Source organism: Paroedura picta, chromosome 2, assembly GCF_049243985.1.
Source record: "Paroedura picta isolate Pp20150507F chromosome 2, Ppicta_v3.0, whole genome shotgun sequence".
NCBI lineage: Eukaryota > Metazoa > Chordata > Lepidosauria > Squamata > Gekkonidae > Paroedura > Paroedura picta.
In genome coordinates, this window is record NC_135370.1 from 142,710,782 (window position 1) to 142,782,870 (window position 72,089).

Consider the following 72,089-nt stretch of genomic DNA (forward strand, 5'->3'; position numbering starts at 1 on the left):
CCATGGTGGGCATGTACACAGCTATGCTTCCCAACCATATTCTGCACAATAGGGCCTGAAGAATGTCAGGGGTTTCTCAGTGGCTAATAAGTGGAGAAGGGCTGTTGTAAACATTTGTTTAACATGTGATTTCCAGAGGCGTGGCAGAGTGGCATGGCCACTTCTGGAGTTACTAGAAGCTTGAAGACTATTTCAGGGGAATACTCCATGGTCAAAAAGTTGAAAAAGGCTGCTAAGCTGTATTTTTTTCAGTGAAGTAGGTGACCTCTCATATGGAGCTCTTTATATCCCCCTCTTGCTCCGACTTCTGGGGTAGCTGCGCTCTCCAATTGTGAACGGTGTAGAGACTGAACTCTTCACCCCCTCCTGTATTTTGAAGACCATGCTGACTCCTCCAGGTGTCCATGGAGCACAATTCCCATGAGACCCTGCCAGCGTTTGTAGTCCATGAACATCTGGAGGACCATAGGTTGACTACCCCTGCATTAAGTTGCTACTTTTTACACTCACCACAAACAGCGGGCGCGAGGTCTACAAAGCCAGACCGGTTTAAAACTGCATCCCATTAAAAGCCCACCTTCACCAGCGGCTAAATGGACTGGGGGGGGGGGATTCCCCCAAACAGTCCAGAACGAGGCGATGGTTGCTGCGCCCCCAGGCCTGTGGCTCCTGCCGCCCCCCACCAGGGTCACGGAGCGGGCCAGCTTTGGATACAGTCGTCGCAGCAGGAGCAGAGAGAACGGGAACAACCAGGACAGAGCCAAACTTCCGGCTCCTGGAGGCTCAGCCTAGCCGAAGGGCTTCTCCTTCTCCACGCAGCGGCCAGCCACGCCGCGCCTTGGCTGAGGCTGGAGCCGGCCCGGGCCGCCACGTCAGCCGGCGACTGCGAGCGCAGAGGTGAAGGGGGCGGAGTTGGGGAGAACCGAGGGAAAGATGGCGGCCAGCATCCGGGAGAAACAGACGGGTGAGTGAGCGGCTGGCTCCCTCGCTCGCCCACGGACTCGCGCGGGTGTCGTCGACTGCGGCCCTCAGAACAAGCGGGCCGGGGCGCTGTCGGCTGGAGGCTTTGACGGGGGGGGGGCGAGGGGGGTTAAACTTATGATTGTTGTTCTCCCCTGCGGAGCACGGAGGGTATCCGTCCGCCCCTCCCCTATCCTCCCCTCCCTCGGGGGGGGGGGGGGGTTCAGAACCTTCCCCTGTGTGGTCACCCCTGAGCCTCGGGGCTTCGTGCACCACCGGGAGGGCGTTCTGAACTTTCTCGTTGGCCTCTTGAGTAGGGAGCTTTCAGTCCTCTTGACCCGGGCGCTGTAATTGCTGCGGGGCCTTCTGCATTGACGCCCTCCCCAACCCACCCACCCACCCACCCCGGTTTGCACATCTGTATCCCGCTGACTTGGGGGTCCTTTTGCAGTCCTCGAGTAGAATGGATACAGAAGTCGGTACTGAAACAAAAAGAGTGGGAAGGTATGACTGCCATAAGAACACAAGTGACTGTCATGGAGGGTTTCGGAACTCTTCCTCAAATTCAGAGTGGTTAATTGTTAAAACTGGAAGGCTTTCTTGCCTTAAGAAACTATTTATGTGTTATTTGAAGATCTGGGAAGAAGTGGTTGGCAAGGTATAACAATAACAAGATATCCATAAATGGGAATTGTGTCACCTATGCAAAGCAGCAGTCAGGGGTTTTGTGGTTTAATAGTCTGGACTTCTAATACTTTTCATCAACCTTGGACATTTTGATATCTTTTGGAGTGAGTTCTGTTGTCTCTGAGTGCCTCAGCCAGGTAAAGCACCGAGAGTGCTGCCAACAGATAGGCCCATACTGTAGTCCAGCATACAGCCACAAAAGGACTAAAAGGTTCTGTCCTGAAGGTGTCTGTGCAGAAAGGAATAATTCAGCAACACAAGTGCAGAAAGGAAGAGTTTATTTCCTGTGTACTGTCATCATGTCAAAGATGCTGGCAGTTACAACATGGACATCCTAATTTAGAGAATTTAGAGAAAAAGAGAAAAGATTTCTCATTCTTCCATCATTATGAAATGATATCCCTGATCCAATTTCAGTTATAAAGCTAATACAGATCTTTAATAATGTTCTGTAGTGGTGGGATTTTACTTTCCTAGATTTCTTCTTCTAGATTTCTTCTTCTGTTTCCATCCTAAATAGGTACATTTCTCCATTTGTCCATCTACCACTTTAAAATATACATTTATCTCTACTTGTTTTAGTGGGTTAATCAGTCTTTCTTTGTCCCATAGTCTTCTGTATGCTGCTTCTAAGCTGGGTTAATTCTTATTGAACATAAGAAACAAAACTGCAAATACTGTTCCATGTCTTTCATCTCCCCTTTCTGTAGAGATATGTTTTAACTAACATAGAAATTTAGTCATCCTTGTTTTGTGATCAAATATAGTGGCTGCTTAAAGCTGTCATAATCAAGACCCTCATTCCCTTTTCATTAATTTCAGACTGGTTAGCTCCCATCAGATAGCAAAAGTGTTTTTAAATATAACCTAATATTGCAGTTTATCTCACATTACATACAGTCTGCGGGATCAGACTGTACCCCTAATTCAGTAGTCTGTTTTTATTCATTGCCAGAAAGATATGGGGGGGGGCACTAACATGGTATGAAAATATCACCCCTGCCTGTCTTAGTTGTCCTAATGTGTGGTACTCAAAGGCTTTTCTGAACAGTTGCCATAGTAATTAATCAGTATTGATAGATTTACAGCGCCATTCTATTAAAGTTAATTAGTCAAATTTAGTCAGAAGGGCTGACTCCCAGAAAAGTGTTCTAAGGATTTTACTGTTCATTTTCATGCATTTTTTCTAATCCATCTAAGATATTAATATAATCTAAGGTAGTGGCCATGTTCTACTTGACAGGGCATTCTGTAGAATGAAGTAATTTCAGTTTGTGACACTGATTTTTTTGTTCCCTGTGCACAAATTTCCCCCTCATGCTATTTCTGAAGGAAAAGAATCCCCAGGTACTGCATGAGGATGGAATAAGCATCCCTTCTCTCACAACATTAGAATGTAATTGCCTGTCTCTTAGAGTGGCCTCTTAGATCTGCTTGGGCTGACTGGAATATATTGGTAGAGGCCAGCTTTAACTCCCTGGCTACTGCTGAAAGGTACTGGAAGGAGGGAAAGGAGCTGGCCTGGGTAGCAAAGCAGAAAGAGAAGTAAGATCTCCATAGCTAAATCATAAAGGACAAATGAAGAAGGACACTCACCATGGGGAAGGCATACAGGTTGTGAGCAGCATGCTCACAGAAGAGTTAGCAGGTACCTGAAGGATAGGAATGGGCAAGTGGGTAACCTGTACTGGCATACTTAGATTAGTTGCTCAACATCTTGATTGCTACAAGGGGGATAAGGAGAAATTTTAATAACAGAAATCTGTTCATTCTTTTTCAGTGGCTCTGAAGCGTATGTTGAATTTTAATGTACCTCCTGTTAAAAATAGCACAGGTGAACCTGTATGGAAAGTAAGTAAAATGCTATATCACTTTGGGTAATTCGATCATTCCTTGGTAATTTGTAGTTTCAGATTAACTTGCTTGTTGTGATTTTTCAAAGCAATGTTTCTGTAGAGCTAGTTTAATAGATTTATGTACTGGAGCAGTTGCTGCTGATGAAAGCTTATATAACTGTTTAAACTCTGGTACAAACCATAGCAATCCGAGAATATAACCACACCTAAGTAACTAGAAGAAACTGTGTATTTAGATGGTTGATTAATGAAGTATTATCAGCTACATGACACTGGAGTGGAAGATTGATAAATAAAACTGTCTTGTATCAAAGCAGTGATGGGATCATCCCAGCATTTTGTAAAGCTGAACTGCAGTTGCATGCAACTGTTGTTCATATCAAAGCCATACCATACCGAAACTCCCCTTCTAACAATGTTGCTAGCCCTGGAAGAAAGATTCCAGTAACAGTACAAGGAGGCTAGTTTTGATTGGCAAAGCTAGGTGTGGGAGAGAGAATAGAAGCACTTTAGCTTTTAAAATTATGGGAAGAGGCAGTGGTGGATCTTTGTCTTCTTGAATTAATCCTGGGACCCACCCCTCCCAGTTCATTATTTTTGCTTAGTTTTTTAGAACAACTTTTCGTCTCCACAATACTTTTTTCTTTCTTTACCATTGCTCCCTCCTCATTTTGTATTATAGACTGGCCTTTTTTGCTTGTCTGCATTTGTGAAATATTCATCTGCCATTTTCATTCTTAAAAAAAATTAAAACATGAGGATTTGCTCATGTTTCTTTTACATCTTAAATGTTGATAAAGACTTTTTGTTGGCTGAATAACAGAGTCCAAGAGCACAATGTTGGTGTACAGCTTCTGTTAAAGTCCAGTGATATGAATTATGATAGCAGAGCAGTAGTACTTGGGAAAAGAACTTTGCTACCCAGCATTGCAGGTGACTGAGTTAAGAAATTCAGTGGTGGCCCTGGCTGTATATGTGTTTCTCTCCATGAGTGTAGGAAAGTGTTGGAAGCAAGTATACATTTATTATAAATGTTTATGTTGCAGGTTCTCATTTATGACAGATTTGGCCAAGATATAATATCTCCATTGCTTTCTGTGAAAGAACTAAGAGACATGGGCATTACTTTGCATCTGTGAGTATTTTGTGGTTAGGTTTGGTTACAAGTTTGGTTTGGTTACATTTATTTTTTATTTTTTTATTTATTGTATTTATATACTGCCCTCCCCGAAGGCTCAGGACGGTTTACATGAAACAACAAAATGGTACAGGTAACATCATTCTGGTAATAGAAAGGTGGTAACAACAATAACATTAACACAATAACAATAACAGCAATAAAGGAAGATGAAACTGCAAAGAGCCTTAGCTCTACTCGTACTGAGACCCAGGGGATGGGTGGATTTGTTAACAGTCATGGTAAGAGGGGAGGTCTTGGGGGCCAATTTGAAGTGATGGATAGGTTGACCTCAACTAAATGCCTTTTGCAGGCCTTGTGGAACTGTTTAGGTTCCGTCAGGGCCTTGATCTCCTCTGGGAGCTCGTTCCACCAGGTGGGGACCAGAATGGAAAAGGCTCTGGCCCTGGTTGAGGTCAAGCAGGCTTCCTTGGGGCCAGGGACCACCAGGTGGTTGGAAGTGGTAGATCGCAAGGCTCTTTGAGGGGTGTAGGTGGAGAGGCAATCCCTCAGGTATACTGGGCCAGCATGGTGTAGTGATTATAAGCAGTGGACTCTAATCTGGAGAACTGGGTTTGATTTCCATCTCCTGCACATGAAGCCTGCTGGGTGACAGTCACCGTTTCTTTAGAGCTCTCTCAACCCCATCTACCTCACAAGGTGCCTTTAATGGGAAGAGGAAGGAAAGGTGATTGCAAGCTGTTTTGAGACTGTTTAGGGTAGCCAAATGTGGAGTATAAAAGCCAACTTCTTCTGGTAGGATTTTGTTTTTTCTTTTGCTAAAAGCATGTTTATAAATTGTGTCCTTTTATTTCCCCAGTCTTCTGCATTCTGATCGAGATCCTATTCCAGATGTCCCAGCAATATATTTTGTCATGCCAACAGAGGAGAATGTTGACAGGCTGTGCCAGGTAATATAAATCTGGAGTAAGAACTAAGAGTTTGTGTGTATTGCAACACAGAGTCCATGGATGGAATTGTTCAGTTTATGCCAGGCAGAGAGAATGCTTGGGCTAGATGGCAGCTGCAAGTGTCTTAGGACTGCTGCTTTCCTGGTGGCAATGAATAGTCAGTGGCAGTAATAAATCTGCTTTCCAGTGTAGTGCTACTTTAGCAATATGTCTTCCTACTGCTTGGAAAGCACATTCTAGGCATGATAGTTTTGGGGTGGGGGTAAGACAAAACTACTTGTCGCTGCTAACAGTGCAAACATGTGGCTTATTGTGATTATTTATATCTGTACCTGCAGTTTCCCAGTCTGCTTTCTGGCAGACATATTGCCTGTATCTGACAGGTCAGGTAACAAGTGCTCGTTGAAAAGTTGCAGATTGAAAGCTGGGTTGTCAGGCATACCTGAAGGCTGTTAACCAAAAGGATCTCTGTCGATCCTGCTGCTCAAACTCCTTACACCATATATTAGGGCACCGCAATCTTCATATTTCACAATTCTCAAAGAGCATTATTGTACCTAATTTGTGTGTTTGTGTGCACGGGCTTATGGTCATCTGTGCAAGCCAAGCTACATCCATTCAAGAATACATTGCAAAATCTTTTGATAGTATGTCATACATTAAATAAGTATTAAACTTTAAATACCTTTCTATGTAATAAGTTAATATTGTTGAATATTCTTGTTAACTAAAAACAATAGTGTAATGTTCGCTTTTTCTTGTAGGATCTTAGGAATCAACTTTATGAGTCTTATTATTTAAATTTTATTTCTGCAATTTCAAGAAGTAAACTGGAAGATATTGCAAATGCTGCTCTTGGGGCCAGTGCAGTAACACAAGTGGCTAAGGTACAGTGTTAATGATATATTAATATAGGAATCTCCATTATTTATATACAAATCTATTATACAGCATAATAAACATTCTTCATAAGCTATGACACCATGGATATTGACGTTTTGTATTCAGTTGCCTCCATCATTTATTATAAATATCTGTATCAGGCTTTCTCAACTTTTTTACTGTTGATAATCCCCTGAAACATTTTTCAGGCTTTGAGAAACCTAAGAAGTGACCTGGTCATGCAGAATATAGTTGGGAAGCATAGCTGTGTACATGCCCACCCAGGGCCCCTCTCCTTCCCACCCCCTCCAGGCCCATCAGTGGCCATTGGTGTGTGTGTGACATAAACTATAAATCTTTAGCAAATTAAAAAATATATATAAAATTTACCAACTCCCAGCCATTTGGGAAATGTTACTAGAGCCATCAAGAAACCCCAGGGTTTCGCAAAACACTGGATGAGAAACCCTGTTCTATACCCATGTCTCCAACAAAAATGTGACAATTCTTAATTAATTTAACTCTTCTCAGAATACATTTAGCCTTTTAAAATGAGTTCCATTTTTAGGTACACATGTCTTTTGCTCAAAATATTTTTGGTGGTTATATAACTAGTAAAATAGACAGGACACCTTCTACATTTATATTCAGAATTTTATTTTATTTCTCAATTATTTCATAAATATCAGACTTAAGGTCTTGGTAATCACCATTAAGGCCATATGTGGTCTGGACCCAGTGTACCTGAGGGATCCCCTCACCCCCCCCAAAGAGCTTTATGCTCTGCCACTTCCAACTAGCTGGTGATCCCTGTTCCCAAAGAAGCACACCTGACCTCAACCAGGGCTGAAGCTTCTCTGTCCTGACCTCCACCTGGTGGAATGGGCTCCCAGAAGAAATCAAAGCCCTGCCAGAGTTAACTCAGTTCTGCAGGGCCTGCAAAATGGAGCATTTCCACCAGGTATTTGTTAGAGGTCAACTGAATCAACAACATCTCCTGGGCCCACAGAACCTCCCCTCTTCTGAACTGAATCCTGAACTGACCAACCTTTGGGGTCATAGTTAATATGTTAACGTTGCTGCATTAGTTATGTTATGTCAGTTATGAATTATTATGCAACCACTGTTGCTACTGTTCATTTGATGTTCTGAATTATAATGAACATGTTCTCCTATGTTCTTTAAGTCAACCTCCCTGAGCTGCAAGAGAAGGGCAGTGTATAAATATAAGAAATCAAATAAATAAATGGTACATGGCCAAAGAATGTGTTAGTTGAGATGATTATAATTTCACAATTATTCTACTGTAATATTAAACTACACAAATAAATGCTGTGTCTCAACAAGGCATAATTACATTTCTGTCAATGATCAATTTGTTTGCATTTATAGGTTTTTGACCAATATCTTAATTTCATTACTTTGGAAGATGATATGTTTGTACTCTGCAATCAAAATAAGGAGCTTGTTTCATATCGTGGTAAATGGATAATTTTTTTTAACATTAAATATCTGGCATTGAAATCGGCATAATAGTGATACATTCTTTGTGCATGCACAAATTTTTAATGTAGCTGTTGAATTTTACTACATTACTCATTGTTAGTTCACCTTTATTCAAAAGTTACAACAAACCATAAAATCTCAACAACCCAACAAAAGGTTTCCACATAATGACCAGATAAAATCAAATTTAAAATAAGAGAATTAACGCAAGATAAAGTTTAAAATTTGCTTTAACTGACCCAGCTTTCACCAAATACTGTGCAACCTCAATAATAATTTCTGGGTTGTAGTTGTTCAGTAAATGTTGGCATACCTTCTCTTTGTCCTACATAACTCTTAAGGAATGTGTTTATAATTTCAACTGCATATTCTTGATTTTATTTATTTAATTCATATTTATATACCACCCTTCCCGAAGGCTCAGGGCGGTTTACATAGAACTGAAAAAATTATACAGGAAACATTACATATAACATATAACTAACTATAACATTAATATTATTAACTAATAGTATCAGCATAACCGTATAACACTAACAATAATAATACAAACAGGTCCAGGAATCTTGGTGGGTATCTGGTGGGGAGAGGGAGAGGTGGGGTCAGGTGCCCTGTTGATGCTGTTGACTGATTGTGCCTGGCTTCAGTCAAATGCCTGGTGGAGGAGCTCCCTTTTGCAGGCCCTATGCTCATAATCAACATGCTGATAGGCTGTTGATTGAATTATAAAAGTAAATATGCACAGAGCTTACTTTTTCTCCAGTTAAAATATCTCATTGTTTCATAAAATCCTGGATGGAGCTTTTCAACTCATTGTTTTTGTCTTTTATTGTAGGAGCTATTCATTTAGAATGGATCTTTTAGTTTAGAACACATGCTATGTAGAGTATGATTAGGGAAACTGCAAAAGATTGTGGGGAGTATTTAATTGTCCCTTCATTCACTTTATCTTCTTTCACTTCCCTGAATGCCCCTGTAACCTCTACCCATCCCTTACAGTGTTCTTTCCTTCTCACCCAGCAGAGTGAGGATTCAACCCATGATCCCCCAGATATAGACTTAAGCTCTAACTGTTGCACCGCACTGACTTGAACGAGGCTTCTGCTGAGCAATAGCTAGGAGCCAGTCCTGAGTGAGTCATACAAGTTGCAGGGTAACAAGTCACTTGGTGGTTGCTCCTGGCCCTGACGAGTCCTCCTTCAAAGCCCAAAACAGCCCTCAAAAGGACCCTGCCCCCTCCCCCTGCCTTCTACTGACAGAAACCAAGGCTGGAACCTCCTGGCAATATTGTACGTTTGACTAGCAATGACCATTGAAGGCATTCATTTATTAAAGCTATAAATGCAGCTTTTATTTTGTGGCGGCGTTAAGCTCCCCACTACATTTTTTTGTGTTTTGTTTCTGATTTTCATGAAAACCTGGGACACTTTAGAGATTTATAGAGATCTCTCTCTTGTCTTTTTATGGCTCTAATCTTTAGATTTACATATTCAAAGATTTGACCATGTGGAGAATCAGATATTGATGGAACAAATTATTCTTTCTCTTTTTTGAAAAAAAAAAAAACATTCTAGCCATTAACAGACCAGACATAACAGACACTGAAGTGGAGACTATTATGGATACAATTGTTGACAGCCTTTTCTGCTTTTTTGTTACGCTTGGTAAGTGTAAGTTTATTGTTATTACAGCTGAGCAGGTAGCTGTTGGGTACATAGGGAAGAAATAGGGCTCTGCAGAACTCTTCATCACTTCAAAGGCCGATTGCAGGCATGGCTTTGATTCCATGAAACATGAAACATTTGTATGTATGTCCCCTGCAACTCGCAAAAGCTAATGTGGGAGTTGTAGGATCTATGTGGATAACAGGCTTCACAATGTGGGGACTGCAGTGAGGATGGGGAATGGGACAGGCACCACTGTTACATCAGATGAATTTCTTTTGCCAGTAAAAGCACCACTGGCAGAAGAAACAGGGTAATTTCACATAGTACCCCCTCTCTGTGCAAGCCCTAATGCCCACATAGTTCCCGCAATCTTCAGCATGAGTGTTAATAGGGCAGGAAATAAGCATGTCATGAATAGTTGAGAAAGTGCTTCCTCCTGTTCTGCATGACATCAGCTGATTGTTCCTTCCCACTGCTATCCCTGCTTCTATACCCATATATTGCACCCCACAACATTCCCAAATTTTTGAGATACCCAGGAAAACAGCATTAGTAAGGAGGGTTGGCCAAGATTCTTTCCACAAACCTTCAGTTCTCATTTGTGTGGATCCAAGCCATTAATCTGCACTTCCTTCATCAAACCAGTAGTAAAAATAACCATGTATCAGATCAGGGAATGGTTCTATTGAGAAATAAAAGGTACATAGGCTAGTTCAGGAGACAGGTTACTAATGTCAGGGAATTTCTGAGCAATTTGAGCTTTAGAAAAATGTTTTAACTGTTTATGAGATATTCTTTAGTGGTCAATATAAAACTTGTGTGTCTTAGATATATGCTACATGTTGTAACAAAAGATTTAACCAGTTTCCATTTTTTTATTTTTAATAGGAGCAATTCCAATAATCAGATGTTCAAGAGGAACAGCAGCAGAAATGGTGGCAGTGGTGAGTTGTGAAGAACAAATAAAACTTTCACATCAAAGAAAACACTGAAAGCATCCAGCAGTTTGTTTGTTTTAACTAAGTCAAATTGCAGAAAAGACAGGACTAGTTGTGTCACCCTATAAAGCTGTAATAATTCTGCATTAGTAACACAAACTTAGAAGACATATTCCGGAACATTTTCAGTGCATATTATGTTCACACATATTAGATGTGTGGTGTATTTTAAATAGCTGCAGCAGGAACAGCTGAATAAAGATCACCTGCTTAGTTATGACAGAAGGGATGAGAACCATAGGAGTGGCCAGGATCCCTTCCCATTCTAACCAACATGAGAAGAAGGAACAGATACTTCCCAGGCTGAGAGGGAGATGTCCTGGAATAAGATGGGTTACAATTAGGGATGGGCATGAAGCAAAAATTGTCATGAATTTTGTCCTGTTTGTGGTTCATGAACAGAAGTTTGTGGTGGGTTTACTATCATGAACTTCCACAAACATTTAAAGCAGCTCATGGATAGAGCAGAAAGCAGATACTTAAAGGGACTATATGTCCCTTTAAACCCCTGCTTTTTGTTCCCTGTGAAAGTTGCAAAAACAGTGGTGTGGCAGGAAGGCCCCTGGGGACTTTAAAAACTAAAGGGACAGCACAAGATCTTGAAATACCTGCACATTAGGGATTCAAAATGAGCTTTCTAGCAGGAGCAGTCTCCAGGGACAGCTTACCTGGCATTGAGGAGAGATGGTGATGCCTCACATACCTGATGTTTGATTTCCAGAATTTCTTTCAGGATGATGAAAGTTCTTAAAGTGTATAGACCTGAGTAAGAAATGAGATTGATATATTATAAATTATTAAATTTAGGGAGGAAAAATGCAATGGAGAAAGGGGTCTGAAACAGTGGGGCTTTGTTGTAGGATAAGTCTTACTTTGGGAGGGGGCATATATGTGTCTGTCAGTAGCACAGACATTATATGCTTTGTGTTCATAATATAGCTATCTCAGGAATAATGAAAGTTAGTGTAGCTGGCCTCACACCAGATTGTGCTTGGACCACTGGGTAAATTAGATTTTCTAGTAAAGAAAATGCAGTTGATGGGGGGGGGGGGGGGGGCGTTTCCAACTCCTTGCTATTCTTTCCTGTTTTGTGATTCTTTATACCATTTCTTTTTATAGGAGTTCTGGGTCTAACTTGTCATTTGAGCAAGCTTTTAGAAAAAGTACTTATTTTTTCCCCCTAGAAACTAGATAAGAAACTCCGAGAAAACCTCAGAGACGCCAGGAACAGTCTTTTCACAGGTGACACGCTTGGGTCTGGACAGTTTAGGTAACATTTACTTATATATTTCAGGAACATTTTTGAAGCCCTGTACATATAGACTTTTAAGCCTGAAGCAACTTATTGTACTTCTTTAACAGATTAAGTTAAAGATTTAGAAATATTTTAAACTTGCTTGAATTATTTATGTAAGGATTATAAGCATTAACAGTATTTGAATAAAGGGGAATCTTGTCGCCTTTGTTCTCCATTCATTCAACATGAAGTACGTAGGCTTCAGATTCATTCAATATGAAGAGCATAGACTTAGATCCTGTGCAGCATGCATAAGGATGTCATTCTTTCCTGTCTTCTCCTCCAATACCACCAAATGCTACAGCTGAAGGCTGCAGAGTTCTCACAAACAAAAAGCTACATGGCTCAGTAGGCTGCAGTAAAGAGGGAGAACCTGAACCAAATCACCCTCCTATCAGTTGAAATTCCATTGGTGCAGGAGCAGTACCAACCAGTTTCTTGTTAAAACAATTCCTGCAATCCTCAGTGTTTTGGAGATCTTTGTAGAAGTCTACAGGGCAGGGAATGGAAAGAAATCATGTTCTGAGCATGCCTTACATGTGAACTCTGTGGGCTTCAAGCTATGCATTTCACATTTTTTTAACATTTATTTATTTAATTTATTTATTACATTTTTATACCACCCTCCTTTGTGCCAGCTCACAGCATAGATCATATTCCAGTATAATATGAGATACAATACACTGTAAAAATTAAACTCAGTAAATTGTATCAACATTATTGAACATTTAAACCAATAACCATTTAACTAATTAACATATAACCATGACTTAATAGATTGGCTGGACTGGAGATTGCCCTGTGATGTATCCAGTGGGCATATCTGATTGGAGTGGGTTCTAGGGGACCCGGTAGATATTATCAGCTCACAGGCCCCAACCAAAAGCTTGGCAGAAGAGTTCTGTTTTGCATCTGTGGAACTGTGCTAGCCCCAGCAGGTCCCAGATCTCTTCTGGCAGCTCATTCCACCAAGTGGGGGCCAAGACAGAGAACGTCCTGGCCCTGGTTGAGGCCAAACATGCTTCCTTGGAGCCCAGGATCACCAGCGAGTTGGAATCTGGCATTAAATAGAAATATGTTTTATATTTATGTTTGTATTATTAATTTCTATCCTACCCCTCAGTGTCTCGAGGCATCTAACAACAACAGAATTTACAATAAAAATACTCATTACAATTAAATAACATCTGCAGCTCTTCCATAAATAGGCTAACAACATCCCACCTTATTGGTCCCAGTGTAAGTATGGTTGGGCGACCCAAGCAGAAATGGTTAAAAAAAACTTACCACAGAGGTAGAGAGAAGTGAATATATATACATCCATGTATAGTATGTTATATTAAACATTCTACAGATTTCTGCTATTAGATATGCAGAAACACATGCTAGTACCAACCAGATATTTTTACTTGCAGTTTCCAAAGACCTCTATTAGTACTTGTTGACCGAAATATCGATTTGGCAACTCCCCTGCACCATACTTGGACCTACCAAGCCTTAGTGCATGATGTACTGGTAAGATTTTCTTTTGTGACTACAGTTTATTTTTTTGCATTTTACAGCAGGCTTCGTAATACAAAATTATAGTACACTGTACTCCTTAAGCAAGCAATGACACAAAGTAGCTAAAAAACCCTCTATCTTCCCAGAGAGAGGAGATTAATGAATACACTCTTGACCCTGGAAACGGTAGAAAGTATTAGAAAGGATAGTCTCCTGCTTACATTTTGCGAGGATGCAATTAGTGCAAATAATGGCTTGGAACCGCTGGAGTTTTTCAAGGCACAAAGATTTCTGCCTGCAGAATATGACTTTCTCATCTCCCCCCCAAAATGTTCCTGCCTGCACAAATGCTGCTCATAGGGGACTCCACCCTTCTCCACTCCAGAACCGGATTTCTGGGTGCAATTTGCGCTGCTATGAGAAGGAAGATGCAAAAGAGTCATGCTACAAAGGCAGAAATCCTCCTGCCTGCAGAAAAATTCCAGTGAATCCAAGCCATTGAAGAGATCAAGATGAATGTTGATGATGATGGCATGTAGGGTCTCATCTGGATTAAAATTAAGAGAATTGAGGAGAAAGGCCCGAGGGTTCCTAATCTAAAGTTGAGCCCCTTACTGCCAGGCAAAGGGGGGCAGTACTCAGGATACACTTTGAACTTTCCTATGGACAATGCAAGCTATAAATATATATAAATAAATGCTCTGATTCAGATGTATGAGGATTGAGTTTGCCTGCCGTCCAGATCAAAGACGAACAAACCCTCAGCACTGTGACTATCACCTATTTGTTTCAGTTTGCTTTTTGAGTTGGGTGTCTGGTAAAGCCCATACAGTTTATTAGTTCATTACTGTATTGTCTGATACAGTCTATTTCTAACTCTTCATATTATGGATATCTTCAGCAAACCTATTTAGGAACACTTTTGCTTTATTGTATTCCTGTATCCCTCTTGATTATAAAATGCTTCTTGCAGCTCCTTGGATTTTCTTTGGTGCCAGTTGGGTAACTCTTCTGCTGGCTGTTTGCCTTCAAATAAACTATAACTATGATGGGATAAATCCAGTATAGACTAGCCATTTTTATGTGAAACTGCATTCCCGCATCCTTACATCGCATCTCCTTATATCTATTCAGTTATTCAGCTCTCTTGTTGTGAAATCAACAAGAAAATCTCTTGTTGTGAAATCACATCAAAATCACAAGATGTCATAGTCCCATTGTATACGGCACTGGTCAGACCACACCTGGAGTACTGTATGCAGTTCTGGAGGCCTCACTTCAAGAAGGACATCGATAAAATTTAAAGGGTACAGAGGAGAGCGACGAAGATGATCTGGGGCCAAGGGACCAAGCCCTATGAAGATAGGTTGAGGGACTTGGGAATGTTCAGCCTGGAAAAAAGGAGGTTGAGAGGGGACATGATAGCCCTCTTTAAGTATTTGAAAGGTTGTCACTTGGAGGAGGGCAGGATGCTGTTTCTGCTGGCTGCAGAGGAGAGGACACGCAGTAATGGGTTTAAACTTCAAGTACAACGATATAGGCTAGATATCAGGAAAAAGTTTTTCACAGTCAGAGTAGTTCAGCAGTGGAATAGGCTGCCTAAGGAGGTGGTGAGCGCCCCCTCACTGGAAGTCTTCAAGCAAAGGTTGGATACACACTTTTCTTGGATGCTTTAGGATGCTTAGGGCTAATCCTGCGTTGAGCAGGGGATTGGACTAGATGGCCTGTATGGCCCCTTCCAACTCTATGATTCTATGGTTCTATGAGATTTTGTTAGTTCTTCAGATCTGCAAAACCAAAAAGGGAAACGAAACCCAAACTGAACAGAAGTCAGGAACCCAAAAGTTGAGCTGCAGAACAGTATTAAAAAATCATTACAAATATTTATTAAACAAAGCCAGTTTGGTGTAGTGGTTAGGAGTGCGACTTCTAATGTGGCATGCCGGGTTCGATTCTGCACTCCGCCACATGCAGCCAGCTGGGTGACCTTGGGCTCGCCACGGCACTGCTAAAACTGTTCTGACCGGGCATTGATATCAGGGCTCTCAGCCCTCCCCCCCCCCCCACCTCACAGGGTGTCTGTTGTGGGGAGAGGAAAGGGAAGGCGACTTCAAGTAAAGAAAAGCGGCATATAAGAACCAACTCTTCTTTTTCTTCTTCTTCAAAATGCACTAATAATATATTAAAAACAAAGTAAAAACAACACATATCTAACTGCACATGACAGAACAGACCAAACGCGTTTTGACCCACAGGGGTCTTCCTCAGTGGTCAATATATTGTGTGAAATGCTCTCTTGTATTCTCTTGTATAAGAACAAAATCTAAAGGCTTGCTGGGTGGCAAAGAAAAATTAATTCGGTGTAGCTCCAACCAGTGTTTCTAAAGTATCTGGTTTGGAGGCCACCACTCTCAGCTTTTGCCTAACTACATCAAGAGTGCATTTTCTGACACACATGGTCTTGCAGATCTGGTGGCCTCAGATAATACATATTTTAGAAGGTGGGCTCCAAACAAGATTTCACATGTTTGGTCTGTTCTGTCATGTGCAGCTAGATATGTGTTGTTTTTACTTTGTTTTTAATAATTTAAAATATCATCCATCACCACAAGGTGGTGTAAATGTTAAAATATTATTTGAAGTTTCTTAAAAAAATAGTCCTGAAGTTATGGAGACTGGTTTTATCTAGCAGAAATGTACAGCTATTTTAGACAACAGTAACCAAAAATAGCCTTTATAACTTCAGAATATCCGACTATTATTTGATTTTTCTCTCCTGACTAAAAGAATGTTCTGTATCAAAGTGTTAAACACATCACTGAAACAAAATTTTATTGTCCCGTTGGCAAAATGGCAGTGGCTTCTGAATGGCTTGCAGGAATGTAATCACAAATAACTAGTATTTAGAGGCAGCAATTGCCAACATGTCCAGGGGAAGAAGCTTGTGATTATCTGTTCTTAAACTGTTATAGAAAAAATGGAGTGTACAGACATTTTAAAATGCTTAAAATAACATTTAATTGGAAGTTCAAAATCATTCTCAATGTCAACTTAAGGGTTTTTTTAAAATCTGTTTTATTAGGAACGCGTTTGTTTCTTATGTTGGACAGCAGACAAGTTTATAACCAATTCTTTTACAGGATTTTCATTTAAACAGAGTTATTCTGGAAGAGTCTTCAGGACTGGAAAGTTCCCCAGCGGGTGCGAGACCAAAGAAGAAAAATAAAAAATCATATGATTTAACTGCAGCTGATAAATTTTGGCAGAAACACAAAGGCAGGTAAGCTGTATAATGTAAACTGTCTTTTGCTTCAGTTCATTTCTAGAACAAATCATATGAGATAATATGCAATTCAGTATTACATGACAAAATAAATATGCAAATAGGTGACTACAAAAGTCATTTTCAGATGTTTTAATAATGTAAACTCTACCTATAAACTGTAATATCTCTTTAGCCCTTTCCCAGAAGTGGCCGAGTCTGTTCAGCAAGAGCTAGAATCCTACAGAGCTCAAGAAGATGAAGTCAAGAGGCTCAAAAGTATAATGGTAAGGCTTGCTTTGGCCTAATCTAAAAATGTTCATGGATTTGTTATGTTTTGAAAATATTTATTAGATGTAAAATCATGGTAATGCCAGATTAAACTGGATAACACTTAGCTTTTTTCATCTGTGAGACAGATTTCGAGCTAGATGAATTGTACTTTTAAGTTAATGAGGTGTGAAAATACGTTTCAGCCCTCTGCTAAATTAGTGTCTGCATGAGATATTGCCAACATACTGCAAATTTAACACTTGGTAATGTTTAAATGAGTTCAGCAACTATGATAGCGTCTTCATTACTAATTAATATGTTGCACTTGTGGTAAAAATGCCTGTGACACTGATAGGCTGAGATAACCTAATATTGCATGTAATGTTCATGAGCGTTCCAGCTTTCAGTGAACAAAGGAGAGAGAGTATCTAACCTCCACCAGCTCACATGTGGAGTCCCACAGGGAGCGGTCCTCTCTCAATCCTATTTAACATCTTCATGCGCCTTCTTGCAGAGCTAAAATCACCACTCAGACATGAGGTTCAATAAGTGACTTTGGCCTGGGAAGATTCTCTGGGAAGCCTATTTCAGGTGGTTTTTGTGAAGATAACATATATGTTTCCATGAGCTCCTTGAAAGGACAGCAGGATAAAAAAGTACCAGATAGCATTTTTAGCTTTTTCTGCTGCATTAGGAATTTTATTATTATTTTAAAGGGAATACATTGTTGTAGCAGTTAAGAGTGGCTGGGTTGGATTCCACATTCCTCCACGTGTAGCCAGCTGGATGAGCTTGGCCCAGTCCAAATCCTGTTGGAGCTGTTCTCACAGAGCAGTTTCTCTCAGAGCTCTCTCAGCCCCACCTCTTTTACATGATTGTTGTGGGGAGAGGATGGGAAGGCAATTGTAAGCCACTTTGGGTGGTGAAAAGTGGGGTATAAAAAACAATTCTTATTTTTCTAAATAAAGACAGGAAATGGACAGGCAGAGGGATGAGGTAGTAAGGGGGTTCCCAGTTGACTTTGTAATGTGTTTGCAATTCTTTTGAGACTTGTGAAGGAGTCATTTCTCCAGTTCTTCATGCAGTATGCATTGATTGAAGGAGGACGGGGGGGAGGGGTAAGGCTTGTACAACTCTTATCATTGAGATAGTATTTTCAGAGGTTACAGAAGGCGATAATGGGTGTTAATTTTTTCTGTTAAATTTCAACATGATTTCTCAAGAGTATTAGAAAGCTTCCTTATGCATCCATTAGCTGCTCTGGCAAGCAACAAATCTGTTGCAATGAACTTCTAACGAGACAATCCATGTCAGTATACCCGGAAGTCCTCCAACGAAACAATATTTTTCTAGTATGATCTTTCACAACTTGGAGCTAATTTCTTCCGATAAAAAGGAAATCTGTAACTGACTCACAAAAGCTCAAGTTGGAGTAGACTTTGTTAGTCATTTAAAGTGCCTCTGAATGTGTTTTATTTTGCCTCCATACATTGACATGACTTCCCCTCTGGTTTTATAATTGTCAATGGTTTGCCCCCATTTTATTTATTTAGTTATTTACTTATTTATTAGATTTCTATGATTTTTATTTTTGTACACCATCTCAAAAGCCTTATAACTTTGAGGAGGTATAGAAATAAATAAATATTTCTTCATGGTTGATCTGGAGTTCTTCTGGAGTTGATCTGGATTCTTCTGGTTAACTGAATTCTCTGGTCAGGCTGTAACCATTATTTCTTCCTGTCATGTAAGGAGTTCCTAGTCTGACAAAGAGTGCTTGCACTCGAAAGCTCACGTTCTGAATAAATCTTTTTTGGTGTTAAAGGTGCTACTGGACTCTGATTTATTGCATTATTTCTTACCTCAGTATATATGATTATTTCTGATTTTAAAATGTTTTTCCCTCAGGGATTAGAAGGAGAAGATGAAGGAGCGATAAGCATGCTTTCTGATAACACAGCTAAACTAACATCAGCTGTTAGGTAAGCATGTTAATTTGTAAAGTGTGGGTGGAAAATCATCATAGATCATAGAATCATAGAATAACAGAGTTGGAAGGGACCTCATGGGTCATCTAGTCCAACCCCCTGCACTATGCAGGACATTCACAACCCTATCACTCATCCACTGTAACCTGCCACCTCCTTAAACCTTCACAGAATCAGCCTCTCTGTGAGATCCTTCACAGAATCAGCCTCTCCGTCATATACATTTAGTTTTCTTCATTATGCTCTTACAAGGACAGTTCCTGCGTCCCGAAAATATGTTCCATATTAGAAATGTATCACTCATATTTAAATTCCACATGGCATTATTTAACTGCTGTATAGCCATAAACAAATTCTGACATGAATTGATTATAATTTACTTTCAGTTTGTAAAATGTGGTGAGGTGACAGAGAAATTCAGTCTATGATATCTAGTGGTGTGACCCTTTACTACAACTGGAGAGTTATAACACAGGCTCAAAGAATCAAGAACTAACTTCTGGGATCAAATGGCAAAATAGCAGACTCAGGGAATGCTTAGCTAGGTTACAAGGAAGGTAGTTCGGTGTAAATTACTCCAGAAGCAAGTTTCTGCTGTAAACTGACTTTTTTAATACATTAAAGTAGAGATGGATATGCTAGCTACATCTTTAATGGGATGTCTGCTAGAGTCTGAGTATTCTTTAATAGAATAGCACCTCTGCACAATCTCTATATGCCCTTGATAATAATAATAATGACTCCCATTAGATTTCCTGCTAGTGGGTTGTAGGAACCATTTAACTACAGTCTTGGCCCATCTATACTGACTTCCAGTTTGGTTTTTAGCACAATTCATGGTGCTGCTTTTGACCTTTAAAGTCCCTTATGACTTGGGGCCAGCCTGGTTTCTTATAAACCTACTCAATTACTATGCTTATCTTCTGAGATTGTCTGTGGTACCCCTTCCTTTTGAAATTAGGTGGGTGGCAACCCAGGAAAGGGCCTTCTTTGTCATGGCACCAAAATCCTGGAAATCTGTTCCCAAAGATATTCATCCGTGCCATTCTGTGGCTGTCTTCTGTCACTGGGTAAACACTTTTGTTTCATCTGGTATCCTCTCAATGATCTATCCTCCTTTCCATATAATTATCATTTATTTTATGGTTTTGTGCGTTTATTTTAGCTTTCATTTCCGGAGGAGCTGCAGGCCCTACAGGAGCTTTCAGCATTCCGCAGGGCCTGTAAAACGGAGCTCTTCCACCAGGTCGGCCATTGAGGCTGGGCCGCAAGGTCAATCTGCCCCCCCCCCATAATAATATCTATACTAGCTATAGCAGCAGTAGCTAAGACCAACTTGCACCCTCATTCTCCCTCCCCCTCGGTTAGGTATTGGGGATGGGTTAGTCTAGGTTCATATGTTTTGCCTCATCTTGGTTTACTGTGTTTACTATGTTTTTCTGTTGTGATTTTAATGTTGGGGGGTTTTATTGGGGTTTTTATTGCTGCAACTCGCCTCGAGCCTCTGGGGAGAGGCGAGTAACAAATTTATTATTATTATTATTATTATTATTATTATTATTATTATTATTATGTTTTGGTTAGGTTTTAATGGTTTTTAAGATGTGTTTTTATTATGCAGGTGTTTAATTGGTTAACTGCTTTGGTTAACCCTGAAGAGAGCTAGAAAGGCGAGCTATAAATGTTCTATGTAAATAAATCCTCTCAAACTGCCAAAGGTTTCCAGTCTTTTTCCAAGGTAGAGTCTGTCCCATATTTAAGTACTCTTACGTCTGAGTCAGTGAGCAAGGACAGGGCTTAGGTTTTCCTTTGGTGCAAAGATCCCAGTTGTTTAGTAAGATACAATTCCCAGATACTGCTGTTTTGAAGACGCTTCTGTCTGTTGAAGTGAGTATCTTGCTTCCTGTACTTGCAAATATTTCTATAGCATTATTGATTTCTTTTTACTGGTTACTTTCAGGGTTTGAATGTGGCCAGTTAGCTTGTATGTAATGTTTTTCAGCTCTCTTCCAGAGCTTCTGGAAAAGAAGAGGCTCATAGATCTTCATACAAACGTGGCAACTGCTGTATTAGAGCATATAAAGGTATGGAAATGCTTCTTTTAAAGCTTATTAATCTTTATTAATATATTGCTTTTAAGCGCATTGAGAATGAACATAGATTCAAGCAGTGTTGATCTGGAGCAGCAGAACAAACTTTGAGTCCAGTGGCACCTGTACGACAAATGAAATTGTATTCAAGTCTAAGATTTCATGCGCAAGCACGCTTCCTCAGATATCTGAGAAAGTGTGATTGTACACACTTAAAGGTGGCACTGAACTCAAACTTTGTTCTGATAATGAACAGTGAGGTTCAACATTGAAGATACCATATGCTTGAAGTTGAGATTTAAATGTCGGGGGTGGAGGGGAATCAACATTTGGAAATGAAAGAATTGCACAGTAGAACATCAGCAGTGGGTGAGGATTGCTGTCCTTGGAGAGAAGAACAAAATTCAAATCCAGTAGCACTAAAGACCAAAAGGAGAAAGAGAGGCTTATGTACTGAATTACTTGATTTATTAGATGATTTATAAACCGCCCTGACAAAGTGGCTCAAGGCAGTGTACATCAATAATAACAATTAAATTAATAATAATAATAAAATTAATAATAACAATTATGTATTGTTCTCTGTTATGATGTAAACCGCCCTGAGCCTCCGGGGAGGGCAGTATATAAGTATGATAAATAAATAAATAAACAAACATTAAAACATTAATAAACATTTATTTATTATTTTAACATCTGCAACAATGAGAACTTGTGTCAAGTATTGCAGTTAATAATTTTAATGTTCAGCATTCAGCATTGAACAACTCAGTTTTTTCTGCACTATGATTTCATTTTTTTCCCTTCCTGTGGTTGCAGTTGATGGTGGGGAGGTCCTCTGGGCTCTGGTTGATGGCTTTTTCACTTGTCTTGGCCAAAAGCCTGGTGGAAAACTTTTAAAACATCTCAGTACAGAAACATTAAAACTTTCAGTATATCTCAGTGCAATCTCCTTGTGTCGTCTATTCGTGGTGTTCTCTGTGGGAAGTAGTCCTACCCCTCACCCCTCAAACTTTACCCAGTTCATTATAGAATTATGAAAAGCTAGCAGATGCTGACCATATCTAGAAGATTTTTGAGAACTGGAGAAGCTAGGTGGCTTAACAGCACAATCCTGTGTAGCATTACTGCAGTGGAATAATTATGCAAAGGATTGTATGACAAGGTTGTAAGTTAAAAGATCTGCAGTTCAGCTCTCTATTATAATTTGATATCCTTAAGCATCTTTAGTCCTCTGTCTGCAATATTTGAAGAATGATTATAAAAAGTTTATTGGGATAATTTTTGAAATGCTTGGCATGCACTAGATATATGCTGTTGTGTTAGTATTATTATTGTTATTGTTAGGTCCCATGCAACAGCAATGGTGTGCCTCAGGATCTAAATTGGCTGAAGCACTTTCCCTTGCCTCAACTGAATGGGGGCTGACTACCACCCTATTCCACCTCTGCTCCCCTGACTCTGCTCCTTACTCAGCTGGGAGCCAGGACAAACTTCTTCTGACTACCCATGACTACCCAATGGCCTTCCTCAGTCTTGGGGGGCGGGGAGGTTAAAACCCATGAGGGTCCAGTAGTGGCCTCAGACCAATCTCTCCTCTTTCCTCCCTACCATGGTGGAGTTGTTAACCAGCTAGCTTTTTAAAGGCTCATCTTTCATTGACTAGCTGACTGGCATGTGGCGGGCTGTAGTGTATCTGTACAGCCTCTGTTGTTGTTAATTTAGGTCTTGAACACCACAAGTAAAAAATTAATATTTAAAAAAAAGAAAATGATATTCTCAGGACTCTGATGTAGGAGTTCCATGTTAGAATTCAGATTCCATAATTCAAAGCACAATTAACCAACAGCAGCTACCTTGCTTATCAGTTACTATAGTAGTCTATAAAGTATGATGTATACTTCTGGGGTGTACAGTATAGCATAAACAGCAGGTATAATTTGCATTTTCCACAAGTGTAGAACTGTTTTATTGTGCTTTTTATCTAACCCATACACTTTGCTGGTCTTCAGCTGATGTTCTGTCAAATAGTTTGTTCTTTTGGAAAACTATGAACAAACAAAAAACGTAGATAAAAGGCCAGGTCAATATCACATTGTGTAATGCAGAAGTTACTAATCCAGTATTTTTTCCCTACTTCTTTTACTGAACAGAATAACTTAACTGAAAATAATTGTTTATCTATTAATAGGTGTAATATATTGAATGATTTCTTTGGTCCCCAATAGCCAAGCCTATGCTAACAAAAAGAACGCTGCCTTCCTTAAATCTACTAAAGTCATTGCTTGCATGGCATTTCTTAATTTTAATTGAATACATTTGTAGTAATTGACAAACTATTGACACTTAATTTTTCTATGCACTTCACAACCCGTATTCTTCCTGCAGTGTTTGGATGTGGAACATTTTGTGACAACTTTCTTAGATAACTGAGTAATTGTGCGGTATTTCCATATAAGCTGATGCCAGTTGGTAATGTTGAGTCATTACCTGATGTCTTGACATCTCCCTTCTCCGGGAAAGTGGGGGCAGGCCAAAGTTGGACACCAGTTAAAATTCCAAGGCATGATGTGGTTGGCTAATACTTATATAGTTAACTGTCTTTGCCTTCCAAGATACTAAAGCCAGATGTCACTGCTGAATTAGATGGTTTTGCCAATGTGGAGGTAAAATAAATGGTTCAAGTCATCTTCTTTTGTTTATTCTGAAAGTGTTTAAACATTTGTATCCTGGATACTTAGTGGAAGCCAGCAGTGACCCCAAGAGGTCTCTAAAATGATACATCCATTTGAAATCACAATAATTGAAACCATTATTTGCTGACAAGAAAAGAAACTGAAGATAGCCATGAGTCCCACCAAAATAACTCTCTCAACAAGTCCTACCAGATATATAGGATGAAAAGAGATTTTAACCAGGAGCCTGAAGCTAATAAGGTGGGGGACCACTGAAAGGCAGTCCTTTCTTTAATCACCATCACCATCATTTCTTTGGGTTGGGACACCTTTAAGGGCATCCTTAGATTATTTTAATTGATGAGGAGTCATGTTTGGAGTAAGCCAATGTGGAGTTTTTACATTTCTCTTATTCTTTTGTAACTGGAGCTGGAAAAGGCAAATCAGAGTAGTGTTCATCTTTAAGTAGTAATCTTTTACGTAAATCAGACCAATGGTAAATATAACAAGGATTTTGGCTGTTGATAATTCATTGTTCGGGGCATATAGAGCAATTTAGAATGCATTCATCATCACTTTCAAGTCCAACTTCTGGTTCTTTGGTATCTATGTTAATAGATGTAAAATTTGTGTTATCTCCCACCTTCTTTTTTGTTAGAACGTGCGGTACCTTAAATCCAAACTAAGGATGTGATCCTACTTCAGTTATACTGATGTGCCCGTCAGTAGGCAGGAATAATTTTGTACAGAATTGCATCCTTAAGAATAACTAATAAATGTATATACCATTAAAGGATTTATTATTGTTATTGTTATTATAATGTAAGAAATGTTTCCAGTTTCTATTTCCATGTTCGGTGATATTACCTGATAAGATGATGTCTACTATATGTTTAACAGTGTTTAAGTCATTCCATTATACTATATTTTTAGCAGTTTACAGCTGCTTTCCACATTGTCTTGGATTGTTTTAGAAGCCACAGCAAGAGGAAATGTGAGATTATATCACCAACTCATGAGTCCTGGCAGTTTTTTGGCATGTTTGAATGTTGAGCTAAATGCTGGAAAGAACATTCATTTCCCAAGATATAATACTATTTTTATTGGTAAAGTTTAAAATAAATGAAATGTTGTATTAAGTTAATTATTTAAGCTGTTAAGACTTTGTCCAGTTAAAAAAAACCATAGAATTAAATAGATTCAAGGCTAACGCTGTGGCAGTGCCTTTGTTGGAAGCAATCTTATACTGTTTTGAATATTTCTGTATATTTTATTCTTCCAGTGGTATCCATATGACTTAAATGCATGTAGTGGCACAAGACTGCAACTTTAGAACGTAGCATTTCCTTATTTTAATCCTTCTTATATTGAATTTTATCATTTTGGCAATCATTTTGTCATCATGATTCTCAGAAGTGCTAACGACTATTTATATCCATATTATAATACATTTATTTCAGAAATTAGTTTGACCCGAAGGCAGAGTTTACCTTGATGTTACTTGTTTATTCTATGTCTTTGTTAATTCTAATCTTAGGAATTCTATAATGTTGCTTTAATACCAGTAAGGATGTACGTATTAAGCAAAGAGCCAGTTTGGTGTGAGAGCCAGTTTGGTGTAGTGGTTAGGAGTGCAGACTTCTAATCTGGCATGCCGGGTTCGATTCTGCGCTCCCCCACATGCAACCAGCTGGGTGACCTTAGGCTCGCCACAGCACTGAAAAAAGTGTTCTGACCGAGCAGTGATATCAGGGCTCTCTCAGCCTCACCCACCCCACAGGGTGTCTGTTGTGGGGAGAGGAATGGGAAGGCTACTGTAAGCCGCTTTGAGCCTCCTTCGGGTAGGGAAAAGCAGCATATAAGAACCAACTCTTCTTCAAAAAAAAACAAAACAGGAATCCGCCAAAGGCATCTTACGAAGTAAAAATAACAAAGTTAAAATAATAAAAAGAAAACATAAGATGGTAAAAAAAAATCCAGAATTGGAAAAAACATAAAAACATAAAAACATAAAATAGCTCAATAGTGCTAAATAGTGCTAAATAGGCTAAAATAGTGCATAAAAGCAACCCCTTAATTAAAGACTGGAGGAACAGGAATGTTTATGCCTGGCACTTAAGGAAAGAAATGTAGGTGCCATGCAAGTTTCAAGGGGAAAGAAATTCCCTAAGTAAAGTGCCACTACTAAAAAAGCCCTGTCCCTGGTTGCCTCCCACTTCACCTCTGAAGGCAGGGTTTGTGATTCAGATGTTAACTAGTGAAGCTTAACCACAAAATATTTTTGCACCAACTACAGAGTGATATATCAGCATTTTTTTTCATGATTTCATTAACAGGCACGAAAACTGGATGTGTATTTTGAATGTGAAGAAAAAATCATGAGCAAGTCCACACTAGATAAGTCACTTTTGGACATGATTTCTGACCCTGATGGTAAGTATAGAAAATGGAATTTACTATGAATCTAACATTCTGAAGATGGCCTCTCCCAAGCAAGCTCGGTTATTCAGACTTCTGCTGGAGTTGTTGTTATATTTAAATTTATTGCCTGCCTCTCCCCAAGAGCTCGAGGCAAGTTACAATGTTAGATTAAAATCCCCATAAACCCCTTAAAAATCCCTTAAATACAATATAAAAGCCTGCAAAAGAAAAACCAGAAAAGATGCTGTGGCAGAAAATACGGGCCCAACCTAACAATCCCCTAAAACACACACTAATAGGGAGAGGGTGAACCGAGGGCACAGATGTACCTCGCTACCACCACTCAACTGTCGACCTGGCAGAAGATCTCCATTTTGCAGGCCCTGCGGAATGCTGAAAGATCCTGCAGGGCCTGCAGCTGCTCCAGGAGCTCATTCTATCAGGTTGGGGCCAGGACAAAAAAGTTCTTGCCAAAGCCACTGCCACTTAAGATAGCTGAGCCAGTAAAAGATATTTCATATGTTTTTTACTTTTTAATTTCACTGGAATAGAATAGTGTGAATGTTCTTTTCTCATAAACAATGGGTTAGATCAGCAGTCCCCAACCTTTTCTAGGTTGAGGACTGCTTCCACTCAAAGAGCCTTACACTCCACCATTTCCAACTTCCTGGTGATCCCTGGCCCAAGGAAGCCACTTGCCCTCAACCAGGGCCAGAGCTTTCTCCATCCTGGCCCCCACCTGGTGGAATGAGCTCCCAGAGGAGATCAGGGCCCTGACAGAACTTGAACAGTTCCACAGGGCCTGCAAAAGGGAGCTCCTCCACCAGGCATTTGGTTGAGGTCAATCAGTACCACCACTTCCAGTCGGTCCCCCGGAGCCTTCCTCCTACAACCATCACTGCAGACTCGCCCACCTCCTGGGCCATCAGTAAGCGTTGATTTATTGTACTACCCAGTGTTCTATTGTTCATAATGTTGTTATTGTTATTGTATTATTATAAACTGAGTTATTATTTGCTTTGTTCTTTGATGTAAACTACTCTGAGCTTTCGGGGAGTGCGGCATATAAATATAATAAATAAATAAATAAAATTTAATTAATTAATTAGTTAAATGACTTGAGTAATAATTAATATCTTCATAATTTTGGGTAAAACAGTAGTATTTTACTTAGGATTTCTACACACTGTATTTGTAGATAAGGGAACCTCTTGTGCTTGATAGTCCTTCCAGATCTTCTGCCTTGTGTTTTTCCCATGACAGCTGAACTTGTGCCACTTAAATGTCTGCTTTTCTGAGCTCCTTGCAATTTTTAAAAATATATTCAACCATCTGATGTGCACCATGCATACCTAACTTTCTATATGCCATGGATCCCCAATGGGGTGTCCATGGGTGGCATAGCACCTGCTGGGACATTTCTTCCTTCCCACCAATTCTTCTTAAAAAGTGAATGTGGCTGAATGGAGATTGTGCCTGGTAGGGCTTCTCATTGGCCATTGAAGTTTCGAACACCCTTGCAGATTAAAATGTTGTTTTGACAGCAGCTGCCACCTCATAGATGGATCTCCTCTCTTTCACTCCTTTTCCCCAGTTTTTTTAAGTGACTCCTCTTGTCCCTTGCACTTCAGTGCCCTCTGTGTTTGTGGCTGTACCTCCCATGGTGGCCATCTTGTGGTTGCAGCCACTACCATATTTCAGAATTCCAAAGATACCTGAAGTCTCAGAAAGATTGGGGTTTCTTGCTGTATATATTCTATATAAATTTCTTAAGACTGTTGGGTAGTTAAATTTCTTTTTTAAATGTGACAATTGTTAAGGCCCAGTAGACTCTGAAATCGTAATTTGTAAATGGAAGCACATAATGTAATGGGGCACTGCAGTGTTGTACTTCCACTTAAAATCTCAAGAATATACCTAGAATAGCAGAATACCGTCAGATGCTATTGCACAAAAAAGTCCTTCCTTCCCATTAAAGAGTAGTTTCCATTTCTTTATAAAAAAAAATTCAATTGAATGCTTCTATTGAATAGTGGAGCCTGTACCTCTCATTTATTTTTAAGAAAGTGAATAGGCTTTTCCCATCCTATAAAAATGTTGCATCAGTTCTCCCTCCTCATTGTTATGCTATTTCGGTGCTATTGCAGGAGCAGAGGGGAAGGTGTTTCTGTGCCTCTGAAAAAGTAATCATCTGAAGTAGCTTCTTAGTGGAGACAGTATCTTTCTTTGCTTTCAAGCTATGGAGCAGCATGCAGATATAATTCTAGTTATGTTTGTTTTTACTATGAATACATTTCTGTTTTCCTTGAATTTTATGGAAGATAATTCTTTTTTAAAACCCACTTTTTAAAAACTGAAAATAGATACTAAATGTCAGAATTCTCATGCAGCTATTTAAGTTACTGGTTTAATAAGAAAGGAAATAAATTCAACTCCCCTATCCTAAGGACTTCAAAAGAAATAGAGGCATTCAGCTGGCTCGGTTGCTGCACATCCTAACTGTGCCAGTTCCCTTTTTATTTGAGCTCAGAGTTAATCCATTTTGCTTCTGGCACTGAAAATTGCTTTTTGCTTGCCAAGGTAGAAATGAAGATTTCTGCTATTTCTTGTAAAGATTAAAAGTTATAAGGGCATCTTTCATTGAGACAGTTTGGTAGATGAAGTGAAAAGGAAAAGGATTGGGTTGTGCCACCAATGGCTACACAACCACCATTGAGCTATCCAAGAACATAGTGTAGACACCGTTTACAGTGTTTGCTGAGACAAGTACTGTTGGAAGGAACTAGCAAAAACAATGTTTATCAAAAGTTATCTGAAGATTTTTTTGTTAAATGGTTTGTTTTTCAAAACTTGTTTTGTGATGTGGCTGTCATGTTTAACTATTTCTCTAAGATCATATAATTGCTTTATTTGGAAGGAAGTTACTGTAAAATGTGGCTTACCATGGTTTATTGTGTTAACATTTTCCAATCTTCATCTGCAATATCAAAGACTCGTTTATCCAAAACTGCTTTCAGAATCAGTTAGGGGGTGCTGATGTAATTATTATTAATCTTCCATTTTCTTTGCAGTTCCAAACATGAGCATGATGGTCACACACAGAAGTTTCTAGCTTCTAAAGAACTTATACTTATTAAGGATGCTTTATGCTGGTGAGCAGGGGGTTGCACTAGATGGCCTGTATGGCCCCTTCCAGAGCTAAATATGAAAAATTGCAGAGCAAGTACAACTGTTTTCCTGCCTAAACTGTCACCCCTTCTCTCAGTTCCTTTCTTACCACTGTCAAGATAGGAGTTTTTAGGCTTACTGTGCAAATTTTTCCCCTCTGTTGATTTTTCGTCATGGAGCAGAAGCATGTTTATCCTTGTCTTTCTTTCTCTGTTCTTCAGTCATCACAGTTTAGCATCTTGCAAAAAGAAAAAGTGATACTGTGGTCTGAGGAACGCTGGCTTTTCTAACCCAGTCTTTGCAGCAGCCTTGACCAGAGCCTTTCTTCCTGTTTGGAATTTTGTCTCTATTCCCTGCTGGGTCACTACCCGGATGGGGATCATTGATGTTAGTAAAGGTCTTGTTTTAAAAGTGTGTGCAATGTGGTAACAAGAAGAGTCACACTGATAAAGATAACTTGTGCCTGGGAGATTGGGGAGGATCATAATTTCTCTGTTTGCATAATGTGTATAGCAGTTCACAAGGCACAGAGTGATAGGGCCTCAAGTTTAAAATTCATGTTGTGGGAACTTGCCTTTATCTTGACTAAACATCTCTAAACCTGCTCTGGGTTCTGAGCAGATCCAGTGTCGGAGCCTAGGGCACAGTGTTCTCTATCATCTCAGGCTGCGATCCAATATAGCTCATTTGAACTGCCTACAAAGAAGGCCAAACAAAAGACAAAGTATAAAGAGATGTTGAAGTCAGTTTCAAAAGAGCATAGATGCCCTCCACTGCCTGCCTTGGTTCCATGTCAGGAACAGCCCAAGGTGAGCCTGGTGCCTCCTTCCCTCCACTCTGACTCACCCAAGAGTTCTGTTTCTGAAATTGAGATGGAACCAGCCCCATTACCATCTAAGGAATCAAATGGGTAGCCATGTTGGTCTGAAGTAGCACAATAGAATCAGAGTCCAGTAGCACCTTTAAGACCAACAAAGATTTGTTCAGGGCGTGAGCTTTTGAGTGCAAGCACTCTTCGTCAGACTATGAACTTCTTACATGACCGTGGGAATATATAGCAAAAATTAATTCTGTTACATTAATAAACTGTGTCACACATCCAAATACAGCCAATGATAATTCTTTGCCAGAACAGCCAATCAATTCCCTTGAAATTCAGTTGTTATTCACACAAACATGGGAGAAATAAAACTGTCTGTGAAAGTGATCAAAGGCTATCACATCACCATATGTTGCTTGCCCCATCTGCTCCCATACCAGTGTGAAACATTCTTACAAGGTAATTTCTGGTAAGTATCTTATCCCAAGGCCAGGGATAAGATAGTTACCAGCATACCATAACATTACCATTACTTTACAGTCACATTATCACAGTATCACAAATAAAATAAGTTGTGAGGAATATGGCTACACAAGTTGAAGGTTAGCATGAATAGTGAGATAAAAAAGCTTTGTCCCTATTGAGTCCTGGGTATGTTGTAGTATTGAGTGTTGTAATAACTTGCATTTCTGCAATCTCCCTTTCTAGCCTGTTCTTGAAGTTCCTGTGCAATATAACAGCTACTTTCAGGTCCGTTATTGAATGCTCTGGAAGGTTGAAGTGCTCCCCTACAGGTTTTTCAATTTTGTGGTTTTTGATGTCAGACTTGTGTCCATTAAATCTTTGGCGTCTGGACTCTGATTCTATCATCTAGGGAATGTTGGACTATTCCATAGCCAGAACTAATAGTTCCAAAACCTTGGCCACCAGTCATTGTTCCAGTTAACAGCATCATCTCACCTTCTTTGGTGTGTAGCTCACTAAAATATCAATATGAGATTGTGCAGAAGATGAAAACAGGGTTGCACTTAAAATTAAGATAATTCATTATTGCCGTTTATTTCCTGGGTGTTCGAAGAGTATTTACAGCTGATAAGCAGGAACTGAGGGAAGTGGCACCACTCGTCCAGAACACATGATGATTTAGGCAGGAAAATTGTTTCACTTGCTCTGGAGTAAAATATTGACCCCCGATTCCTTAGAAGCTAGAATCTTCTATCCACAGCCGGCCTGTGCATATGTATTCGCATATGTATGAAGAACGGTTATAAGTGTAACTTTGTCTTGCCCCCCAAAATTTGTTAGGCTCATAGAACTAGTTACACAGTTCTTTTGTTCCTGGCCTATATTTTAGTGACAGGCAAACTGTATGTAGAACAACAGTGTATGTTCCTGCTGCTAATTGATATCTTCTAGCATAGAAGTACTCTTGACTGATCAAGTACCTCAAATTGTCGCTTCTATACTTCAAGTTTGATCAAGTACTACATATGTACTTTGAGTGTGGCTCTTCCACTGCTGCTCATATAGAAATAACAAAATTTCCATTCTTTTAATATTTGGCATTATTAGTATTAGTATTATAGTATTTAATACTGTCATTCGAAAAATATATAGCTCATCTCTATTTGTTTTTTTTCACTAAACTGTATTTTTCATAACAACATTAAAAATGCTTGCATAAACAGTTTGTTTTTAGAAAATAAACCGCAAACCTTTTCTCCTTACAGCGGGAACACCAGAAGATAAGATGCGACTGTTTCTGATCTATTACATAAGTTCTGTACAGTTGCCTTCTGAGGTATAGCTTCTTTCCTCCCTTCTTTTTAATGAAACAAGTATTTGCTCCATTTTATAAAATTTTGCATTTTTCCAAAATAAGTAAATGTCTATAATATTTATTAAACTGAATATTCTGTTTCTGGTAATGTATTAGACATCGTTCTAATTTTTTCTGTAGCTCCTTCCATGACATTTTATGATGGAGAAACTGTAAAAAAAAACATATCAGAGTTAAGAATAGGATGAACATATTTTCCATTCAAAAAACATACATTTTATTTAAATCTTTATGCCATTTTTTTTAACAAGTAGGTTCCAAAGCAGTTTATAACAGTGTAACAACACAATTTAAACAAACAACAGAAGAAGCAAAATCTCGGTTTTCATTGAGCCGCATCATCCAAGACTATGGGCAGTAAGCCACAAGTCAAAGAGTTCTTTGGCTGTTGCCCTTCAGCTTGTGCTCAAGACTTGCATCTCTGGCCAAGCCCAAGCTTTATACCTGTAACAGGAAAGGAAAGTGAAAGCTTATCTTAAATGTTATGCAGCTGTCGAAACTTTCCCATTTTGCATTGGCAAGTATCCTGCTTAGAATTCTGCAGTTAGCATTGTAAGGTCTGAAGCAACTCTCCTAATTGTGTATCAGAAACCTGCTACAGTCTCATGCTGGGGACTCCCTCTTTCACTACATAAATCTCCCTCCCTCTTAGCAGTTAACCATTTTAATAAACACATTCAGCTTACTGCGGTTCATGTTAAAATTGATGAATATTTTGTACTAATCAAAGTTAGCTATAAAATGGGTCAGAATGTCTGCTGTGAAAGGTTGTGAAGGGAGAAAAAGCATACAGGGTCCGGGCAAGCCTAATGCATCTTTCTGGAGGTTGGCCTATGTGTGTAATTTCAGTAGAGTTACCATGTTCATCTGCTGGAGCCAGCCTATCAGAGTTCCTTGAGGCTTATCTACATAAAGAGAAAAACTGTGTAGTACTGCCTTCCTGGAAATGTCCCATGTTCCTCAAGCAGTCTCACTTACAAGTGGTAAATTCCATATCAGAAATCTCCCAAATGTAGGGAAACAAACAGAAGAGAAGTACACCAGAGAGAAGTCCAACCTAACTTTTTTCCAGACATGCATTTTACATGTAAACTGGGTTTGTATTTGTATGTGGATGTTTAAGATACTGTGCCAGATCATATATCTGCATCTGTAAATACTTTATTCTTTTAACTTCCATGGAATTATCTTGTACTAAGTTGATTGCATTGAATTCATATAGTACAAAGTAGTATTGCCTTTGCACATAATAAACCGTTTAAGGGTTTTTTTAAAGTACTTTCAAAGCAATATCTGTGTTTGAGGATTACATATTGGTTTTTGGTTTCATGTTGTGATTATCTTTCAGGCATTTATGTGCTAAGGGTTAGTTCAAATTCAGCCATTATAAGGCTCCATAAAAGTTAATGTCTTTTTTCTTATTTCAACACTTTTTCTTGATTTGCCATTTCATAACAATGGTGTATTTTATTTATGTTAACAATCATCTTTTCATGCTCATGCTTGCTTAAATGATAATGAGCATTTGTTTTGTTTTTGTACCTGGGGGTCAAAATATTGGATTTATTTTACTATTTAATTTAGAAGACGTAACACATTTCAAGTCTCCTATTTGATTTTAGGCAGATTTGGAACAGTACAAAAAAGCACTGACTGATGCAGGATGTAATCTTAATCCCTTAAACTACATTAAGCAATGGAAGTAAGTTGATTTTCTTGTTATAAAACTTTGAAAGAGTAGATTGTAAAAACTTAAAAGATTAAAATTTTTCTTGTCCTTGCCCACACAGCTGATATTCAGTGGGAAGAAGTGGGTATATGCTAGGCTTTCCTTCATAAATAAATGTTCTAGAATGGAGCACTGTACTAATGCCAGCTGTTGTGGTGCCTCAAAGAGCCAAACTAAATATGACAATGGCCATCAGTCCATCCAGTTGTCACCTATGCCATTTTAGGAGCAGTCGCAGTTCTTTAAACATTTCCATGAAGCTCTGATCTTGGTCAGGCCCACAGAGCAGCAACCCCAGGAGCACTCCCCCCCCCCACACACACATGCCTTTTTAGATGTCAAAACAGCCTCCATAGCTACTACAACTTTTTAAAAAATGGCACAGCAGCCACAGGATGGATCCGTAGCCAGTGTTACATCTAGAGTTGTAAGAGAATATGACATTAAATATTTAAATGTGTCCTATGTTTATTTTTATGGTTTTCTATGGCTGGACCATTTAAACTGGGACATTTTAGAATTTGTTGCCACTCCCAACCTCCATTCAGGCAACAGAAGAAAGAGACAGCAGAACTTATACTTAAATACCTTCCACTAGATGTTTTCTCAGTGTGCAACAGACAGTGCCCTTGGGACTACCATGAAAACCAGATACACTCAGGATTGTGGAGCAGTAACCATATTCATTGTTTTTGAGAGTGTACTCTGTTTTCCATGGGATGAACATACCTTTGTAAACATCCACATTTTGGGTCTTTCCATATTAAACTATGGGAGTTTGTGAGCCAGATTGTTGATGTACTGTGGCTTTTAAAAATCCAAAATAGAAATAAGTGGGAATTCATTAACTGTTTATCGTATGGTAACCAGAGTGACACAGGATCACAGATCAGATGAGCTCAGTTACTTTACTCTGTGGAAAATATCAAGTTTTCTTCTTCTTGTTTGTTTTGGATACTGTGTTGAAATGGATCATTCTATTTCAAATGCAGTATTCTGGAACTGAACTACATTTTTTTCTGAATCGTGCGTTTTAGAAGAGTGAAATGTGGAAGCATTACTTTGTCAGTGAAGGAAGAGACAGATGTTGTTTGGACTGTGTCTGTCTATATTTGCAGCACCAGCCTTTTGATGTGAACTAAGAACCCTTGGATTGCTACACAGGATGAATTTTGAACTGAATGTTTCATTCATAGAAAGAGATAATATGCTAGTATACTGATGAAAACAAATTAAGCACTTAGATATTAATTTACTTTTTTTTCACAGAGCATTTGCCAAAATGGCTTCAGCTCCAGCTTCCTATGGAAACAGTGCAGCCAAGTCACTGGGGTGAGTTACAAACTGCTTCAAAGTCTGAAGTAAATTTTTTATTGTTGACTGCTTAAGTGCTGACTGCTTTAACGTTATTGTTAATTTAAACAAAACATTGTTAAAAAGTGTCCCACCATATTCTGCTGTTCAAGCTGAGGCATCTACACGATAACAGAAATTGGATTATTATTTTCATATAAATTAGGCCAATAACTCTTTTACACAGGCTATAATTGTTTTAAATCATAATATGGAGCTGAGTAAACTGGAATCCATCAGAGGAGAAACATTCAGCTCTGCTCACCAGTAGCCCTCACTCTTTCATTACATGGTTCATTTTAACACAGGGCCTTTGAAGCATTTCATTGATCCAAATGGAATCTTGTAGTCACTTCTATGCAATAATGCTAAGTGCAGGTCTGAGTAGAAAATTCTGTCCAGCTTTCACATGTATTAATAATTAATACATCTAGAATAGAAAACTAATATTGCTGGTAATTCATATTTTGTCATGTTCAGTTTTAGGAGTTTATCAAATAAATAAATAAATAACATTCTTCTTAGATACATAAAAGCAAACAAAGTCATGCAGAATGTGTTCTTTATGTTGCAGCCTTTTTTCACGTGTCATGAATACAGGATCACAATTTGTGATGGAAGGAGTCAAGAATCTAGTACTAAAACAACAGGTGTGTTTGATGATTGAACATTAATCTGAATGGGATTTCATTCCCTCCTAAAGGAGCAGGTTCATAGCTTGGGGGTGCTGGTGGACATGGGCAGAAGTGGCCAAGGGTGCCTTTCAGTAGCTCCACGTGGTGAGCCAATTGTAGCCTTTCCTGAATAGGAAAGGTCTTGCCACTGGCAATATACAGATTATATTATTGCCATGTGCTCTACATCGAGCTGCCCTTGAAGTCTGTCCATAAGCTACAGATGGCACAGAGTGTTGACCAGAGTGTTGACTGGAGTGGCCATAGGGATTACATCACTCAAGTCTTTTTCCATCACAACTTAAGACTGCCTTCTCCCATATGAGCCTACCTGCTTACTCAGGTCATCTTCAGATGCTTATGTAATTTTAAACTATTTGCCCTTCTCTTGGAGGCCAACCAGCGGTCAATGAAAGTGGATCCTCCAAGTCTTTATAAATGCCTACCTCTGGTAAATCAGTAGATTGAGGACCTTAGAACTCCATCAGTATTGGAACACATGGCTTATAGACAACAATTGCATATGGACTTGTTTTTAAATACTTGGAAACTTTTTCTAGAAACATATATATCTGCCACGCTTTTGTTGCATTTTTGTTTCTTTTTAAAAAATTGTATTTAGTTGTTGGATTTTGAGTTTTTCCCCTTGTTCTGTTTTGTGTGTTTTTTTCTTTTAATGCAGGAAATATTTTTTTCAGAAAAATCTTTAGAGCCCCTGTCATCTGAGGCAATTTGAGAAAGGAAGGGCTTTTTCAATTGTGGCACAAAATCTTTGAAACTACCTTCTCAGGGAGATATGTATCTCCTTCTTGTGTTGTCTTCTACCAGCGGGTGAAGACTTGTTTCATTTAGCATGCTCTCAATAATTGTTAGTGGCCCTCCTCCCTGGTTTTAGTGTTGTATGTTTATATGATTTTATTTAATTTATGTACTTTAATATTCCTAAGTTTTAATGTTTTCATGTTTGCTGCCCTGGGTGGACCCCATTTGGATAGACAGGCAGCATAAAAATATTTAAAATAAATTAATTAATTAAGCATGTTTATAGATTTTATTGTAAACTAGATATTAAGGCCGCTGTGGGCAAAATACAGCGGGCCCTAGCATGATGGATGGGTGGAGGGATGGGGTGAAGGAAGGAGGAAAAGGAGAAAGAGAGACAGAAAGAAAGGGAGGAAGATAGAGACAGAAGAAGAGGGAGAGAAACAGGTAGCCAGAAAGAGGCAGATGGAAGAGAGGGAAGAAGGGAGAAAGGGAAAAACAAAAGGAATGCTGGGAGGAAGGGAAGGAGAAAGGGAATGCTGGGAGGAAGAAAGGGAATGCTGGGAGGAAGGGAAGGAGAAAGGGAATGCTGGGAGGAAGGGAGGAACAGAGTAAGGTAGGTGGCCTTGGGACCTTCTGCTGGGCCCAGGGGCAGGCTTGGCTGCCCCAGGGCCCGGCAGAAGGCTCGGGACGGGGGCGGCGGGCTTTGCGGCCTACTGCCGGGCCCAGGGGCAGGCTCGGCTGCCCCAGGGCCCGGCAGAAGGCTCGGGACGGGGGCGGCGGGCTTTGCGGCCTACTGCCGGGCCCAGGGGCAGGCTCGGCTGCCCCAGGGCCCGGCAGAAGGCTCGGGACGGGGGCGGCGGGCTTTGCGGCCTACTGCCGGGCCCAGGGGCAGGCTCGGCTGCCCCAGGGCCCGGCAGAAGGCTCGGGACGGGGGCGGCGGGCTTTGCGGCCTACTGCCGGGCCCAGGGGCAGGCTAGGCTGCCCCAGGGCCCGGCAGAAGGCTCGGGACGGGGGCGGCGGGCTTTGCGGCCTACTGCCCGGCCCAGGGGCAGGCTCGGCTGCCCCAGGGCCCGGCAGAAGGCTCGGGACGGGGGCGGCGGGCTTTGCGGCCTACTGCCGGGCCCAGGGGCAGGCTCGGCTGCCCCAGGGCCCGGCAGAAGGCTCGGGACGGGGGCGGCGGGCTTTGCGGCCTACTGCCGGGCCCAGGGGCAGGCTAGGCTGCCCCAGGGCCCGGCAGAAGGCTCGGGACTTTGGGAGTGGGCTTTGTGGCCTTCTGGCGGGCCCAAGGGCAGGTGAGCCTGCCCCAGGGCCCGGCAGAAGGCTCCCTGGGCGAGGGGAAGCCGGCTGGAGGACTTACCGCTGGGGAAGGCTTCTTCCTCTGAGCGGCAACTCCCCGGCCGGCCCAGGCGAGGCTGGGCCAACCAGCCAATGGGGAGCCGCGGCTCCCCATTGGCTGCTTGGCCCTCGAGTGACACTCGGAGGGCCCAATCAGGAGCCGCTTCGCGGCTCCTGATTGGGCCCTCCGAGTTTTTATCCCGGACAGGGCCCGCCCTAACTCCTCCCCACTTGCCCTTACTCCTTTATTCCTCCCGCTCCTCCGGAGCGGGGGGAGGGTTAAAGATATGAAGTAAAACACAAAGAGATGTATTTTGAATCAAATATAATTTCATAGTACAATCAGATAAGCAATTATTATTAAAATCACAGGCTTCAGTTGTTAAACACATTATTTATATGCAAAGGACTGTAAGTTTCATGTGGCTCCTGAGCAATTTGTGATGCTCCCAGCATGTCTAAAAAAATGAAGTATAATTAAAAGACGATATCCATGCATCAATAGCTCAATGAAGGTTACCACATTTCCCATCTATCACAACTTTCCTATTATATTGAGAATGATTTCTCTGCGTGTAAAAAATATTGTTAAACCAGGGAGAAGATTAATTGTCCTACTTCATCCTTCTATCCTTTTGAATATTGTTTACCTAAGATGTCATAAAAACAAGGAGCAGGCAGTGTTGTATCCACTGGCATAATCTTCTCTCCAAGCAGGAAATTTGAACCTAGATTACCCTAATGACACAGAGCTGGTGTGACTATCTGGACATTAATTCTAGACTAACATCTGCTTTATTTATTACTATCTGGCCATTATTCCTAGACTAGCACCTTATTTATTTATTATGTACTAATAAGAATAATAAGATATAAATCTTATTAGAAAATAAAATGTCTGCCTCATTCAGGGCAGATGCAGATATACCACAAAAGTGCAACCAAGTGTCATCATCTTTCTTCTATGAGACATGTTATAGAATGGACAGGCTTCTGTACTATTTGTACAGAAGCCTGTACTAATTGTACTATCTCTTTCATAGAATCTACCAGTCACCCGTATTTTAGACAACCTTATGGAGATGAAGTCAAATCCTGTAAGTAATATTAAGGTCTGAAATGTTTATCAGATTCTAATATGCAAACTTTTTCTTCCACTCATGAGTATTATCCATGTAATACAGTGGGATTGAAATGTGGGCATGTTGTGTCTTAGGTATAATAAGCAAGGGGATCCATTAAAACTCACAGGGAAAAGGAAAGCCTATCCTCCCAATCCCCCTGGTGTGCTGCTATTGGGCAGCTAATAAATGGGCTAGGAGCAAAATGCTTTCTGCTGTGAGCCCACTCATCAGCTATCCTGCAGTGGCAGTGGGTGGCAAATAATGCTAGATAAGTAGTAGGTTTTCAATAAATGTACAGGACATTGTATAAGTTTCAGTAGCCCATTTCCACTCCTGTAAAATTTAATTCATCTGTGTGCATGTGTGTGCGTGCGCACGCAAGTGTGTGCAGATTATATGGGAAAGAACCACATGGTATGTCCTGCTGATATGATTGCAGCAGTTACACTTGACCATATAGTACCAATTCATGTAAAAGCAGCTCCCAAGTAACTCAGTATTCCATCTGAGGGCCCTTGTTTTGGGGTAATCAAATATACAAGCAAAAGAAATCAGTTAACTCCGAGGTCTTCTCAAGGTACAATAATAAATTTTTGCGTCCTTCAGATGAATTAAACATTTTTTTTTACTTTAGGATTTAAACATCATTTAATATTAGAAACAAATGCCTATTCATATTTTATCTAAGATATAACAAGGAAGAAGATATGTTCAGATTTATAAGGATTCCCTGTTCATATCATTTTATAAAAATATTATTTGTATGTTGCACTGTAGTTCTATCAAAGATTGCAGCCATAATTCTCCAGAATATTTAAACAAGCAAAGCATTTTTAGTAGACCATATTAAAACTGCAGGGCTTTTTAAGGCATTCAGAGGTCTTTGAGGTTTCATTTTGTATGAGAGACCTAATGTACTAAACAAAAAGTAATTGCAATTCTTAGACTGCAGATGGCATTTCTAATGTTTTCAAGAGATTTGCCCGTGGTTTGTTGAAAAGTGGTCTTATGTGACTTCCCTATATTTCGTTATCACAAAAAAAGTTTGAGGAATTGTATCCAAAAGGTAAATGATTGAAATCTGAAGTGTGGGATATATTGGGGGTGGGGATGAATTTGCTAATATACGGCTGACTGAAAAGAATATTCATGGAAACTGCTAAGGTTTCTTCTCTGTACATTTTGGCCTGGGTACCATTTGGGTGGTTTACATGTAGTTGCTACTGGCCCCTGGTATATATCCCCATCAAAAATAGCTTATTCAGTGTGGACTGAAGTTATTAATGCAGATATTAATCAAGATCTGTGCCCATAGTGGCTGTGTGTATATAAAGAATTCTAAACACATATCTCTCACTGAATCCCATATTTTTATAATGTAGACTAGCCAGTATTACAATGTTGAAAACGGTGAAAAACATAACTGAAGTTCCCTTTTTTTTCCTTATGTGATTAAAATAACTGTGAAAGTAGACAGAAAAAATGATGACACTTGCCAGTGAAAATATTGAACATGTCTTTGAGGGAGGAAAAAAATCTCTCATATCATCATAATGTCAACAGTGAAAAAATGGAGCTGTACTTCCACACATTTTGTAAACATGCTTAATTTTGCTTTAATGGAGATCATAAATCATGCAGTTGAATAACAGGAGTGTGCTTCATGATGAATAGTGATTTTGACTGATGTATCTTCTTACCATTTGTTGCCATTACATGTTTGAAGCAAAAATAGGTGGTTGGCGACTCCTAGGAAGAATGTACCTTTTTGAGGAGGTGGGGAATAAAAGATGGTATGAACTTCAAAAACTCGTCACATCTTGGGATTTTTCCATATTGCCTCATAGCTAGAACGTTCTGTGCAACTAGCATATTTTGGAAGGCTTGGTAGCAGTTGATTTCAAATGAGCCACTTAATCCCCATTGGCACCTGTCATAGCCATTTCAGTACTGTATGAGAATGCGTACTTGTAAAGAGCTATTTCAGTGAAATGTAATCTTTATGGAAATACTGTGATGTGATAAAAGTTAATGGCCTAGTACCAGGTAACCTAAAAATGTAATCTGGAAGAAAGACTGGTCAAACTGATTGGATTTAAAAATGTTACAAACATTTATCTTTTTAAATAGGAAACAGATGAATACAGATATTTTGACCCTAAGATGCTGCGAGGCAATGACAGGTGAGTTTACTGTAATTTTTTTTAAGCATATAGTTTGAAATCTTATTAACCTCTGCTCCCTCACTGGATTTGCCTGGCACTTCAGATGTTGTATCCCCGATATCCTAACTTTTCACTATATCGCATATATAATTTGCACTCTTCATCTCTACCAGAAGAATATTAATATTTATGAAAGAACAGTTCCCCACAGGCGCCTCTGTACTGCCACATGGGCTATGAAACTTACTGAACTGATACAGTCCCCAAGTCACTTAATTTCTATGAGGTATTCATTTTTCCAGTCTTGATTCATCACCTCTCACCCTACATCAAGCAAGGTGAGGATCACCTCACGCAGGATGGCTCCCATAGAGGGTGGCAGGAGCCACTGCAGTGAACTTGTTGCCTCCACCTTATTTGAGGTAGATGTGAGCTACCAGCACCTCAACAAGGAAGGCTGCACCACAAGCCAGTGTCTTCTGGCTATGCAGGGGACCTACTTTTACTCACTCTCCTCAGTTGTGGCATAGGGCCATTTTCCAGGGCCATTTTTTACTTTCCCATCTGCTTCTAAGCCTGGGCCAAATTAAAAGGTTTTTATGTATGCACAAAATGACTGCTAAGAGCCAGCTTGGTGTAGTGGTTAAAAGTGGTGGTTTCTAATCTGGCAAGCTGGGCTTGATTCCCTGCTCCTCCACATGGGTGACATTGGGCTCATCACAGCCCTTATAGTTCTATTCTGACCAAGCTCTGTCAGCTCCACCTATCTCACAGGGTGTCTGCTGTGAGGAGAGGAAGGCAAGGCAATGGTTTGAGATTCCTTCGAGCAGTGAAAAGCAGGGCATAAAAAACAATTTTTCTTCTTAGCCATTCTGATCCCTAAAACTGATCAGAAACCTGACACACTAGTTGTTCCTTTCTGTGCCATACTAAATAGCATTATTAAATCTTCCGTGTCTTCGACACTATAATAAATTTTGTTAGGGCAAATGAATAATTCAGTGTAGGTTTCCCAGTCTTCATACTTATTCAGATTTCTTTCCATGTTATAATTGATGTACACTCTTATTCTATGTTTACAAAATACTGAAAGCAGTGAGCTGAGGGTTTTGCTTTTTTAAATTACAGCTCAATTCCAAGGAATAAAAATCCATTTCAGGAGGTAAGATAATGAACATACTATTATTTTTTAAGCTATTGCCTTCACTGTTTGTATTCACTGTAATATATGCTTGGAGATACTTGGTTTCCTAAGTGAGAATCATATCCTGTTTTCTGAAATCATTTGTCTGATTACAGCTTTGTTAAATAGCTGACAAAATGAAAGCTCCTTTCATCGTCAGAGGGCTGAATAAGCATAACATCTAACGCCCTTCAGTACCTTGTCAATACCCTTGATAATAAGTAAGGGGTTTTATAACAAAGTCATGATGTAAATATTGACTTTTTAAACTTTAACATCTTGAACAGCCTAACTTCTCTGTCCCAGAGTGTTAATAAAACTTGCTTGTTCCCCCTATTTCCTTCATGTCTCATGTGCTGGCCCAGGGAGGGTAAGGCATTTCTAGAGCATAACCTAGAGAGAAGTTACCAGAGTGAAGAACTCGAAGTGTAGCAGGCAGTGACACTAATTAGCTGTGGTACATTCCCTCAGATGTACTTAAATAACTGCCTTTAAAAGCCAAGGGTTCTGTCTCTCAGGTGACGGATAGGACAGAGACTCTGCTGGTCAAACCTCTAATTAAAAGTCCTGTCCTTTGCAGCCCCTAAACTAACTGATAGTTAACCATACTTTAACGGTTCACCAAATGTATGGCTGTCTCTTAGTGTAATAAAAATCAATATTTAAGTTTTTTGACATTTCTTAGAATTAGAAAAATAAAATACAGAAAATGGAAGTTAAAACGTCCTGATGTTAGAAATGTGCCAAAATAAATTTCCCATTACCTATCATTTACATTAATGAAGAGGTATTTTGTCCACTCAATGGCACTACATCAATAAGATTCTCTGTGAGACAGAAGCCCTTTATAGACATGCAAACGGTACATACAATAAATACACCCAGGAGAGAGAGAGAACTGAGAGTACATCACACCTTTAAAGAACATAGAAGGTATGCATGCATGCTTGGTATGTAGAGATGAACATACATACAATTTTCTTTGCACTTCTATGAAACTTTGTTCTTTCAGAATTCCGTCATGCAGGAAGTCATGCATGCACTCATACACGATTCCTTCTCTACGTTAATTACTCACGCTTGGAATTTCTGAAAGGACTGTCATTACTCATAGATTGTTTCTTTTTGGCCTTGAATGCTTTGGAGTTCATCAGCATAGCAAAACTTTTTCCAGTTTGAATTCTGCTTCTATATTAAAGTCGGCTTGCAGTAATTGCTACAGCATATTGATTTTTAAAAATTCTGTTATAGGCAATTGTATTTGTAGTTGGAGGAGGCAATTACATTGAATATCAAAACCTTACTGATTACACAAAGGTATGCTTTGCACTTTGTTCTTTTATTATGTGTACTGACAAATCTTTTCCTCCCATTCTCTGTGACGTTGCCCCTCATCCAAAAACTTCAGTGGATTTTCTTGAGTATGCAAGTGTGCTTTCTGATTCGTTTCACCAAGGGATGCCTCAAACCAATATAGAGAATGAGAAATGTGTGCCTGTTTGTGGTCAGTGGGAACATTTGTGAATTTGAATACATGCAGAACTGATTTATTTGTTTTGTACAGTTGTAATTTATGTAATGCAGTGGCTTCCAAACCTTTTAAAATCTGCCCCCTTGGCTAGCCATCTTGGAACATTTCTCACTAGGAAAATGCAGCCACAATAGGAAGAGTCAGACTGCTGCCCCACTCCTCACCCCCCCCCAAAAAATCCTTCCACCACCCTCAAGGGGGGCGTACTGCCCACTTTGGGAATCCCTAATGTAATGGTGTTAAAATGGATTATGATTTTCAAAATTTAAAAACATATAACAAAGATATGTTTAATGACATCTATCTTAATCACTTTCCTATGCAAAGATATTCCATTATTCCATTATGCTTCCATAGGGTATGGCCAGTATGCCACCTTTATTATAGGAGATAAATATATAAAATTATAATTATATGCAGGTATCATACTTTTGTTGATCTAACTTCATTTATCCTTACCAATCAGGTAGTGCAAACTAATAACATTATTTTCTTTCTATATTAAATTTATATATGATAAATTTATAATCTACAGGATGGCTCCCATAGACTATTCAGGGTTTTGCCCAGCAGCCCTGTGATCCCTTAAAACTGCCATCAGAGGACCTTCATGAACAAAATCCCATGGGGGTAGTGCTGCAGTAAAAAGAAGAATGTAGACAAAATCCACCTAACTTTTCTCTGGTGAAGAATTTTCAACACCCATTCCTCTGCCATTAGAATGAAGGAGGAAATTCTGTTTGATTCCCCCTTCTTCTTGCAGCACCTGATGCCATGGGACATTTTTTCCACAAGGGTCTCCCAACCCCCAGCATCACTGTTTTAGGGAGTCACCAAAGACTGCTTGGGAAAAGAGGTGAGGAAAATCCACATGAGCACAAGAAATCCAGCCCACTGATTCTTGTTTCCCCAGTCCCCTTCACCCTTAATCTTTCCTTTATATACATATCTGGCTCTGCTCAAAGCTTTTTTTTCTAAAGCAAACCAAGTGATTTTAATTTGTTTGATTTCCCTAGTGAAGTCCTGCACTTACCCAGTGCCTCAGTGCTCTGTATTTGAGCATTTACTGCAATTTCATATTGAAATAAAATGTAGAAACTTGTGTTTATTTTGCGGTGATTTTAAAATTAGCATTGTTTAGTAATGTATTGTTCCGTAATGTATCATGCCTTTTGAAATGGAACATTATATCTTTGTCTCATGAAAGGGCAAACAAGGTAAACATGTCTTATATGGCTGCAGTGAACTCTTTAATGCTTCACAGTTTTTGAAACAGGTAATGGCATAATTATTTTTTTTAATTTGAATTAGTTTAACATCTTTCTATAGATTTTACTCAACTAAATATTTAGTATTTAATAAGTGCATTTTAAGGGAACTGTGCAATGTCTGACCTGAAAGTTGGCCATGGTAGATGGGGAGAGACTTGGTGAGGAAACAAGAGTTGGCAGAGTGAGAGAATGGAATACATACAGTGCATGCAAATGCCCAGAGACCTTTAGGTATGTCATGAGGGCAGGGGTGCTAACTAGGGAAGGAGTGGCATGTATGTTGCTCATATGTAGGTGGGCAGAAGGGATTGAGCCTTTGCAGGAGGCAAATTTCCTGCAGGCCAGATTGGTCAGTGATTCTGGGGGGGGGGGAGGGTTGGGGGGGGAGCGTCTGGACATGAAATTGGGGTCACTGTGGTAGGCAAGTAGTTGTGAATTCCTTGCATTCTGCAGGGGGTTGGACTAGATAACTCTGGGTGTCACCTCCAACTCTTTGATTCTATGCTGCTTGTGGTTGGTCATCTCTACTTTCCCAGCAATCTTATTTATCTCCTCTGGCCTGGCCGAAAGTATTTTTTGGATTCAGATTTCAGGACACACATAAATACTATTACTCAACAGTATTCAGGTCCTCTGGACTGTATTGGGTTTAGGTTTTGTCAGGATTCCAGAATCATTAGTGCTCCATTATTCCCAATGGGGCACTTTTAGGGGGGAGGCTGGAGTGATTGTTTTCAACCAAATGATACCAAAATTGGAGGGGCATTTGTACTGCCTGTCCACTAAAGACACTTTCCAAAGTTGCATGAGGTCCAATTCCATAGACTCCTGAACAAGGTGCCCCCACTCATCCTACTTGCAGGAGCATAGATTGGGAGGAAAAAACAGTGCAGGAAAATGCTGTGAAGGAGTCAGCCAGACCTGCAGTTCTGCCAAGCTCAGACACCCATCCCTTGAAAAGGACTATTACACTGGCAATGTATTTGCCAAGAGGAGGGAAAACAGCACTCTGTTAAAACCCTGCTCCCATAGGAATTCTTTTGTCTTCAGGCTTTGTAAGGGTAAAATAAAAGTTTGTCCCCTAAATATTCTTTGTAAACAATTGTTCTGTTCAATAGAGACTGTTTTTCTGTATTCTGTATTGGTATTATTTTGTATTCAGTAATATATAATCAAATCAGTTTTGTGATACAATCAAGTTTCCTTTGTAAATTGCAAGTTAAGCAACCAATCTTTTTTCTTGTTTCTTTGTATTCAGCTGTCACAACTTGGACTGAGGCCATAATCTGACACAAATTGGCATTTGGCAGTTTGAAGAACGTATCATGACAACAGCTAACATCTTAACCTGTGCATAATATTTAAACTTCAATTGATTCCTTAAATTTATAATTTTTATGAAGCGATGTTCTGTACTTGTATAAAGCATACCACATACTTCAAATAAAATCAAATAACCCACAGTGCTTGGATTCAGCCCCCTGTTATATTTCCTTGACTTGTGTATGTTTGATCAGTAGATGTTAAATGATTAGGAGATTTTATCTGGAATTACAGTGCAGTAGCATATTCTAACACACACACAGCATATGTAACGTATACCATGTTTCTTATTTGGTGTTGAAATATATGGTTAGATATACGTTACTTTTTCAGCCACTGTAATGGAACTTCTGTTAGGGAAGGAGATGCCCGTTTTGTTCCTTTGATGGCCCCCAGGCTTGCTAGATTGTGGGAGGGAAGGCTCCAGGATTGATAGGTTTTAATCTCCCCAGTTGAGAGTCCTAAAGATCAGTGGTGTAAAACATTGTGGGGTTGGGTAATACAGATTTGATGAAATTTGAAAAGCTAGTCCCAAAAGGACTCCTCCCACCCAGGCCTTCCTAGGTCAGAGCTGAAGGGTTAAACCAGCCCAATGTTTGGAGAAAGTGTAAATGAAATAAGTTAAAGTTTATGCTGGAGAGGATACTTTGCTAAGTTTCCTGCTGCTCTATGCCCATTCTTTTATAGAATCATTGAGTTAGAAGTGACCTCCTGGGTTATCTAGTCCAACCCCTGCACTATGCAGGACACTCACAACCCTACCACTCATCCACTGTAACCTGCCACCAGAGAACCCACCACCTCCCAAGGAAGCCTGTTCCACTGAGAAACCGTTCTGGCAGGAATTTCTTCCAGAAGTTTAGACAGAGTTTCTTTTGCATTAATTTCATCCCATTGGTTCTGGTCCATCCCTCCGGGGCAAGAGAGAACCACTCTGCTTCATTCTCTGTATGGCACCCTTTTAAATACTTGAAGATGGCTATCAGATCCCCTCTCAGTCATCTCCTCTCCAGGCTAAACAGACCGAGTTCCCCCAACCTTTCCTCATATGTCTTTGTCTCCAAACCCCTCACCATCTTTCTTGCCACCCTCTGGACATGCTCCAGTTTGTCTGCATCCAACTGTGGTGCCCAAAACAGAACACAGTACTGCAAGTGAGGCTGAACCAGAGCAGAGTAAAGCAGTACCATCATCTCCCATGTTCTGTACACGATACTCCGTTTACTTCGTGTATCGTACTAAATGTAGGCTAGTTGACTATTCTTTTTCATTTAGTTCTTAACATTCTGTGTTCTGTAACATCTCACTTTGTAAGATGTGTTCTCATTTCATCCTTACTGGTCATTTTTGCAGGATGCTTGTAAGCCTTTTCTCATGAGGTGAGAAAACTGCAGTGACCTAGCAGTTTGAATAGGCTAATGTGCACACTTATTTCTCCTCCTGGTGACTTAAGACTATGGAAGGATTTTGGAGAGCATTGGGGGTCCCTTGAATGGTGACAGTCCACCAAAGACTCTGAAGTCTCAAGAAAAGCCTTGGGGAAGAAAGGGCTTCCCAAGAAGGGTTGGTGTTCCTCATAAGTATGTACCCTAAGCAACAAGCTCTCTAGTCCACTCACTATCTTAGAATAAGTGCAGAGAGTGAGTGGACCACACTAAAAAATAGAACTCATAGAATCATAGAATAATAGAGTTGGAAAGGACCTCCTTGGTCATCTAGTTCAACCCCTGCACTATGCAAGACACTCACAACCCTATCACTCATCTACTGTAATCTGCCACCCCCTTGAACCTTCATAGAATCCACCTCTCCATCAGATGGCTATCAAGCCTCTGTTTAAACATTTCCAAAGAACTCATAAAGTCATAATTTTGATTTTTTCCTTCATAGATGCATTTTTTCCAACATGCTTTGAATTTTAAGAGGGTGATGCATTGCTTGGAAAATTGAAAGTTGTCCCGAAGAATCTTCATAGTGTTGGTATACACACTCACATTTCATTTATTTGTTCATTTGCTTAAAACATTTTTATGCGACTTTTTCATTTTGTTAAGGTCCACAGGGCAGCAAACATGAAAAACACTTAAACAATTGAAAAGAAAAATTATTAAATTAAAAAACATAAACTACACTAGAAAGAAGGCCAGAAACTGTAATTGGGGGTCTGCCAGACCAAAAAACAGGCATCACCAATAGACACCAGTAGAGGAAATCAGACAAATCTCACTCGGGCACAAATTCCAAAGTTTTGGTGTCGCAACCAAGGAAGCCCCTTTCTTGAGTTGCTACTGTTTAGCTTCAGATGGCAGGGGCTACTGAAATGGAGCCTCTGAAGATGACCAGAGTGTACAGATAAGTTCACAGGTGCACTCCTTTGTGAAATTTTTTGGGGGGGGAAATTTGAACAGTAATTTGTAAATAATTGAAGACAAAAGCGTGGTTAATGTATATATGATCAGAAGTTTTTCCCTTACAAATTGATATTATCTAATGTATGGCTGTGAAAGTTGAACCATAAGGAAAGCCGAGCGTCAAAGAATTGAGGCTTTTGAACTCTGGTGCTGGAGAAGACTCTTGCGAGTCCCTTGGACTGCAAGGCGAACAAACTGGTCAGTCCTAGAGGAGATCAACCCTGACTGCTCTTTTGAAGGCCAGATCCTGAAGATGAAACTCAAATACTTTGGCCACCTCATGAGAAGGAAGGACTCCCTGGAGAAGAGCCTAATGCTGGGAGCAATTGAGGGCAAAAGAAGAAGGGGACGACAGAGAATGAGGTGGCTGGATGGAGTCACTCAAGCAGTTGGTGCAAACTTAAATGAACTTCGAGGATTGGTAGAGGACAGGAAGGCTTGGAGGATCATTGTCCATGGGGTGGGTCGGACACGACTTCGCACCTAACAACAACAACAATGCACGTTTGACAGATAAGATACTAATGGCTTGGTTGATTAGTTTGAAAGCTATCTCGTTGACTTCACAAATAGATTTTTTATTATGCAGACACCTCTAACAATGTATTTGTATTATCACAGAGACATCACCTATCCATTTGTACAAGCGCCACTACATATTTTCAGTGGATACAGTGGGGTGAATCCAGCAAAGTGCAAATGGAAAAAGAAATCCACTTCACCTAGTGGAGTTTGTGGAAGGGATTGTGAAAGATCTGGTGAAACAGCTCCCATACCCATCCTAGTTTGCCCATACACATGACATGCACATACAAAAATCTGAGCAACAATCTCCTCTTTTCCCTGAATTGTACATCAAAGTGTCATTGTAAGAATAAAGAAGGTGATCAGTTTGCTTCCTGAAACCTATGATTGGTTCAAGTGGAAATACAAGTGGAATAACAGTAAGTTTAACTTCACACAATAGCTACTGCTGATGTTTCCATGTTTCCATTTGTGCAACAGCTCAAACACAAGCAGAAATTTTGCACTCTATCCAACCCAGTGAATAGTGCTGATGGACAGCTCCAGCCGGTAGCAGTCCTTGAGAACTGTCTTTACTCACTTTGGGTAAGTACATAGGTGGTTTGTGGTGTTACATTTTTCTGAAATATATTCTGTTTTACCAACATAAATTTGTGATACATCTGAATTGTGCAGTTTCAGTTTTATTTTGGAGTTGCCAGGTAGGTAACAATACCAATATTTAAATCTGTGACTTTCAAACTTTTGGAGATAGATTGGAGACTCGTTCCTAACTTTACCATATAGATATATATATAGTATTTATAATTGTATAGTATTACTAAGCAACAGGCTAGTTGTTTACAGTACAGAGAGGAAACTCCAGATTTACCTCCAAGAGCCTTCACTTTCACATTTCACTGTTCCATCTCTTTCCTTGTGGCCTTGCAGCTCACTTTTGAGAGAATCTCAACTTTCTTTTTAGGCCCCGACCCAATGTCTTGAAAAAACATAGATTTTACATGCTTTGGTTTCTAACTAAGAAAGTAATCAACACTTCTCAACCTTTTCACCATTGAAAAATCACCTGAAACATTCTTCAGGCTTTGAGAAACCCTGAACATGATGTCAGCAGACCAGGCCTCCCTGCCATGCCTCCAGAAGTCACATGTCATCAGAAGTGAGATCACCAGGCACTCCCACTCCCAGGCACTCCCACTGTGACATCATGCTCCATCACCCCCCCCCCATTTAATGACAAAAATGGCCCAGCAGCCTATTCCTCTTGGCCAGGAACAGGGATGGGGCATGCACACTGTCCCATCACCCCATGCCACCCCACCCTAATGCAAGTAATATGAGAGTACTTACCTCTCTGGAATCCAGTCACTACTCCATGCAACAAGCCTCAACCAACAAGGATTTTTATGGCTGGGGCCCCTCCCCTTTCCACCCCTTCCAGGCCCACAACTGACCATTGGGGGGGTCAACAGAATTATATATGGTCATATTGCCAAATAATTAACTCCCACCCAATCAGTAAAACCCCTCTGAGGTCATCAAGAAACTTGTTGTGAAAACCCTAGTGTTGGTTAGAAGAGAAATAATGGAAGAGCTCTGAAATAATGTTAGAAGAAGGAAAAAATAGTTAAATGGCATTTGAATAAGGTGGTTTTCCTTAATGAAACTGATATCAAGCAGGCATGCCTGTTTATTTCTTTAAAATATACTGAGTATATGTGGAATCTGCAAGTTTTATTTATAGCAGGAGATGATATTTATATATGTAGAGAGAGAAATGTTAAGTGAAGTTATGAAAATGTATTTCTATCCCATGTCCTCTATCTAAATCTGTATGTAAGCCTTTAGGACAACCTTATTCAACCTTTAATTTTATTTTTATATATACCACCCTCTCAGGACAGTTTACATTGTAACTCTTGTAACAATACAGTACAGTGAAACATTCAAATATAAAACACTTATGTAATGGTAAAAACTTGTATCAACAGTGTAATAACAACCGTACTCAATAAATAACAATTTTTGTGCAGTTTATGGAGCCTCTGGCTGATGGGAGGAAGCTTATTCAACTGTCTTGACCAAATGCCTGGTAAAAGTGCTCCTTTTTGCAGGCCCTGAGAAATTCTTTTAGTTGCAGCAAGGTCCTTATGTCCTCTGGGAGCTCGTTCCACCAGGTGGAAGCCAAGACTGAAAATGCCCTACTTCTAGTTGTTGACAGAGGAGCTTCCCTGGGGTCGGGAACTGCCAGTTTGTTGGTGGTTGAGGAGTGTAAAACTCATTGGGGGGCATAGGTGGAGAGGCGGTTTCTCAGATACTCAGGGTTCAGACCACATATGGCCTTGAAGATGATTACCAGAACCTTAAGCCTGATCCAGTAGTCAACTGGTAGCCAGTGCAACTGTTGAAGTGTGGGCCAAATATGAGCCCTCCAGAGTGTTCCTGTAAGAACCCTGGCTGCCAGCAGCAACAGGAACTGAGGAGGGTGGGTGTTCCACCCTGTAGTCATGTGACCCGACTGGCGGGAAAACTCATGTATGTGCAGGTAGGCAGGCAAACACCCTCTTTCGGAGTTTTAACTAGGAAAATTTCCGAGCAGCATGCCTGCATGTGCCTGTGGAGGCACATAATAATTTTTCAGGCTTCGAGGACCTCCATACATCATATCAGCTGGCCACGCTTTCCTGCTACCCAGCCCCCAAAGTGACATGTCACTTGATGACATTGCTACTTGTCTTGAGGAAAACTAAAGGGGGCAGAGACAAGAGGTGGTTTAAGCCGGGAGTAGGTATGCAGGCTCCACCCTGTTGGAGGGATTGTGCCAGTAGACATTCCACATCAAAAATTTCACACTTTTGTTTGACCACAGGCCACTAGGAAGATATTGCTACCATATTGGGGTTCCTTGTTTCTACATAAGAACGGTCCTACATGGTGAGCCCTTAATTTTATTTATTTAAATGTTTTAATCTAACTTTGGCTCTTGGCTCAAGGCACTTTCCATATTACTTCATTGCTTGTGCCATCATTAAGTATTCCTGGTGTTGGCTTATGGTGGTATCCAGACACACTGTACCAATGGCTGGGGTTATGTTTTATTCATTTTTTAATCTGCCTTTCCTCCAGAGTAGCTCAGGGCTGTCATGAAACAGGTTAAGCTACTAATAACAGGTTTTTTTACATGCCATCCTGCCATTTCCAATGTTGTAAAAGCTTTACTGTATGTTAAGGTAAAGATTCCTCAACATGTATGCATTAGGAAATAAAAATGTTTAGAAAGAGAAAAAAGGGTTGAAAGAACAAACAATATACAAGTTTCGTTTCTCCATAGTAATTTCCTGTCAAAACTAATGCACTTCTTCTGGGAGGGCAATATATACATTATATAATAGTAAGAATTTACCAACCTCATCTTGTTGAGTCTAAACTACTGCACAGGGTTCTTTTCCCAAAAAATTAGTGTCTCTGTAACACCATTGCTAAATTTCTTGAAGAAAAAGTGAATAAAATAATTTACAAATGGGTCAACTGTCATGTGGAGACAATTTACCTGTACTATTTTGTTGTTTCCTGTAAACCGCCCTGAGCCTTCGGGGAGGGCGGTATAGAAATACAATAAATAAATAAATTTCTGGTGGCATCAGCAGTATTAAGAACATAGCATAATAATTAAAATTTCTTGAAAATCCCTGACCTTCCCTAAATTTTCTGAGAAGAAACTATTGCTTATTTTTCCTAAGCCTTCTTTTTAATAACATCAAGCACCCAGAGAGGTTGAGGTTTAAATAGATTGCACATATATGAATGATGGATAGAGCTTTTTTGTGTGCCTGATTTAAGATACAAACATATTCTCATTTCCAAACAGTTTATAACTGAGCAATGAGCACAAAAAGGATAGAAATGGTGTAAACTTAGTTCAAGAGTTATGTGATGCAAATTCTAGATAGTTTTGACCTGAAGAAACCTCAGAAGGCAAGTCATCTGTTTCCAGTTTCTGAAAAGCTTATTCATTTGTTTGTTTTTTAGAATTAAGAATGGAACGATTACTGCAGATATTTCTGAAGGATTGAATAATGTATTCATGACATTTCCAGCTGGTTTATACACTGTGTCAAGTGGTTTTGCACACAGTTTATTCAGGCTGGTTTGAAGCTTTGCACAAATACTCAGGGATGTAGAAAGCACTCTCCACAGTAGAATTTACTATGTAAGGATTATTCTACAATTCCATTCTGAAGTACAGCTATGGCTGTTTTGAGAATTGTTACTTGAAGAAATAGGTGTTCGAAGAAGAGTTTGAAAGTACTGAATTATTGTGCACATATCTGTGGAAAGAAATGCAGTTTTCAATGTTTTCAGGCATGACTGGTCCTGATAAAATTATTGTAATGTGAGTAATAATAGTAATTGTGTAATCTGAATGCCCTTCTATCTTAAATTAGATTTAGGTTGTAGGTCATCAAATCTGTTCATGTTATGACTTTTTTAAAGGTAAAATTAAAATCACCAGATTAAAATCTAAGAACAGAAGATATAACAAATCAATAGAGGGCCGATAAACAAGACACCCAGACGAAATAAAAACAAACTAGCTACGCCTTTGTTGAAAATGGAAAGTTGGGCATCAGGGGGAATTATTACTTTGTGTAATTTTGTCATTGTAAAATTTTGTCACTGTCAATTTTGTCGTTTTAAAGGTGTGACAGAAAACAATACATATGAACAATGCATATGAAAAAAATGTTGCTTACCAATATACCATATTTGCTGGCGTATAAGACAACTGGGCGTATAAGACGACCCCCCAACATTTCCACTCAAAATACAGAGTTTGTTACATTACATTACAGTACTATGGGCCACTATGGGCAGCTATGTCTATCCCAACTGAAGTGCACCCAGCGTATAGGACGACCCCCCCACTTGGAGGCATGTTTTTCAGGGGGGGAAAGTAGTCTTATACACCAGCAAATACTGTAGTTATCACATAGTCTTGTCTTTCATTCTTTCTTTACTTTATTTTGCATGTTTAATCTGTTGCTAAATTACAATTCCTTATGCCATGATGTGAAAAAGACATACTTTTGATTTAAAACACTAATTCATGCTCTGGTCATCTCTTCCCTTGACTGCAGTAATTTCTTTTTTTTTTCCCCACAGTTCACTCATAGCCCAACTGGTATACTGACTTCATCACTTGGCTTACCAGGGATACTCAATAGGGATGTTCTACTTAGAGAATTCTCACTGGATGGGAATGGACCTTCCAAAGTAATGGTCTATCAAATCAGGGGTAGTCAACCTGTGGTCCTCCAGATGATCATGGACTACAATTCCCATGAGCCCCTGCCAGCAAACGCTGCTAGGGGCTAATGGGAATTGTAGTCCATGAACATCTGGAGGACCACAGGTTGACTACTCCTGTACCAAATGACAGGCACTCTCATATCCCTAATACTATTTCAGCAATCTGAGGAGAAGACCCATTCTGTTATTGGTCCATTGCAGGGGGAAATTGCTATGTGAGTGCATATCAGGTTTTGTGCAAAAGTGATGCCTATCTACGCTTAGGGGAGGAGAGAGGGGTGAACATTCACCAAGTAAGGAAACCAGTCAGGCTCCTAGAGAGGCTGGAAGTTGGAAGCTTTTAAACAGTGAAATCCTAGCCACATTTTTCCAATATAAAACCTCACAAATAAAATAACATATAGCATTTTTAAGAGAAGCAAGATGAAACTGTGTGGATTTTTTACTCACACAATGTGAAGCAAACCTGTAAAAATACACGGTCATGAAATCTAATAATAGCAACCTGTCTTCAAAGTAAAGTACTGAATAAATGAAGACAAGATAGGAATATACAAAAATTAGAAAATATGAATTAGATTTTTAAAAATAAATTGTTAGATTTCTCTCTCCATATGTTTTATTCATATTGTTTTAACAGCTTAAATGTTTTGACATTTACTAAACTAAGTTCTCTTGTAAAATGATGAATGCTGTGCACTGAAGATATGGTCCTGATTTTTTCAGGTCTAGCAGTCTGGCTGGGTCTTGGTATAAGAAAAGTTTGTCTTGGATAAAGGGAAGCTACGAAGACTTGAAAGGGCAAGCATTTATTTTTATTAGAAACTCCTTGAAATACAGATCTGAGTGCAAACAAAGGATGTTTCTCCTTCAAGCAAGTTTGAGCTTATGAATAACTCCAACTTTTCTTGATTCTCCAGATCATAGATATGGAACATGTGTTCATTTTTGGTCTTCTGTGCAATTCCACATTAGAACTATGCAAGCACAGGCCAGCCACTAGGGCTTTTTTCAGCTTTTTCTTTTCTCTTGTAGAAGCTAAGGGGGAACCCTTCCCTCTTGAAGGGAGTTAGTAGCCATTTTCTCGCTCAAACGGCCACATGCTCTGAGGGGGCCGATCTTTTCTTGCCACAGCTGTGCAAGGACATGATCCAGCAATCTCTAATTATTCAACTAACTGCTTGTAAATTACTGCCTTTCTCATAAGGCATAACACAGATCCCCAAAGAAGCAGAGGACAGGAAATGCTCCCTAAACAAAAGCCCATGTGAAATGACAGAACAATCCCAATCTCCTTTACAGCAAACAAAAATGGCCAAGGAACTCAGGGCAAAGCCAAGCTCTCTGAATCCCCCCACACCTAGCAAAGCTCTTTAGTTTTATTGCTAAAGTGTAGTGCCAGTAATCCCTCTCCCTCACAATCTCCAAATTGACTATGAAAATGGGGGCCGGGGGGGGGGGAAGGTCCTCGCAGCAGGAAAATGACAAGACCTGACTTTTCCCTTTTTCACAGCAAACAAAGACAAATGGCCAAAGAACCCAAGTCAAGGCAAAGCCCACTGAGAATTAGTGCAATTAATTCTGGCCCTCATGTCCAGCAAAGCTCTTAATTCAACTTGGTCAATAAAGCCCTCTTCCTGTCCATGAAGTCTTAAAACTGCAGTGAAAAAAGGAAGGGAACCCACAGCATGAAAATGAGAGAACAGTCCCAATTATTTCCCTCTTTACAGCAAACAACAACAAAAAGACAAATGGCCCTTGACAGATTATAATGTCCAGCCAAACTCTTATTCAACCCTTTTTCTCCATCTTCATGACTCTGACCAATGCCCAACAAAGGGCATGTGCCCTTCTTTCAGACTTATATAGCATCTGAGTCCCATTGCTCTGTTATTGGCAGGCAGTAGTGCCCAGTAAGCTTGGATGGTCCCTGTTGGTGTTACCAAGGCCTGTAAACACCACCTCCACTGCTGTCTAGGATTTCCATGCCAGTTTTCTCTGGGTGGTTTCATTTTCCCAAGCTGCTTCATAGATCATATGAATGTCGAATGTTGTGTTCCAAGTCTGGATCTGGTTTGTGCTCATTTCCAATTCAGGACACATGTTCAGACCTTAGCTTGACTTCTAGCTTGACTTTCAAGAGAATGAGGCGTCAGACTAAGAGGGTTAGAAGCTAGAAGAAAACTTAGCCGAGTATGGTTCTGAATCCAAAGGCAATATTTATCAGAAGCTGATCTCCAGATTTCTGCTGTAGTTAAATTTATAATACCAACTGGTTCTGAGATTGGAAATTATCTCTACGGGTAAACTTTCTGGAAATCATAGAATTGTAGAGTTGGAAATGAATGTGCCCTAGAAGTATGGCTGTACAAAAGGGAGCCCCCCCCCAAGTACTTCTGTGGGGGACCCAATGAAGATTCAATCCCAAGGATTTTAAAGACCCTGACCTAAAATACTCTCTTCCCACAGGCCTTAGAGATGGTTGCTGCTACTTCTCTTTCAATCATAAAAATCATAGATTTGCAAGGGGTCATGCAGGCCATCTAGTCCTGTCCTCAGTTCATTGCAGGATCTGCCTAAAGCATCCAGGATAAGTATCTGTCCAGACACTGATTAAGGACTCTCAGTGAGGGAAAGCTCACCACCTCCTGAGGCAGCTGATTCCACTGCTGAACTCCTCTGACTGGGAAAAAATACTGATATCTAGCTGATAGTTTATAGTTTAAAGCCATTACTGTGGGTCCTATCCTCTACTGCCAACAGGAACCTTTCCCTATCCTCCTCTTTCACCCTCCTCCAGGCTGAACATTCCCAAGTCCCTCAGCCTTTCCTCATAGTGCTTGGTCTCCACACCCTGGATCATCCTCTGCACCCTCTCAATATTGTCCATGTCCTTTTTAAAGTGAGACCTCCAGAACTGCCCACAGTACTCCAGGTGGGAGATTTCCTGCCTTTTCCCACATGTTGAAATCTCATTGAACTCTATCTTCTGGGGTATTTGCTACTCCTCCCAATACTATGTAATCTGCAAATGTAATGAGTAGTCTCTCAACACCCCCATTCAGATCATTGATAAAAATGTTGAAAAGTTCCAGACCAAGTACCTGTGGCACCCCACTGTTCACCTCCCTCCAATCTGATGAAATACCATTGACAACTACTCTTCGGGCATCACCACCATGCCACTCTCTGAGGTCCTTGGTTAAAGTAAAGTTGCAACTTTATCACTCAGTAGTAGACAACTTGCTGATATCAACATTCAAATGCACTGAAATAATAAAACTGAAATGTTGCTTCTTTTTTGTATGACATGGCTTGAGAGAGGACAAATTTGACTTTCATTTGGTTTTCTGATGCCCAGAGATTTGTGGAAAGGTTTTTTTTTTAAGTAGATACTTCTGTAGTTATGAAACGAAAAACTTTTTTCCCCAAAATAACTGCAGCACTTCTACAGTTACGGTATTTTATGAAATACAAATTTGGTGACCTCAACCTCTTTTCTGTTCCTCTAGGTGTCACTTGTAATTTGTTCAACCTTGATCCTGGCATAGTCTCCTTATGTGGTCACCTCCATGTGGTTGCCATGTGAATTTTAGGTGCCTGTATTCACTAGTCCTCTTGCCAACCTTTTTGCCAAATCTGCCATTTTTTACAACCCATTCATCTATACTGGCATGAACTCTAAATCGTGTAAGATCACTGTAACTTTATAATGTTGCTTCTGAAGTGATGAGGAATCAGCCAAACATTGGTGATGGATCAAAGAAATAAGCCAACAGCCTTTCAAAACTGACAGAAGTATATGGTGTCCAAATTTTCTTTGGATGAAATGCCAGACATAGAAATTAATCCAGTGCCCAGAGAGACCATCCTTTAGCTCCAAAATGGCTTACATTTGTTCTCCTGTTTCTAATAAACTCAGTGCTTTGGAGAGTTAAACAATTCCAAGGAATGAAAGTCATTCTTTCATCTAAATTTGAAGAAATAATGACCATTTTCTCTCAAAAGAGTCTATTACTCGGGGGGGGGGGGGGGGGGGTTGTCCAATCATTATTTTGCTAATATTTTTCACATCTTTGCAAAAATGCAGATTTTTATTTCCATTTTAAAAGCATTGGTGAAAAATAAGAGGGTCATTTGGCAGAAAATTTCTTCCAAAATGCTCTCTTAATGGCATGTGCTATTTGATTAAATTCTTGTTTATAGTGTCTTCCATTTCTTCTCTTAGTGTACTCTGGTCTTAAAGGTATTCCCTGTGCAAGCACCAAGTCATGTCTGACCCTTGGGGTGACGCCCTCCAGCGTTTTCATGGCAGACTCAATACGAGGTGGTTTGCCAGTGCCTTCCCCAGTCATTACCGTTTACCCCCCACACACACATACACACCAGCAAGCTGGGTACTCATTTTACCGACCTCAGGAGGATGGAAGGCTGAGTCAACCTTGAGCCAGCTGCTGGGATTGAACTCCCAGCCTCATGGAACAGCTTCAGACAGCATTTCTGCTGCTTTACCACTCTACGCCACAAGAGGCTCTAACTCTGGTCTTAGTACTGCTCCAATTCAGGAGTGACTTCTTTGCCATACTACATGGGACTGTGTTTTTGCAGGTCTACCACAGAGAGAAGCTAGCAAGATTTAAAAGTTGAATTCAGTTCCCAAAAGCGCTCACTCCTCCACTCATAGAGAAGGCTGACATTCCCCCCAAAGTCACATGATGTGGGAGAGGTTAGCACTCTTCTCAGTTCTCTTTTTGACACTAGCAGGAGAAACTACAGCAAACTTACTGCTCCTTTTTTCCTCAGGTTTAAAAAACGGAGAGATAGGGAAGAGATCATGTTGTTCTTCAACAGTTGCTAGACATATTAAAAAGAAAGATAAATTATTCATTTGCATCTAAGGTGAGGGCAATGAATGTTCAAGAAATATTCCGACTGTGGTACCAAAATAGCATAGAACAATGAACACCAGTCATATCTACTTTGGGAGAGGAGTGTAATACCTCCTGTGTTGCCTATAAAAGGCTGTCCTCTAAAACTCATGAGGGAAGGGTGAAGGGCCTAAAAGCTACCCTGTAGGAAAAAGCCATGAAGGCCTCTACTCTCAGCCAGGTAGAAAAGCCATTGTAAACAAAATCCAGGACTCCATTTGTGAGCTCTATGTTTCCTCCAGGGTCAAAAAAAAAGGGGAACATTTTGACCCCGACTCAGGCTGCATCTGAACCATGAACCAAAAAGAAGAGGTCTACGTTCCATGCATCCCCCTCATACCTTGACTTCTCTGCCTACCCTTTTACCACCGTGTTGCTGTCAGTCCCTGTCACCAGGCAGAGGAGAGGTTTCAATGCCAGTAATATTAATACACACATTCAACCTTTTAAGATCCTGACTGTTATCAGTTGGGTTTTTATGGTTCCAGTTCTTGGCTTTTTTCCCCCTTTCGGTTTTTGTTTTAATAAATGAAGCCTGCTTATTTGGAGTAATTGTAGATTCTCACACTAACTACCCACTTCTCTTGCCCACTTTCCCAGTACTCTGTCTATGTTTAAACTGTTCTCCGTCAAGGCTGAATTCAGAATGAATTATCCACAGTATTCAGTTCATAAGTCTTTCTCTGTTCAACTGATGCTAACCAATCAGATTTTTGGGAGCAGCCTGTCACTCAAGGCTCTCAGGCTCTGTACAGAATCAACCCTTCACAGTCCATTACCTGTTTTCACTGCACTTTTAAGATTTTAAAGTGCAGACTGTCATACACCCTAATAGTAACCAAACAATGTTGACAAGACAGAGCTAAAGTAGATTAGGAAACTTTTTATTGTGCTTAGGTTGATACGAAAGAATACGATGACACTTTAAAAACTGAACAGCAAATGAAGGGATTAAGACAAAAATAGATTTCTAGTAGAATCCTATGTCGCTAGGAGTAAACTCCATTCATACAGTAGAACTTCTGAGTAAACCTGCACAAAATTGTACTGTTAATCTAAATGTTGTAGTTGAAACAATGAGGAGCTGTCATATTTCTTGTACAAATGAAAAAGAAACTAAGAATTGGACTCCAGAGTAAGCAGAAGATACACACAGCAGAAGATGTTACCATGAACACAATGATTTCTGTCCACAGTGTGATTTTTCCAACTTCCATCTTTTATGGCAGCCTGAAATACTCCTGAAATCCTGTTCTTCAAGGAGATGGGAGTCCTAGGAACAGGATTTCAGAGGATATTTTGGGAGGGAAGAGGCAGGAAAATTGTGCTCTATATGTGCAAATCTTTGCACCTGTAGCAATGTTAGCTTGGGTCTTACCTGCAATCAATAAAGACACAATTAAGAGAGGGGAACAAAGAGGAAATTATAAATTGCATGAGACAGACAGAGCAGGAGGTAAAACAGTGGCGGCTGTACATGTCAAAGAAAAGCTGTTCGGTGAACGACCAAGAGCAGAGCACTGTGGATTTGATCTATGAAAGTTATTGAAAAGCTTAAAGCAATTTCACTCTCATATAGTAAGAAGGAGCTAGAGAAGACAGAGTGCTGAGAAGAACCCTGTTGGGCAGTAATGAAATAACAGCCTTATTTAATAACAGCGAACAAAGTTGCCTTTATACCTTTATTTTTAGCAGATGTTTCTGGGTGACAATGAACAGCTGAGGAGCAGTGTGTTCCATATACTACACCCTGCTGAGAGCCATTTCAGGAACATTGGTTACTCCACATATTTACATTATCATTGTCAAGATGCCTTCATGGGCCAAATCTATCTAAAATGTTTACATTCTGAATCTAACATACTTTCATTTAAAGATAAGGAAGCTACATTCTTGGGGGGGGGAACTATACTATTACTTATACCTGGCTCTGCAACCTTGTCATCTATTTCTTTTGAACTCCAAAACAACATTTCTCTGACAAAGAATAGAAGCCTTTGATTTGCAAAAATATTTTTGTAACAATCAGGTGCCTGAATGGGCTTCCTGTAGGCCTGGCACTCATGAGGCGAATAATGATGCTCTGAACTATCTCTGACCTCCAGCTTTCTGGGACCTATTGAACCATGCCAACATTGCAGCAATAGCACTCTTTGTCAATAAAAAGTTACCTAACCTTTGCCAGTTAAATGAATTTGTTTCAAGTGTAAACACAAGCTGCAACGGGAACATTTGGGAAGACTGAACTCTCCCTGTTTGGCAGGGAGCTACAGGCCAAGTCCCAAAACTACAGTGCTCAGGAACACGACTATCTGCAATGGTCAAGCTAGATCGCTCTTCTAGAAAGGGAGTTCCCCAGCCACATTTCTGTTCATGTTCCTCATAAGGGGTACAGTCAGAGCCTTTGGTGCATTGCTGTTCCTATTGTTCATAGTCCTCCAACCAAATTCTGGGCCAAGGCAAGACATTTTTTTCAGTATTATGCTCAAGGGGAAATGAATAAAACCAAATCAGTATTTTCACTGTCCCAGCCCCCCCCCACCCCAGCAGTGGCCATGCCTCAGAGCATGTTGTTTGTTTGTTATTTTTTGATTGGCAATTGAATATCACTGTAATTGTACAATTTAACTGCCCTCACTATAATTGTGTGTCAGGTTCTCTGAATTATCAGCTTCCATTTTTTGGAATTAAATCTCTAGCCCTTTGCATTGAGGGGCTCTGTCTTTCCCCTTATATTGCTATACCAAACAGGAATCGAGACTTACTCTTTTTGTTTAAAATGAAAGCTGGGAATTCAGAGAATCTGGTGCACAGATTGTTATAGTAATATTCAACTACCAATTAAACCTTTTAGGTTGGTGGGGGGGGGGTGGCTGCCATGGTATCAGGACTGGAAAATCTGTACTTTTCTATCTATATGGCAGCAATATAGGTTTGCCGCAACCTTTCCCAAGCATTTTCACAGTAAAGAGCGCGGCTCGCACTTGCTCCCTTGCCGGCGGCCTGACGTGGCGAGAGGTGCAAAGCGCCTCTCGCCGCATCAGGCCACAGGCCAAGAGAGCCCCCGGCAGTTGGGCGGAGCGCGGCTGCTGGGGGCTCCCTGCGGGGAAAGGCTAGCGCCCATTGTATTTCGACATACAATGGGCTTTGCCTCTAGTACAGGAATGATTGATTGCAAAAAGTTACACCAGAGTACTGAGCAAACAGGCCATGAGATAATGCAGTTACATTTATAATTATAGAGTTGGAAGCGGACAAACAGGCCATCCAGTCCAACTCATCGCTCAGTAAAGAACAACCTAAAGCATCCCTGAGAAGTGTTTATCCAACCAGTGGCTGAAGACTACCAGTGATGGGGAGCTCACTATCTCCCTAGGAATCTGATTCCAGTGTTGAATTATTCTTACTGTAAAAAAATATCTTATATTCAGCCAGTACCTTTCCACCCATATTTAAATATTTGGAGTCATATAACTTCCTGGCCTGCCTGTCTGACAACTTCCTTTTTCAAATGGTGGAAGAAGCTACTAAGGGCTTAGCCATACTTGACTTAATATTAACCAACAGGCAGGAGTGGGTAGTTGGAATGACGGTGATTGGGGACCCTGGGTGTGGGAGTGGCTATGTTCTCCTAGAATTCCTTTTGCTGTTGGAGACAATCAAGCTTGTAGCCAGATGTGACTGTTTCTAGACCTGCTAAAAATTATTGTTTGTTCCACTGATGAAAACAGGGCTAGAATTGAGCATTTTGAGAAAAAGTATTTCTCCTACCAGTTGCTCATAAAAGACAACCTAGCCAAAAGTATCAGCATTGCCATATTCAACAGAATAAAATTCATGCCTCTCTCTGTAACTAAACAGTTCTAGAGAGCAATCCTGATGAGCCAGAAATGCTTCATGACCACACAACTTGAATAAGAGCTTCATTTTTTTATTCTGAAGCTCTCTGAAATGCCTATTCTAATTGTCTCAAATTCCCAAGAAGAATGTGCCCACATATATATCATGCCTTTGAAATATCATGACAAAAAGCTTAATTTTGATAAGTCCCAGTATTTGACTCCCAAATTAATAGAAAAATAAAATAGTTTTTAAAACCCCTTAAAATGGTAAAAGGTAAAGGTAAAGGTATCCCCTGTGCAAGCACCGGGTCATGTCTGACCCTTGGGGTGACGCCCTCTAGCGTTTTCATGGCAGACTCAATACAGGGTGGTTTGCCAGTGCCTTCCCCAGTCATGACCGTTTACCCCCCAGCAAGCTGGGTACTCATTTCACCGACCTCGGAAGGATGGAAGGCTGAGTCAACCTTGAGCCGGCTGCTGGGATTGAACTCCCAGCCTCATGGGCAAAGCTTTCAGACGGCTGCCTTACCACTCTGCGCCACAAGAGGCTCTTACCTGGTGGAAGGGGGCCTAATTCTGGGGACAGCGGCCGGCTCAGAACAACTCAAAATCAATTATCAATTGATTAAAATGGTACATTATTGCATAACAAGATTGTATGGAGCTGACAATATTTTAATGAACTCATTTTTCTTTTGTACTGAAGAACAGCAAATGTGCTACAAAGCATGGCTTTTTTTTTTTACATGTTTTCCTTAAGAGTTGTTCTGAGCCGGCCGCTGTCCCCAGAATTAGGCCCCCTTCCACCAGGTGAGCCACAAATAACCCCATGTGTTGAGAGCCCTTACACAGAAAGGGAAACAGCAGGGAATCCAGGACCAGTGACCAACCCAGAGGAGCAGGTTGGGATAAGTAAGTCCCAACCAGGTAGTAGCCCCCACTTCTGCTAGAGAAGAAGCTGGAGATCTGGACAGCCCAGTGGTGTCCTGTAAGGGTGAAGGCCAACAGCCTGGAAGTGTCAGGATAAGAAGAAGATGGAGAAAGGAGACTAGGCCTGATATCTTTAAATCCCAGGAGGGGAAAGCAAGGGACAGAAAACTCTGAGAGTGGGACTCCACCCTCCTCTAATCAGTTCCAAGAAGAGGCAAAGCTGCACCCTAATTGGAGCCAAGGCCCAGGGCATATAAGATCCAAAGGTGGTATATAGAAAGGCTTCCAAGTGAAGCTAAGTAGGGGAAACTAGTGGAGACAGAGGGAGAGCACGAGTGTGCTCATTTAGAGGAAGGGAAGAGAACCGGGGTGCCTGTGCCCGCTAACCTTCCCATTCTGAGGTCATCAGGGAGGTTGTTCCAAACCCATCCAAGATGGCAAGTACAGCAAAAGAGAAGTCTCACAGGAATATATTATTCTGATTTTACTTCCTATTATTTATGTCCTGCATTTTTTACTTTAAAAATTCACAAGACAGCTTAACAGCTAAAGAATAAAATCACACTATTAAAGCCTGAGAACAGCAACAGCAGAAGCAGCATGCAACTATTTTGGCCACCACTTAATGGAAGGGCCCATACCTTTTCTCCCTCTGCTTCTGAAGGATTAATGACCCCCTAACAGAAAGAAGAGCCTCTTGTGGCGCAGAGTGGTAAGGCAGCTGTCTGAAAGCTTTGCCCATGAGGCTGGGAGTTCGATCCCAGCAGCCGGCTCAAAGTTGACTCAGCCTTCCATCCTTCCGAGGTCGGTAAAATGAGTACCCAGCTTGCTGGGGGGTAAACGGTAATGACTGGGGAAGGCACTGGCAAACCACCCCGTATTTAGTCTGCCATGAAAACGCTAGAGGGCGTCACCCCAAGGGTCAGGCATGACCCGGTGCTTGCACAGGGGATACCTTTACCTTTACCTTTAACAGAAAACGATGAAAGGGAGAAGCCAGAAGTCTTGATCAGCTACAGCCAGATGACTGACTAGGTAATTACTATGCTTGGTGCATGACGAAGAATTTAATATATACATGAAGCTATATTGTTGTAAGAGGTACACTGGAGCCATCTAATCAAGTTTCCTGTCTTAAGTGCTGTATATACTTGAGTATAAGCCGACACGAATATAAGCCAAGGTACCTAATTTTACCACAAAAAACTGGGAAAATTTATTGACTCAAGTATAAGATGAGGGTGGGAAATGCAGTAGCTACTGGTAAATTTCTAAAATAAAAATAGATACCAATAAAATTACATTAATAGAGGCATCAGTGAGTTAAATGTTTTTGAATATTTATTTCAAAGAAAAACAGTAAACTAGCTCTGTAAGTGCAAAAGAAGATAATCGTCAGCAGGATTATCGTGTGAACGTACCCTACTGTCCTCCAGTGGAGGAACTCAGGGTGGCCTAAGTGCTTAATCTATGTTCTATCAACACAAGCTCTCCCATCCAGCCTCCTCCTCAACAAATACAGAAAAGTCAAGAGGATGAATAGCTGCTGGTTTTTCTATCCCACTTTTCACTAACCAAAGGAGTCTCAAAGCAGCTTACAATCGCCTTCCCTTCCTAGAATCATAGAATCATAGAATAGGAAGGGGCCATACAGGCCATCTAGTCCAACCCCCTGCTCAACGCAGGATCAGCCCAAAGCATCCAAGAAAAGTGTGTATCCAACTTTTGCTTGAAGACTGCCAGTGAGGGGGAGCTCACCACCTCCTTAGGCAGCCTATTCCTCTCCTCATGCCAGACACCCTAAGAGAGCTCTGATAAAACTGCTCTATGAGAACAGCTCTGGCAGTAGAACCAAACAGTGCCCCCCAGGCTAGCAAACCAGAGCAGAACAACAGTACCCGAAGTTGGCAACCTACTACAATAAGTACAACAGCTACCAAACTGGGAGAATGGACAACTCTAACTACAACAGTGCCCCACCCCAGAACAAAACATTGAAATAAAGAACTGTGAAAAGCAACATTAAAAGGAACACAACCAAAGAAAGAAACAGTGAATCCCAAAGCACCCCCAAAACCCACCCCACCCACAAAAACCAAAAGAATAGTTTGGAAGACGTTATTAAGAAGAGGAAGAAGAAAAGTGAAGGCAGGAGGGGTAAAAGATTAGAGTCCCTCAGTTAAACCATTGATGTGTTCTCCAGCGATGATCCTCCCATGTTCAATGCAACAGCCAGCCAGCAGCACACTCTCTGGGAGTCAGATTGTAAGAGTCTACTCTACGAGACAGAGCAGCACATGCCAGCAGGCCAGCAACAGAAGGCAGGTAAGAAGACCCCTAGCCTTATATACTTTCCTGGCCAAACACATAAGATTTTCAAAAAGGAAAAACCTTCTATGCTTGGCCAGGAAATGTTTTTTCCCAAAAACATGCTTTCCTGTAGGCTAACTTCCTCAACATTGCAATACATTTTGCAAATGCAAAATGTATTGCAATGATTGGCTGGCCTCACACAGCCAATAAAATAATACACTCTGTGGGTGTACTTGTGCTTTCCTTTTGAGGGGGGAAAGCTATCCCATTCTGCCTTACAGTTGGATGACAGGGAGATCAAAGAAAAGCCCCTTTTCACATAAAATATGCTGTGGCCGGCCTGGCTGCTGGAAGGAAGACGCAGCCAAGTCATGTGTCTTTCTTCTCCACAAGGAGGGCCTTATCTGTTACCATCTGTAACCACTATAATAAATGTGGTAAGGGGTCCTAGGAGGAATTGGGCCTAATCACTTAAAGGCCAGTGAGCACTCCTATGTCCTCCTGCAGTCTTATTGGCCAACCGCCCAATGGCCAGCCAATCAGGCTATGTGTCCTGTCCCTGACCATCACCTCCAACTTATCTAAGTGTACCTGAATCCCTGGCCACACACGGGTCTGCTGCCCTGTCAGTGAGCTTCCAGGTTCCCAGTGAGTGAGCAGCCAGGGAGAGGGTCCTATGGCCTGGGGGTCCCTGGGGTACTGATTGCCACCTGCAGGGGTTGAGAGGGCCAGCCATAGTCTCCGCTGCAGTGGAGGGACCGCTGACTTCCACCCCTGCCTCCTAAAGCCCCACTGCAGCCTTCAGTGGCATTTCTGGGGGAATGTGCAGCAGCAACTCTCACCCCGCCCCCAAAATCCCCATCAAAGCCACTGAGGCGGGCCTTTTGGGGACTGGGGGGAGACACACAGCCCACCGGTGATTCCTGCCCCTGCCCCCAAAAGCTCAGCCAAGGCCTGAGTGGCCATCAGCAGCCCTTCTGGTGGTGGGAATGCAACAATGCGCAGCCTGCTGCTAACTCACCACTGCCCCTAGCAGCCCTGCCCACAAAAGCCCCATCGCAGCCTTAGCAGCCATTGGCAAGCCTTCTGGGATGTGGGGGAAGAGTGTGCTGGCCACTGGCCACTGACAATTCCCAGCACCACCCCAAAAAGCCCCACCAAGGGTTCCTTCACAGCTGCCGGCAGACCTTCTGGGGGTGGGGAGGAACACACAGGCTGCCACTGACTTGCACCCCCACCCCCAAATGCCCTGCTGTGGCCCCACCATTGGTGAGCCTTCTGGGGTGGAGGGGGAAACGCACTGCCTTCTGGAGTCTCCTGAGCATTTTGGGTTGCTGCAGAGGAGGAAGGAAAGAAAGTTGTGTTCCATGGGCAGAAAATATTCCACCCTCAGAAATGTTCTAGCACATCCAAGTCAGAGGGAATGGTTCATTCCCAGAATATGTCTCTCAGATTCTAGACTGAAACTTTAACCACTGCACTACACTGCCTTTCATGAGGTAGCTTCTGTTCAACAATAGCTAGTCCTGGGTCAGTCAGGTAGTAACAGGTAGCCTAATGGCTATTGATGAGTATGGCCCCACTGAGTCTCCCTTAAAGGCCAGAATAGCTCTAGCAGGGGTCTTGACCCCTACCCCTGTCTTTTAATGACAGAAACCAAAGCATGATATTTGCCTATCACTGGCCACTGAGAGGGCATTCATTTCTTAAAGCTATTGGCACTGCATCTAGATGACCCTGGAGGTCCCTTCCAACTATGATTCTATGATCTATTGTTTTGAGGATTTTAACTCTGTCTCATTCAACTACTATATAACTACTCTGTGCAATCAACTACTCTGTGCAATCCTCTTGAATCCCAGTGAGAAGTAGAAAACACAAATAAATAAATAGACCCCCTATATACATGTCTGTGTCTTTATTTGAGTTTTTCCTGAAAACATAGAGCTTTTTTCAGGTTTATAGAAAGAGCTTTCTGTTTTATTCATGACCCAAGTATCTGACTTTAAGTAATCTCATTTGTCATGCTGAAAATTAGATATATTGACAAGTGGGGGACCTGCAAAGGACTTTCCCCTCTCAGAAAACCCCTGGAGGTTCTCCCTTTTCCTGCTTCCTTTGCTTCTTCCTATCTACCAGCAACTTGCCTTTATCTATCTCTCCACATCTTTGGATTTCCCTTCCCCATGGCAGCATCTCCCAAGGAAACTCTTTACAGTGCCAGCCACTAGGATGGGCTGGGCTCAGTTATGTGCCGGGGACAGTCAATGAGCCAGATGGATCCAGTTGCATGGGAGCCATGGTTGATGGAACTGACCTAGTTGCCACCAAGTGCAGCTATGGGGTTGGGCCCTCTTGCATGAGGTCTGTGGCCGCTGAGCCACACTGCTTAATGAAGAACCAACAAAGCCTTGAGAACTGCCTCACTTCCCCCTGAATCTCTGTCTCCATGCTATTTTCTCTTTCCTTCTTCCTAGCAGCACCCATACATTTCCTGCTTCCTTCTCTCCTTCCCGCCTATCAACCATCCTAGCTACCTTTTACCTGTTCTTCCTTCATCTACATTTGATATTTGTTTACATCATTTATAAACCAACTTTCTCCACAATAGGGACTCCAAAGCAGCTTATATCATACTCTTCTCCTTCATTTAATCCTCCCAATACCCCCGTGAGGTGGTAGACTGACATGCTGGCCACTGATCTGGGTGCAGTTGCATGATGGGGACCCTCACTGTCCCCTATATCCCCTCACCACATAATTTACTCAATTTCTCCAAAGAGGTGAGGGAAATATAGCAGTGGGAGAAGATGGGCTAAACAAGAGTTATTCTCTTTCCATTGTTGTTTAACATCTATCTATACTACATGCACCCTGTCTCCTAGCTGGTCCAGAGCTTCAGGCTTGGGTATCACCAATATGCAGATAACACCTAGCTATATCTGTTGATGGGCAGCCATCCGGCTTCCCCAGATTCTTTGGCCAGATATTTGGATGCCATGGTTAACTGGCTCAAGAGGAGATGTCATGGATCACTGTGGCTACAATGAATGTTCCCTCAAAGACCAAAGCAGACCTGGAAAAGGCCCTGCCCCCTCCCCAGCCACTTACTGACAGAAACCAAGGCTAAAAGGCTAGTAAGTTCTGGTTGTTTAGTAACCCACAGTGACTACTGTGGCATCCATTTCTTTAAGTCACAGACACTGCTTGTATTACTTTGAGGGATTTTAATTCCTCAATAATTTGTGTGTGTTTTTTTAAGAGTTCAGATTTTTCTAAACATTTTGAGCTTTTCTCAAGTTTCTTGTCTGTTCATGGCTACAATCTCCTGATTTAAGTACCCATACATAGGACCATGCTGAGAATTAGTTATAATCATGTTAGTATAGAATACTATGACCTTGTACAATTTTCAATTTTTGAAGATAGCACATATTCTGTGTCTGTTTCTTTCGCACACCTTCTAATGTCAGGCTCAAAAGTATGTAAGTCCAAGTTTCTGATTTTAAAAATGTCCTAATTTCTCCAAAGGAATCAGTGGGTAGGCACTTGTCTGGTTCCATTGTTCCTCTTGTGGCAGATTTAAATTTGATGCTGGCATGCACACAGCATCTCCTTTAAGCTTCTACATGTACAATATTAGCACACCAGTTGTAGCCTGTGAAGAAAGTTGCATTGATGTGTTAAGACTGCATGTAGTAGTGGCCCACTTTAAACAAAATGCTGGTTGCATACAAAGTTGCATGAGTGAGACTTTCTGTGTCACTAGCATAAAATCAGACCTTAGATAACTGAATTGACAAACTGCTCCTATTGTCTTCCACATTCAAAAGCACTTTTATACACTGATGTAGTGTTTTTTGTTTGATGGTGGTTGTTCTTGTTTGGTCATTCTAGCGTTTTTTGCTACAACTACTCCCTTTGGGTATGATTTAACCAAAGTGAAAAACTGATCAAGTAGATTGTTTGTCTGGGAGAATTTCCAGCATAGTTCGTTCTAGAAAATTCCAATAAACCATTACACTTTTTAATCCGCCAAATGACATAAGAATATTTCCTGGAAGAATGGAATGGGACTATACTACCTCTTTCCAATAAATCATTTTCATCTCTGGAGATACAATCTTTTGGAGAATTAAAAGAACTGGACTGTTTTCTTTGTTATTCAATGAACATTTCCCCCTAAGAATATGTGAGAATGTTGCTGGATCAACCAAAGTTCCATGTAGTAGAGCATCCTATTTCCCACAGCAAACAGGCAGCCAGAGACTTCCAGGAACCTCACCAGTAGCATATTAAGTCAATAGCCCACTCTTATTTCAACCGCCCCACTCAGTGACATACTGCCTTTGAGTATCAATTATCAGGGCTAATAACTGTTGATAGATCTAACCATTTAATAACAGCAAATTATCTGTTTACAGGAAGTACTTCTGACCCATATTTTGGAAGCATGCTAAAGATTTAGTGGTAAAAATGTAATTTGTGTCCAAAATCTTTCACCCTTTTGTAAAGGTAGCTTCAAGTTTCCCTTTCCATAGCAACACTTTGATCATTTACTCACATTTTCCACCTTACTTTTTAAGTTATTTCTTGTTGCTCTAATTCCCAGCTTCACATAGTTGCCTCTATCAATTTGATGTCTAATCTTCAAATATTTAGAACAAGCTTTAATAAAAACAAGTAAAGCCTTGTATCATAACACTGTTGAAATTGGATTTTTGTTTTCAAGTAATATCAAAGAAAGGTGTTCACACAGCTTCCAGGAAAGATGAAGTTAAGCCATCTTTAACCGCTCCTAGCAGAGCGGATTAAATATTTTGTTAAGGGCACCAAAAGTGGGCCCTGTCCGTGATGAGAAAGGGTGCCCATGGGCCCCTTCCTCTGGAATGACAATCAGGGGGCCGAATCGGCAGGCGCAAAGTGCAGCGCGGCTCCCAATTGGTCCCTGGCCACCGGACTGACTAATCAGGTGGCCCCGTGCCGCGCAGCCCCGCCCCAGCCCCGCCGACTCCTGGGCCCCGCTCGCACCCCGAACCACGGCCGCGCCCGACCAGCCGGCCCCACCGACTCCAAAGCCCCGCTAGCGCCCGCTGCATTAAGACTGCAGCGGGCTTATTTACTAGTCTAAACATAATGACCAAGATACAAGGAACTGTGATAGTCACCCTATATAAGCCACACTGCTCTTTACACTTGTTTGTATTAAAGACTTTCCCCATACTGCCCAGGAAACTCATTTTGAAATATCCAACTAACTATTGGTGGCAGTTTGAAATTTCAAATGTTAGCTTTAAAACAGAAATAGAACTTTATTGCTATAGAAAACTTTTATAATTGTATTAAGTACCAGAACTTGTGTATGATCCGCTTACTCTGAATATTCTGGCAACTGC

The 72,089-nt window shown here is 40.7% G+C and overlaps 1 protein-coding gene across 2 annotated transcripts; it reads left to right on the forward strand.

Moving 5' to 3' along the window:
• The first annotated feature begins 691 nt into the window (after positions 1-691).
• Positions 692-46,574, forward strand: SCFD1 (sec1 family domain containing 1). Of its 2 annotated transcripts, XR_013228473.1 has the most exons (26): positions 692-964; positions 3,428-3,498; positions 4,550-4,638; positions 5,501-5,591; positions 6,356-6,478; positions 7,866-7,953; positions 9,554-9,643; positions 10,535-10,590; positions 11,829-11,914; positions 13,357-13,456; positions 16,585-16,724; positions 16,903-16,993; positions 18,888-18,961; positions 20,970-21,051; positions 26,069-26,165; positions 31,872-31,942; positions 33,604-33,683; positions 34,980-35,042; positions 35,638-35,713; positions 38,881-38,934; positions 41,092-41,144; positions 42,255-42,288; positions 43,561-43,626; positions 44,604-44,696; positions 45,048-45,116; positions 46,370-46,574. XR_013228473.1 is itself a non-coding variant. In XM_077323018.1 (25 exons), the coding sequence occupies exons 1-25, from the start codon at positions 934-936 to the stop codon at positions 46,394-46,396; spliced, it is 1,902 nt and encodes a 633-aa protein (XP_077179133.1). In that variant the 5' UTR covers positions 725-933; the 3' UTR covers positions 46,397-46,574. The 2 variants fall into 2 exon arrangements, 1 of the variants encoding a protein (XP_077179133.1); XM_077323018.1 differs by lacking the exon at positions 44,604-44,696 and having other exon boundaries at positions 725-964.
• Positions 46,575-72,089: the final 25,515 nt, after the last annotated feature.

Excerpts from the sequence above, each read along its gene's own strand:
- SCFD1 (XM_077323018.1), top strand. The coding sequence starts at position 934 with ATGGCGGCCAGCATCCGGGAGAAACAGACGG. Across the intron at positions 3,499-4,549 it reads CAGGTGAACCTGTATGGAAA|GTTCTCATTTATGACAGATT; the intron begins GTAAGTAAAATG and ends TTTATGTTGCAG. Across the intron at positions 26,166-31,871 it reads CATGATTTCTGACCCTGATG|CGGGAACACCAGAAGATAAG; the intron begins GTAAGTATAGAA and ends TTCTCCTTACAG.